The sequence below is a fragment of the Juglans microcarpa x Juglans regia genome, chromosome 8S (assembly GCF_004785595.1).
Source record: "Juglans microcarpa x Juglans regia isolate MS1-56 chromosome 8S, Jm3101_v1.0, whole genome shotgun sequence".
NCBI lineage: Eukaryota > Viridiplantae > Streptophyta > Magnoliopsida > Fagales > Juglandaceae > Juglans > Juglans microcarpa x Juglans regia.
This window is the reverse complement of record NC_054609.1, coordinates 17,010,470-17,063,533: the sequence shown is the minus strand read 5'-3', so window position 1 is coordinate 17,063,533 and position 53,064 is coordinate 17,010,470. Positions and strand designations below refer to the sequence as shown.

Below are 53,064 nucleotides of genomic sequence, written 5' to 3'. Positions count from 1 at the left end.
TATTATTTTTTTTATTATTTTAATATTATTTATAAAATATTTGAGATCACTTCAGTGCCAATATGAAACTTTAGTTTTGACAACTGACCCTCCAATATGAAATTACAAGGTCAACCCTATCTCAAAATCTAACGTCGTTGAATTACACATCAAGCTATCGATGGTATTTAGAGATTGACAATATTGTCCAATATGCTGCTTTTTTTTATTTAAAAAAATTGTTTTAAAATTATTAACTAAAATATTGTTTTAAAATTGTTTTAAAACTTCTCTAAAAGATTTGTACATCTAAACATATTCCACCATTTTTACAAAATCTTATAAAATTTTAAAAAAATATAAACGTTTTAATTAATATTCATAAACATTTTTGTACTATTTAAGAAAATTTCTCCTCTCTAAACATCCATAGAAAAGTTGAAAGTTTTTTTTTTTTTTTTTTACTTTGATGATATATAATACTTGCTATTGTCAAAAGAAAAATTGTATTCATAAGTTCATATGCAAAACACACTATTTAAAGAATAACTTTAAAGTCGGTGTATAGAATATATTATTCACACCACTTAAATAATAATATTTAATTTGTAAGATTTAAATTTTAAAATTTATCTTCTAAATCAAATTATATCACATAAATAGTGTGTAGTATAAAAATCTTAAAATAGGAGTACTCTACGTAACATAATTGTATTCTTATTTTGAGAGTATTTAGTAATTATTATTTTCAAGTAAACCCAACAAAAAATTAAAAAAAATATAACAATTTTGTTTAACGCGATATGAATTAATTTTCAACTTCATAATCTCCAACTTTTAATTTTGATCATATTAATCTATACACTAAAAAAATGTTATAAGTTTGTGACTATTAATAAATTTATATATTTTTTAAATATCTTTATTTTAGATATTTAAAAAATATATATAATTACACTATTGATATACAAAATTATAAGACCGAATAAAAGCACCCAATAAATAATGCGCAATTGCATAATAACATCTTATTTCTAGATTTTGTTGACTTCTATTTTAATTAAAAATTAATATTTTATTATCAAGTTTTTAAAATTATGGTGGTTAGGAGAGGACATCGTTCATTAACGCCTGTTCTACCTCGTTTAACCCTTCTCCACCAACCGCAGACGCCAATCCTTGATTCTCCCAACACCTGGTTTGCCTCTCCGTGCCTTCACTCTCTGTTTTTCTCTTTTTCAGCCCATCATTTTCTGTTGAAACCCGGGTTAACCGAAGGGGTAATGACTCAAAGTCTCTAATGCTCACTTTATTAAACTGGGTCCAAAAGTACCAGACATCAGGCTGTCTTGCATATTTTTTCTTCCAAAAAAGAAAAAAAGTCCCCAATGAAGTAGCTCATTCTGGCATTAAGATGTCCTTTTTTTCCGTTAATATGTTTAAATCTGTCTACTTTCCGTAAATGCTGTGTTTTTCTTTTTTATCTTTTATCTTTTTTGTATTTTATAAGTTTGTTGAAATGCTCAGGAGAGTCGTGGTTTGTTTTGAACTTCAAATTGTAATTGATTAACTACTGTTATTTGGCTGCCACAGATGCGTATGCATACTAGATGGCATGGGTATTGATCGTTTGTTCTCTGGTTTTGGTCTGGGTTGCGTGTCTATGCAAAATTCTCCATGGATCAAGCTCGTCTCTCAGGAACTCATTCTTGAATACTGGTGGGTCATTTACACAACGTTCATTTTTTTCGAGTTTAATTGGTTAATAAGCCTTGTGTGTTTAATAGTGGTTTTGTGTATTTGGAATATAGGTGGAGCTTTTCACAAGAGAAATGTCTTGCTGGTTATTGCCCACCCGGATGATGAGTCTATGTAAGCTTTAATGAGGTTTACACTGTTAGATAAATGCAGCAATGAGTGCATCTATGTTAAAACTGTTGGATACTGATGTAGTTGAACCTTTAACTAGGATGATTACAGTCTAATGATTGTCTTTAAGTCCCTAGCTTTATTGGTGTCACGCTTATAGCTTTTCTTGAATAAGATTATTAACTTATTATACAAAACATAAATTCCCATAGTGCTTTAATGATTGTCTTTTCTTTTACATTTTAAAGTCTAACTAGTCCCAGCATTGGAGTACTGTTTTTATTTATGACTTGCTATGTTGTTGTATGATGTTATGTTTTCAATTAAAAAATTAACTTCTTTTATATTTTGTTGTCACGTTAGTTACTATCCTGCAGTTTTTCTTGTTGAAACCTTCTGTAACATTCTTGCAGGTTCTTTTCTCCAACAATTAGCTATCTAACTTCAACAGGGCATAATCTACACGTATTGTGCTTGTCAACTGGTAAGATATATTGATCACCATGTGGCTTTCATGGCAGCTCTCACATTGAGATGCATGTACTTGTGTATCAAATTTTTGGGGTTTGCCATGTCTGTATAAAATTAAGCAATTAATGCCCAAGTCATTTAAAAATTGTCTTGAAATGATATGATTCCATCTGTCCCATAGTAGATGCTGTACCTTTCTTTTCAGACTGTCCTGAAATTGGTGAAAGTTTTCAAAAATGAAAGCCATAGCCATTAACTTCCCATGTCACTATTAAATTTGGAACTACCTTATTTCAAAATGGAGCTCACCATTTTTCCCATTCAATGTCATTTTATAAAGATTATTTGTTTCAGTTAAACACGTCCTATTGTGAACTTTCAACTATAATTTTTGGGGGGAGGGAGGAGGGATGGGGGGGGGGGGGGAGAGAGAGAGAGAGAGAGAGAGAGTGAGACAGAGAAAATATGAGCTTGTCAATTAGTTTGGTATTTACACACTCAAGGTAATCGAAGGTTGACCGCTCACCAAATACCTGTTCATTATGATTAGATTGTCAGTTTCAAGGGGTAATGAACTTGGTTTTAGTTGGTATTCAAGTATCCTTCTGTGTAACTGATGAAACAACTTTCTTATTTCTTCCATTTTGTTGTACTAGAGGTCCTTTAAAAAAGGGGACTTTTGGGGGGCTTGGTGGTTATCTCCTAACTACAAGAAGTTTATAGTGTACTCTCTAGATTTTGATTTCCAATAACGCTAGGAATGTTGTATGACTTGCTATTTATGCATGGGTATGGTCCATGAACTCTGCCTCAAATGACACTTCATCTCCTTATAAACATGGTATAGAGGGGCTTGTAAATTTGAGATCCATTACATGAGTTCGCAGCTTATCAATAAAAAAATCGATGTGACCTGCTACATTATACCTTGATTAATGGAGCTAAGTCTATTCCTTGAGGCATTCACTGAGTTCTAGAACCCTGTCTACTCTATTAGAGTGAGGATGGGAGAGGCAGATAGACTCATATGGAGTATCTAGACGACTAAGGCCTCGTTTGCGTTCAAAACCCACTTCAACATCTCATTTTGTCATTACAATTTTCTCAAATTCCCATACAAAATATAATAAACAATTCAACTTTTTCAAATTTCAAAACAACTTTCCCAAATTCCCACACAAAATATAATAAATAATTCAACTTTAATTCTACTATTCACAAACCATCTCAACCCATCTTAACTCATCTCTGAATCCAAACCACTCCTAAGATACCTTTTAAAGTAGCTTTCTTATATGGAAAATTTCCTTGGGAAAGACTCTCTCACCTTGGACAACCTACAGAGATGCTGGATCATCAGAGTGGGTTGGTGTTGCATGTGCAAAAAGAGTGGGGACACTATGGACCATTCACTTCTTCAATGTGTGTTGGCCACGACTTTAATGGAATGAATTCTTTGCTAGAATGGGAATAGTTTGGGTGATGCCAAGAAGGGTAGTTTATTTCCTAGCAAATTGGAGAGGCTTGCGTGGCAACTCCCATATTAAAGCCATATGGAAGATGGTACCCATTTGCCTATTTTGGTGTCTTGGGAGGGAGAGGAGCGATAGAAGCTTTGAAGATCGCGAGCAGTCAATGGACGAGCTGAGAGTTTTCCTTTTTAACACTTTGCTCCATTGGTCGATTGTACTAGACTTCAATGATCTGAACATTCATGAATTCCTTGTATCCTTTGCCAATCATGCCCAGGTGTTGCTCTTGTATATGTCCCGTGTATCTAGCCTATGCCGAGTTCTCATCAATAAAAATCTTAATTATTGATAAAAAAAAAAAAAAAAAAGGTCTATTCCTTGATGGATGCAAGTTTATCTCCAGTACTTGCCTCTTTTTAGTTCCTTTTTGTGTTCTGGGGTTCTTTTCTAGTTGTGCAAGTTTGTACTAAAATTCCTTGAATCAATAGAGGGTTATATATATATATATATATATATATATATATCATATTTTGTTTAATATATAATTCCTGCAGACTGGTGGGGTGGGACACATGGCTCTTGTTCGATGGTATTCATCCTTCAACATACTCTTTCCTGGTTATTTTTCTTTTGCTGAGTTTCATTTATTTCTTAGGTGACGCAGATGGCAAGGGGAATATCAGAAAAGAAGAACTCTATCAGGCTTGTGCAATTCTCAAGGTGACTGCTATGCGACACAAAAAACACACTTTCAAATTCATTTAGAATGCCAAATAAATGCCGGTTCAAGGCAAGAATGCAGCATTAGCATAAAGGTTCTAGAACCCAATCTTCTGGAACATGCATGCCAAGCTAATATTGAAGTTATTTTGCTGCTGCCAACTTACTTTGGTATTCCTATCATTCATATTAAGGGTTCTACTAAACGGAAAACTTTTGAATTCTTTTCCTCTAATTCTAGTAAGAAGATTTTCACTTTCTCTCAAAAATACTTTTTCAATTTTCTAAAGGATATCAAACGATGTAACTTATCATCAAAATAGAAGTGAACGTTGGTAGTCAAAGAATTTAATCTAGGCATTGGCTTGAAATTTCATGCACAGGTTCCACTTCAACAAGTGAAGATTCTAGACCATCCAGATTTGCAGGTTCTACTCTAATAACATTTTGGAAGAACCTTTATATCTTTTGCTTGTTTGAAACATTTTTTGAGGCTGCACCCTCAATTTGACACAGTGTCATTTTTAGGATGGTTTTGGCAGGGTTTGGAACCATACTTTGCTGGCTAACATTATTGAAGAGGAGATTATGAGTTATGGCATTGACTCGGTGAGATCATTGTCCCATCATCGGTCCACTTTGTCCTTTCTTCTTCTTATATATCAAGGGATTTGTTCCTTTATTCATTTCTTTTGTGATCCATTTAATGTTAGGTTTTATCACAAATAAGTGTTTATACTCTCTAAGATCCAATTTTTCTTGTGGCCTTTTTCTCAGATTATTACATTTGATTACTATGGTGTTTCGGGTCATTGTAATCATCGTGATGTGCATTATGGGGTATGGTAAGTTGAATTCTGATTTTTAGTTTTATGTCAAACTTTTTTCATAACTACAAGAAAATTTCCAATTGTAGCCTCCCTGAGATCTGACATTTATTACTTTAAACCTGTTACTATAATTTATTGGTAAGCACTAGCACCTAAAATACATTCTATGCATGTCTCTTTCCTTAACATTTTAATGACGCTTATTTCAGACATAGTTTGGCAAATTGTATCGTGGATTGCATTATGTCAACTGTAGTAGGTGCACTAAAGTTTTGCTAAGCTTGATCGGTTTTGTTCTATTATTTCCGATCATATTTATTTATTTATCTTAGAATCATTTCAAGTTAAGACAAGCATTGGTATTCTCTTGGTTCTTCTAAATTTGCACTTTCTCATGATTTGTTACTCCTGATCATCGATTATTAAAAGAAAATGGAATATATACTGTAAGGATGAGGGCTGACAATTAATCAATGTAATCTGGATTTGGAATGTGGAATCTGGAATGTGTGTACCCAACTTGTATGAAAACTCATTGAAGTCCATGCAACCAAATCCACTTGGATTCTGTACTATGAGGTATTACAGATTCTTGGAGTCATGCAACAGACCCCAACCACAGATTCTTGATCAATAGCAATGGTTTTACATGATTCAATTTCAGTGGCACAGTATTTTATTGATGAGAATCCTTCAAATTGTATATCATGACAATTGCATGAGCATGACATGCATTATTATGTACCCAACCTAGATGAATTTACCTTGTTACTTGTATTAGCAATGTAATATTTACAGTACTGCTGACTTAAGGTTGTTTAATCGGGCGCTCCTTGGCAAATGGCTGTGGCGATATATCAAGGAACCAGAAGCCTTATGGAAAATTGTGATTGAGAATAAATATGGTGGTTTAGGGGAGGGTTGGTGTACTAGAGAAGTTAGAGGGGCGCATGGAATGGGGCTATGGAAGCATATTAGAAAAAGGGTGGGAGGTCTTTCATCAACATACTAGGTTCCAGTTGGGTACAGGCTCTAGGATTAGATTTTGGAAGGATGTTTGGTGTGGCAACAGTGCTCTCCAAGATTTGTTTCCTATACTTTTCCTAATAGTAAGTGCCAAAAATGTCACAGTGGTGGAAGTTATGGGAATCTCAGAAGGGGGTATTCACTGGAATATCAACTTTAACCGGGCGACACAGGATTGGGAGATGGAGAGTTTTGCACATTTTTATAGTCTCTTGTATTCGTGTCGTCCAAGCATCTAGCATGAAGATGGCCTGTGGTGGATTCCTGCAGGGAGAGGGGTATTCACTGCTAGGTCCTTTTATAAGGTCCTCACACAAGTGCTGGAGATACAATTTCCCTAGAGAAGGATCTGGCGACACAAGGCTCCTCCTAAAGCTTCTTTCTTTGTGTGGACAGCGTCACTAGGCAAGATTCTTACTATAGATAATCTGAGAAACAGGAGGATAATCATTGCAAACTGGTGTTGTATGTGTAAAAGAGGGGGTGAGTCGGTGAACCATTTACTTGTACATTGTGATGTAGCCAGGACTCTCTGGAATGAGGTGTTTAAAAGTATGGAACTAGCATGGATTATGCCGGAATCCGTAGTAGATATGTTGGCATGTTGGACCTCTATTCGAGGTGTATATCAGATCAAAGTGATTTGGAAGATGATCCCTATCTGTATTATGTGGCAGGAGAGAAATGAGAGGACGTTTGAAGACAAAGATAGATCTATGGAGGAGCTAAAAGTTTTCTTTTTCAGAACGCTTTGTACTTGGGCCATTGTTGTGGACTTTAATGGCATGGACCTTCATGATTTCTTAGTTTTTAATGTGCCTACGTAGATAGGACATACTTACTTTGTAATTGGCAGTTGTTGCCCATCCTTGGATTAATAATACTTATTTTACTTACAAAAAAAAAAAAATGTTTTGACATTTCTTTTTCTTCATTTATGTTGCATGCAGCAAGGTCTTGAATGATGCCTCACAAGGAAATATTGAGGCCTGGGAACTTGTACGTTATTTTCCTTCAGGTTTATTATCAGATTTTATCATTTGATTTCATTTTCATTCACACTGCCATTTTATTGGCTGACAAATTCACCACAATAGAGTGCAGTTCTTGGGCTTATTACATTTCTGTTTGCAAGAACAAAAATTAAACTCACATAAACTGAAAACAATTCAGAAATGTACTTAACAACTTTTTATTTTGTTTAACCTGATTTAACAATTACTATTTTTCTTCAGGCTTCTGGTCCCAGTTATCATAATTTGTGTTTTTTTGTCGTTGTCCTCAGGTCAGTACCAACGTATTACGCAAGTATAGTGGACCACTTGATATTTGGCTGTCCATTTTACATGCCATGCAACAATCGGGTGAAGTCATGCATTGCTTGCTAAATCAGCATCCCCAGAAGAGCTTTCTCGCAATGGCACAACACTCAAGCCAATGGGTTTGGTAATTAGTCTCCCTTTTCCTTTTTTGGCTTATTCCCCTTTTATTTAATAGAAAGTAAAAGAAGACCCTTTTGGTTATGAGATGCATTTGTTTGCTTTCTTGAATGCACTACCTTGCTTACTTGCTTATGATGTGAGGCGGATGCAATTTTCATCGATTATAAAAACTCCAGGTCTTAAGTTTTTCATCAAACATATTTCAAGTTAAAATGTTCCAACAATCATGTCTCTTTCTGTCAAACGATGCAGGTTCCGCAAACTTTTTGTAGCATTTTCCAGTTATACATATGTGAACACGCTCAGAAAGATTAAGTGCTTGTGAATTAATGATACTGGAGACATTATGCGTTCTGAGGTTTGTCTTGCATACTTGAATCAGAGTTAATATTCTCTATTCCTCCACAGACATATTGTCAGCTTGATACATGGGTTTTGAATGTTCATGTGGCCGATTGAATAGAAAATTCAGTCAGGACCGGAGACCACAGTGCTGCCAAGTGTTGTTTATCAGATTACAACTGGAAGATCCGATCCTTTTTGAAATTCACTTGCACAAACAGAAAGAAAAACAAGAATTGCACAAATAAATGTACTTGGTTGAGTTTCCTTGAAACTGCTTGTATCTGTGGATCACTAATGGCATTTGTGTTGGCATGCATTTGAGTTTGGCTTTGATTTCATTCGAGAGATAGTAAAAATGGCCATGTACTTGAATAATTTATCTTCATGAATAACCTCTGCTCCTAAAATAAAGCAAGCTATATCGAAATTTCAAGCTTGTGAACCAGATCTAGCTCTGACATTCACTAATGGTATGTAAATAAACATTATCAAATTAAGGCCTGAGTTTGTTCATTGACACAGATAAACAAAACACGAGGTTTTATCAAACTAAGCTTTGAATCGTGGTCACAAACAACATGCATGTTTGGAACCCTAACAAAAAGGTGATTAAAACTCTTACCTTAACCACACCTTCAAGTCCCACTAGGCAATTGATACTTAAGATTTTGCCTTTTTAATAAGCTGACCAAAATTCCCTACTTTAGTGAGAGAAGCTCTTTTATATCTTCTGTATCCTTTCCCAATGAGTTTGCCCTCCCTCCTTGAAGAAATTCTGAACTTATAAAAAAGAATAATGTAACTATATCGCCTCATTTTGACCGCTTATATATTTATTTATTTTTTAATTTTTTTTTTTACTTACTGATTAAGGAAGTATCTATTAGTGTATTGGTGTATTTTATTTATTTTTTAAAAATATTTAAATATGTTAAAAAAATGTAAAAAAAGGAAAGAAAAAAATAAAAAGTAAAATTTGTATTAGTGTCAAAGCTGGCACACTAGCATTATCCTATCAAGACTTCCACTCACTCACTCCTACCCTCTTTTCCTTCTACTTTCAATGGAAAGAAAATAATATTAACCCTTATAACAACATGATTTTTTAAAAGGAAAAAAATGTCATGGTTTGTCCTTTTTTTTCAGTTCTGTTTCCAAACAAGTATAATAACTTTAAGAGCCGGTTTAGATTGAAAGATCAACTCAATTCATCTCATTATTTTTTATTATTATTTACAAATTTCAATTCACAAATTTTATTACTATTTACAAACTATCTCATCTCATCTCTCAATCTAAACGAGCCGTAGAGCAGTTTATAGTTTTTTTTTTAGCATGTCACTTCATTGTTACCAAACAACTAAATTGCTTTTCAATCAGTTCTCAACTAAATTGCTTTTCAATCAGTTTTCTATTTCACAAAACTTTACAGAAAAAAGGCTTAATTTGCCTACTGCAATCCCAATCAAGATCTAAGAGCTTGTTTCAGGTTGCGTTAAGTGGATTAAAAAGTAATTAAATAACTTTAAAATCATTTTAATAATAAAATTAGGTTGTTTGGTTGACAAATTTTTAAGCATTTTTTAATATAAAAAATTTAGATACATGGTTCCAAAGCTGAATGCCAGATCTGTTTTAGAACATAAAGATCTAGTTGTTAATATGGAATTTAACTACTAGCACTCGATTATCTTAGGAAGAAGAAGAAAAATTCTTTGTGAATTTTAAATAAGGCTAATAAATATTTCGAGAGTACTAATATCTACTCAATATATTTCATTAGTGGATATAGTCTCCATTCTTGAAAGCCGAAAGGACTAAACTCACTAGAGGCAAAGGTATGTGATATCAACATCAACAACTCATATAAATGTTAAGCCAATTATAACCTTAGGTGTTTTAGTTTGTGTGTTTACAAAATTAAAATGTGATCAGGGATGACTAAATTTAATGTGACTAAGAAAAATGTTGTTCTTTATTCTAAATTTTATCTTTCCCTAGTCAGACTTCCTATGTGGAACATGTTAAGTGAAGGAAAGCTGCTTTAGATTGAGTTTGGATGTTGAATTGAGTTGAGTTTAGATGATAAAATATTGTTAGAATATTATTTTTTAATATTATTATTATTTAAAAATTTGAAAAAATCAAATTGTTTATTATATTTTGTATTAGGATTTGAAAAAGTTGTAATAATGAGTTGAGATGATTTTGGGATCCAAACTCCACCTTAGTCACAAAGAGATTTCACAAAAGTAAAGCGATAAACTAACGTGGTTTGGTGCTGTACGTTAAATTGTAAAACTACTTTTATTGTAAAGTAGATCTAATCTATCATATGTCATATCAGTTTGTGAGTTTACTTTTATAAGATCTCTTTGTGACTGTAGCACATCTTTATTGCTGGAGATTACAAATTCTTGTATGACAAACAAAATGTCTCTATTTACATGGTCTTTTGTTATGTCTTATCACATTGTTTTGTTAGGATTGTTCGACTGTTAGGAAGCCCTACTTGTTTAACAAAGCTTTTATGTGACTGAAATTAATGTGGAGCTCTTCACAAGAGGGATGTCTTGCTGCATTTGTCCCATGGTGCCTTAACACCAATGGCTTAACTGTAAAATGTGACAAAAGCCACACAAAAAAATGATATTAATTTGGAAGTTCATGGTAATATAGTACTTCACTCGGAAACTCACATTTCACAGGTGAAAATGTGACAGATCTAGGCAAGCTATTAATTGATAAAGATAAGTTGGAGCCTAAACCATTTAAGATGCATCATAAGACATAAGACATGGAGAAAAAATGAAACTGTTTCAGGTTTTCAACATAAGAAATGCTGAAGTTTTTATTCAGCCACCATTTCTTTCTCCTCTGCTTCATTGGAAGCCCTTTACCAAGGTCCTATAAAAATGGTCACAAGAATAACTAATTCATAGGTTCCCTTTGGTTAGAGAACTAACTCAAATACTTTCTCTTACTGCACTACCTAACCTCATACCCTACAATTCAACCATTCAATTATATCCTCCATGATAGCCTCTCGTTCCAGTTCGAAAAGGAGATCATGTAACAATCCTTCATACAATTCAATGGTTTTGTCAGTTGAGGAGGCTTCTTCATATAATTTCTGAGAAGCTTCTGGGTCAGTTACACTGTCAGCAGTGCCATGGAGAACAAAAAAGGGAACTCTCAGTTTGCTCAGATTCCTCTGCAAGTAGGATGTGATTTGGAGAATCTCATAACCAGTCCTTACCCTGATGGATCCGGTATACACTAGTGGATCTGAATACTTGGCTATTAGTGCCTGCGGATCCCGAGAAACCGGCGTGCCCTTCTTATTTGCAGCACTAAATTGGTATTTTGGAAACAAAAATGAGACAATTGGGGCAAGTACCTGCCAGCCATGCAGAAACAAAATGACACTGGATGATTCTACAAACCAATTTGTATGCCATTTTTATGGTTTTATGATTCTATGAACTGATTTGTATGTAGAAACAAGATGACACTAAATCAAAGTTTCTAAACTTGGGAGCATTTGAAAATTAGATGAAACAGATATCATATTAAAAGGATATACTCACCACAAAAATGGGATGGGATGGCTGAACTCCAACGGCAGGTGATGTCAATACTGCACCAGATACACCGGCTTCTACCTTTGGATCGAGCATTGCCTAGGATTATTCACAAAAAAACAATGAAAACCTTGCATAAATTCCAGGTTCATTAGTTCAGGAAAGAGGGGATTACAAATTCATCATCATCAACATGTGTTGCTGATTTGCAGATTGGAAGCATCACATCCTTGATAGAAACTTTACCTTCAGGATAATTGCTGCACCTGTGGAGTGTCCAAAGCAAAAACATGGAAGCCCGGGATTCTCAGCTAAAATCTTCTCGAGAAAAAACTTCTGTACAGAAACATAAAGTTACTTACATATGCAAAAAACTAAACTTATCAGTCTTTTTTTTATTGGGCCATCAAGTTTAACCCAACTGCCCCTATCCATCCCACCTTGCGCCTTTACCAATCTGCTATAAAGAATCAATAACCAAAGATTTATGCTGATTATTTTGAAACTATTCTCATCAGCCCCTCGTAAATGAACCTCAAAACATACCATATCTGCAACAGCATCATCAAGAGAATGAACATATGCATGCAGCCCGTCACTTCCACCATGACCTAGGAGAAAACGAAAGAGATAGACGGATGAGAACAAATGTACTACTACTACTACTACAAAAAAAAAAAAAAAAAAAAATAGCAACTACAGAACTGGAAAAAACCACCAAGTAGAATGGACAAAGTCAAAGTGAACCATGCCCCCAGGTCCCCAATCCTATTGTTATATTTTAGATCCATTCCTGCTGGAAGCTCAATCAAGCGTGTGGTCTAAGTTGCAAAGCTATTACAGAGCCAAGATATAATTATTGTAGAAAAGCCATGGAACAGAAGTGATTATTAAGGTTTGACACAAGAAGATAGCATTGCGTATTTTAAGCTTAAACAATTAACAGTGCCAAAGAAAATTACAAACACAAAAAGGGGAAAAAACATATTTGCCCACTACAAGGCTAAAATGTAAAAGTTTGAAAAACAGATTCTGAATGCAAATTCAGCTTCCCCAGCTCATATAAAACAGGAAGAAGATTGCTTTGGGTTTGTCTTCACTTCCAAAACCTGCACCCTTTTTTTTTTTTTTTTTTTATCAATGTTGGAGATAGCAGGTAGACACATACATGCAAATGATAAGCTTACTTATTAAAAGAAGTTTTCACCTGTTACTTATCCACACCAATGAGCAACCCAATCGGAGTACTCAATCCCTGCAACATCCAATTATAGATGCATTGTTGAAAAATGGTGATCTCTAGACTGTGAAACATCGATTAAGGGGCGAAAAAAAATTTATTGGTGGGTCATCTTATGGGAGTAAAAACTAAATAAAGAGTTGTATGCAAACTCAAAGAGAGCAAATTGATCACCATTAATCTACTCTAGATACTGAAAGATGAAGAATAAAACCAGGAACAGATCTTTAATATAAACTGAGGGGAGGGATACCAATGTGCACTTTTTTGGATGCTTCTGTTGGAATTCTGGGCTTACTTCTGGCTTCCTCGAGGGGTTTTGAGGGTATAGAATTTGATCGTGTTTAATTGAGCATTACTAGGCAGATCATTGTGGTGTTATGCAATGGACATGGAGATAGTGACAATTCATGGTGGAAATTAAGTATGAAGTATGTGCGGTAGGTGGTGTTTAAATACAATCAATGGACCATAAGGAGTAGGGGCATGGAGAAAAATTCTCCTTGGTTGGGAGGAATTCTCCAGGTCCTTCAGATATGTGGTGAGAGATGGAACCAAGACCATATTCTACATGATGTGCGGTGTGGTGATCAAACACTGAAGGAAGTCTACCCCGTCTTGTTTACAAGTATCTTGTTGCAGGGAGGTGAGTGTGGTGGATCTTTGTCAGGTTAAAAATAACGTTCCAAAGTGGAGTATTGCTATTACCAGAGTAGTGTAGGATTTGAAAGTGGAAACAGTCTCTTCACTTCTCAACCTTCTATACTTATTTAGAGAGGAGATCGTGAGGAAAAAATGAAGTGGATTGATTCCAGAAGAATGACGTTTGAAGTTCTTTCTTTTTATCAAATTCTATACCCTGCAATGGGAACCTCCTTTCTCTGGTAAAAGTATATGGTGGAATATCTCCCTCAAGAGTGACATTCTTTATTTGGACAGTTGCACAAGATAAGATCTTAACAATGGAAAATCGACAAAAAAAAACACTTGCTTCTCTTCTAATTTAGACTTTCATGAATTCGTGTTTTCTTCCCTCACCTTAGCTAGGTGTTCTTCTTGGTATACTGCCTCTAGACATGGATTGTGCCCCTTGTGCTCTTTTAGTAATAATGCCTTTACTTATATATAAACACACACATATCTATACATATAACCTCTATGCTAACTCAGAAAAAAATTGTTGGAATGTTTCTGAGCCCCTCAACTATATTTCTTGACTAATGTTTCTGAGCCCCTCAACTATATTTCTTGACTAAGTAAGAGAGCACATTATTCAGTCATATCAATGATTAGTTTTATCTACCTTTTACTTCTGCAGGACTGTTCATTACTTGCAATATTAACAAAGAGATCACCACTTAAACACACTAGATATCATCAATTTATTGTTCATGGTACTATCATAACACAAGCACCTAGAGATACTCTTGGTCTATCACTTATCAGGAAAAAAATCTCTTGGTCTACTGAGAAGGTAATGGGAGTCATTGCCAAACCATAAAAAATTAAACAACATAAATTAGAGGTACAATTGAAATAACATTGGAGGGATGATTTATTAAAGCATGCACAAACAGATAATGATGGCTTGATTAGAAGGTGAAACTCAATGGGTGAGCATGTGGAGATGGTTCTTGACTTACCAATCCAATCCATTCCATAAGCCTTGTAGCCATTAGCATTCAGAAGCTTTGCAAAAACATTGTATCTGCCACTGTTTCCAATAATAGAAAATACTAGAATAACAAATCAAGCAAGCTTTATAGTCAACTGAAAATGACTTCTAAAACTGAGATCAGGCACAAATCACAAACCTGTGTTCATTCAGGCCATGCATGATAAGAACCACTCCCCTGCACAAATTAGATGGCAGTTAGGACTTTGATCATATAAGAAAGTTAAAGACCATGCAAGGTGAAACTTCTGTAGAACCTAAGAACCGCTAAAACCAATTGAGAGAAATGCCTTAAATTAGCATGAGATTCTATATGCTGACAAGAAAAAAGCAAAGCTTTATGATCAGTTGACAATCAATATAACAAAACACCTCTCAAGTGTTGTAAAATATAATAAAACAAAATACAAAGAGACTGATCATAAACCTGTTACCAGTTCAACCCGGATATATTTCTCAAGAGAAATGATATTTGTAGTCCTAAGGTGTGTAAGCCTTGCGTAGTACTCCTTTTGAAAAAATGGATAAATTTGATACCCACATCAAAAAATCATTTTAATGGTGGATCCCATATTTTTCAAAGGGAGTGCGTGGGGCTTGGATACCCTAAAACTATATCTAGCATTACTCATTTCTCAACAGTTCAATTTGACTGTCAAGTGACTACCTGGAACCTTGCACATTCTGCTGCTATCATTCATTGATGACACACATTGGGATAAAAAGCCGAGAATAATTTGACATTACAATTTTGGATCCACTTGTATCCAATGAAATAAAAGGCATTCCTGATTTCTCTGATTACAATTTCTCAATGCATGAGTTTTAGGATTGCACATATAAATAGACTAGTTTGTTAAAGATCTATCTTTCTCTCTATTCGGCTCATTATGATCTTCTTTTTCTTGCTTCTCCTTTTTATCTTTCTTCTTGGCCCGGACCCCAGTAGTCTAGTTAAAGGCCCCAAAACTATATTATTAGTTTTTGGTGATTGATGTATAGAAATTTGTTAGTGCATGTAATGTTTCCATATTTAACTTTGGGTTACATGAAAATGAATTACACTCATCCCTGCAATTTATGCAACTAAGAATAGCCTCTTTCGTTGGGGTATTTACTACTTAATCAATATGATATCATCCGTAACAGAGGAGTTGACAGCAAGAGATCAACCAAACACAAAACCTATAAAACACTTCCACAAAGGAAACGGCAAACCAGATTTATAAACTAGAAGCAATAAATTGATAATTACTAGAGATACCCCACTTTTTTGGGGACACTAATTTAACGAAAACTACTTGAAGAGCGTCAGAAATCTTGCAAATCGAAGGCAAAATTGTTAGGTTACAATATCAAAACGTGATCAGGTGATTGATTGTTCAATTAACCCAGGTGAATAATTATATATACAAAGTTTTGTGCAGACTTTTATAAAAACGTGGACTTTATCATGACAAGGCGTAAAAACTTATTTTTTTTAATAGATCCACCTTTTTACAAAAGACTTGTAATGAATGGTGCATACGGACTTGTTCATGATATTACTCGAGTAGAAAACATTGGGATCGGAGGAGACCCCACCAAAAAAGGGGACCGTATGGAAGCCATACATACTGGGTACAGGATGAGTCAAGAAAAATGATGGGTGAGTATACTAAAATTCTTGGGGCACGCTCCTGGTAAAGGGAATTACAGAGATAACTGCTGCAGACCATGTTATTCCTTTTGGATATGATAAACATATACGGTTTCCAACAGTAAGTGACAGCAAAGATATGATCTCAACGAGAATATGCCTTCTCAATAGTCAATACTCGACGCATAGGAAATGCGATCATTTATGCAGTGTATCATCAAGACAGCGTGATGACAAAGCATTCAAGTCGGAAGTATATATGATACACATACAACTGGAATTGGAAATTTTATATGAATTTTAAAACGTGTCCTCTAAAACTTCATTCTTAAAAGGCGACGATATAAACAAGAAGAACGATAAAAATAAACTTCTTATAACAATAAAATATCCACCAAAACAAAGGAAATATTGTTTAATAAGAGAAGAAAATAACAGAAAAATAAAGGGAATTTCCAAAAAAGTAAAGATTTTTTGTTCCAAGAATCAGAGAAGTACGTAGATATCAGTTCATGTTCCGTTAAAACGAGTATTTGTGATGTATTATTTGTAATGACAATGATTATTTGCGATAAAACTGACTCATTTTAATAAAAATTAATCATTTTAATTTATAAAAAATAACTGAAAGAACTCGTTTGGCAGTGGCTTATAATGATACAGAGAAAACATATGCTCCCTTTACGTATACCTTTCCAATTTCAAGAAACTTTTTTATCGAAAAGTTGGAAGGAAGTCCAAACGAAAAGAAAAATTCCTAAGCAACTGGAAATTTAAAGACCCAATTTTTGGAAATGAAACCCTGAATAAAACCAGAAGAACCCAAAATCGATCTGAAGGGAAAATCATTAAAAATAAGAAGGAAATACAGGAAGTATTTACCTAATCGTGGCCGAAACCGGCGTCCATGACTGCGTGAAAATGGTATTGCCTCTCGCCGTGGAAAACAGCGAGTACTCCCGCACCGACTTCTTGTCATCACCGCCATCTTGCACCACCCTCCTTATCGCCAGCGCTCTCCTCGCCGCGACTTCCTGCTCCAATACCCCGCTCTTCCGCCACGACACGATCTTAGCCGGGACGCGCACCACAGGCCCACCGCTACTACCACCAACCCCCTTCCCGAGATGATGCTGGGCCCCGCCGCTTTCCTCACGCTTCTCGTCCCTTCTCCGCCCTCGGAACGGAACCAGGAGGAGCAACACGAACGTGTTGATCAGCATAATCAGGCTCCTCCACACCCGCAGCGAGAAGAGCGCGTTCACGCGGCCGCTCGCGCCGGAAGTCAACATCACAGACGACGACGTATGAACAGCGTTGGCCATTGAATCCGTTCTCCTCCCCCCCAAAAACCAAAGAACACGTGGGCGGCCTGTATCGGATTAACCTCGCCGATATTCTCCTCTTTTTTCTGGCATGCAATGGATCAGGAGGTTCAGCTGAAAGAACCGGAACAATGTGTCGTCCTTATACAGATCATAAACCAAAAAGCTTCTCTCTTTTTTCTTCTCTCTGCGCTTCTGTTAGTGCTGGAGACTCGAGTACGTTCCAGATGAAGAAAAATGGGATCGAAAGAGAAAGACGATTGGGAATTTTCTTTTCTTCAATGTCGTGTCGTGGGGTCGAGGTACTGCTTGGAAGGAACATAGGATTAGGATGTCAGGACCAACCAATAGGTCCAAATCTGGAGTTCCGTTCATAAATCTCCGAACCCGATGCCTCCGCAAACGACACGTGTTACAACGTTTCTTACATAAAAGGGAAAGTATTTATTAAAAGTAACAAAAAATGACGTGGCGTCTTGATAGTCTTACACGTGTCATGTACGCGGCAAACTGGCGTTTCTTATAATAATTGGCGGTCCAAAATATTTGTCCTTAGCTGAGCTTCAGCCTTGTAACCTGCCAACTGGCATTAATGTCTATATATATTATAAATGAGAAATTAGTTGTAAATTCATAGGTTTTTTTTTTTTTGGGGTAAGAAATTAGATTTTATTATAAAAAAATTATTCATTTTTAGTGGAGAAATAATTTGTTTATTGTAAAATTATTTTAAAAATTAGATTTTTATTGTAAAATCACGTAACTATTTGCCTCAAATCATATAAATATAGGTCTTGTTTATTTTTTAGTATTCAGTTTTATTTGTTTATGTTTATGGTTGCATGTCTATTCCGTCCCGACCAGCCTCTCTTTTTTTTATATATTTATATTTTAAATTTTATTATATATAAATCGGTGTGTTAGTACACTATTTAAGGTGTAACTGATTAAAACTTAAAAAAAATTAAAATACTAATTATTTTTTTAGAGTTGTTGATATGAAAAGCTTCCAAGTGTGCTGGATACATTAAAAAGATAGTTTTATTTTATATTTTTATATAGTATTAATTGCTTTTTAAAATTAAAATTAAAAAAAAAAAAAAAAAAAGGTGGGTGAATTCATGGGCTGAGATGAAATCTAAAGCCGAGGTGGGTTTTGTAGAAATGATGGGGAATTGAGAAGTGGAAGAGGGCCCAGAAGGAATATCCAATGAAAGAAAGAACATCAACTTGGGAATTGGGCTTATGAGGGACCCAGCACTAGAAGACGCAGTATTGTTACCGCCGGAGGGAGTCGAAGACATGAACTAGAATACAAGACACTCCTTCCGAAATACCCGATAATTTAATTCATTGTATTTGTCAAAGTTCCTACCTAGCTTTCATATGCTAAGGTTACAGCTATTTTTAATTCTATTTTTTCACGTCAATAATATCATATAGAGTTAATGTTAGATAAAAGTTTTAAATAGACAAGTCCAAACATTTTGTAAAAATATGAGTCCTACTAAAAAAAAAAAAAGATTTTTTTAATACTCTTTCATGGTGTGATCTACTTTTTTATAAAAAAAAATGGTGAATCATGACTTGTCTATTTAAGGGTATTTGGATAATAAACTCATCTCAACTTATCATTATAACTTTTTCAAATTTCAACACAAAATATAATAAACAATTCAATTTTTTTAAATCTCAAAATAATAATAATATTAAAAAATAATATTCTAACAATATTTTATCATTTCAATTCAACTCAGTTCAATATCCAAATGCAGCCTTAGAGTTTGTACGTCTCAATTGGTCACTTGCATTTTAAAACAGTACAACATGCATGAGGTCATATTGTACGAAGAAAAGCAAGCATTTGTGACTAATTATTTGAGATAATAATGACTATTTATGACGAAAACAAACTAATTTTAGTAAGAAATAATCATTTTTACATAAAATAGTTGGCCACAAATAAATAATTTTCTTGTAATGTCTCCACAAATGCGACAAGATTTTAATGGTGGAATCAACCAACCAACCTCCCAAAAAATAGTGTTATTGATGTTTTACATGATGCCAATCAAAGCTATTTTTTTCTCAATTTGAGTCTAAAAGCTCGAGCAGGACATATAAGCTTTATGCATGCATGAATGGTTGATGTATAAACATCTTTCAATGATTTAATTGAGAGTATCAAGTGAGAGAGAAAGATAAACACGTAAAGTGAATATTACAACATTTCATATATATGTCTCTCGCTTGAAACTTCCAAATGTAGATAAGAGTCTAGTGAGATTTTTCAATCAAGGATTGTTAATTACGATATAAAATAAATAATAAAATTTACTTATTCCTATTAACTTAATATTTTTCAAAAAACTTGTAATTTCACGTGGTATCTAGAGTTTGAACCTTGATTCTACACTTTACCAAATTAATTGAATATTTAATGAGTTTGGCCTATTTATTGAGAGAGAATCTAATTATATGATGTAAGAGTTCAGTGTATTATAGATATAAATATAGTAGCGCTTCCAACCAAACGGGTGCCATTTTTGTTTTCACATCAACCAATCAGCCATGTAGGCGTCTCACCAAATTTAGAGTTGGACTCGCATATAGGTGATCCTCCTCTTATTCTTTCTCTCCCTCTCCCTCTGAATCAACAAACGAACGCCCCTAAACAGAAAAATGAAAACAGATCGCAAACGTGATCTAGCATCTCCCTATGATATATGGACGCAAACGAGAAGAGAAACAAAAACGAAAAAACCTTACAGGTAGGGGTGAAAATGGTCCGGTCCGGTCCGGCGATGGACCAAATATTATTTTTCTAGACCGGACCAGACCAAACACCCAAAGGGATCGGACTGGACCGATAGCGAGCTCTCGGTCCGGTCCAGTCGGTCTGACCTAATTTTTTTTATTTTTTTATTTTTTTTAAATAATTAATAAAAAAAATTTATTTAAAATACTAAATTAAATTAAGTGACTTATTAATGTGGATTATGTAACAAACTCAATAAAAAAATATTTTATATGGTCAATGATAATAAATTAGATGAAAATTATATTACTAATTTATATAATTATTATATAATTAACTAATTGATATTATATATTAGTTAATTCATAGAATATTAACAAGTGTTAATAATATATTTAAAATTTTATATTGTTAATAGTGATAGGTTAGATGAAGATATATATAAAATATTGTTAATTTATAGAATATTACCAAGTATTAATAATATATATAAAATTTTATATTGTTAATTGTACAATTATTATATATAAAATATTTTTTTATTTTTTTTTTCATTTGGTCCGGTCCGGAAAAACCCTGGACCATGAACCAGACTGAAACTTTTCGGTCCTCTTAAATGTGGATCGAACCGGACTGGACAGGTCTAAGTCTCGGTCCGGTCCAGTTCGGACCGAAACGTTCGGTCCGACCAGACCGTTTATCACCCTTACTTACAGGGAATCTTAAGCTAGAAAAACTTTATGTTTGTCTAAAAATAATTTTGTAATGAACCTGATTGTAACAGATTTTTCATGGATAATTGTGATATGAAATAACAGTTCTAACTTAGGAGTTTCAGATTGCATCATTGTTGTAGTTGGTGGTATTGCAATTAGGTCATCGCTCTTTGAATTTAGGGCACACACAATGGTTGCCCTAAAGCATTAGGGAGTTTTAGATCTGTAGAGGGGAAGAAGAAATTCGGGGGAGAAGAGAAGAAGTGATTCAGAAATTGTTATAATGCTGGATGTAATAGTATGAAAATGTGAAAGAATGTTGATATTTGACGTATGAGTGATGAATGGAATGAGATGAGAAAATCCTTATATGCTACTTTGCCCTTCATCTTCTCGACTTCTCTCTCTTCAACTCAAACCAGATGCCAAGATCCAATTTTTACTCCATTTTTGCAGAGATGGGCTATAGGGTTCCAGTTGAAGAAGTGCATCGTAGAAGAGAAGGGCTACGGGGGAGGAAGAGGACAGAGGGAAAATAGAGAAGTATTTACCTGGATCTAATTCCATTGTAATTTCTATATAAGTTCCTGACATGTTTGTTTTTCACTGGTGGGTGTAAAAAGGAAACTTACACCCGACCGGTTTAAAGGTTTTTCCATATAAATAATAACATCTACTTCTTCTCATTAGTTTAATATTTTGGGACAAGTGATGATTTTACATAGTATCAGAGTCAGATGTGAGTTAGAATTTTGATTCTACACTCTATCTCAATTAATTAAATATTTTACATGTTTGGCCTACTTGTTAACCGAATGTCTGGTCCAAACGTAATGAGAGTGTTAATATATAAAATAAATAATAAAATTTAAGGTGATGATCATTTATGGCCCCCCGGTAGGGTGTTTACATGTGAACAAAACTATGAAGCTCCAAGTCAGGCAGGTATGGATGGAATATATAATATACCATAAAGTCAAGCTTTCACGTACTAATCACTTCAACAAATGACCCCACAAGAAGAGATAATGGAGAATTGTAAAAGTTGATAGACGAAACGAGACAGAGGGAATAGAATTGTGCATGCATGGCTAGCTAGGAGATGATCAGAATATTAAAAGCCATATATTATATGCACCATTGAAAATGATTAATCCTCCTTTCTTTTCTTCTGTGTGTGTGTGTGTGTTTTTTTAAAATGCCTCATTCATGACAGTTGATGATCACGATTCACATGATCTCCTCACAAGCAAGAGCAGCTTTAGCAAAATAAGTATATATGTACAGACATGCATGGAACTTAATCGATCGAAGAAGATAAACCGAAAAAACAAAAACTTGTAGAGATCATTTTCTTTAGAGAAATGCTTTAGCCACAAAGAGATCCTACAAAATAAACTCACAAATTGACATGAATTGATGTGGTACGTACGTTGAATTGTAAAACTACTTTCATTATATAGTCAATCTGACAGTGTATCCTATGAAATCATGTCAGTTTATTTATTTGTTTTATAGTATTTCTTTGTGGCTATAACACTTCTCTTTTCTTAATTTATGGCTTACTAACTGTACCTATATATCATTGCATTTTTCCTAATTTTCTTACCATGGGAATACTAAAACAAATTAGCCAATAATAACTCAAACTAGTCATGTTCTTTGCTGCGCCAGTCAGGCCTCCCTAATGTGAACTCCAAGCTTGGATTCTTGAGGCCTAAACTTGAACCTCTGGACTTTATTGATTGAGCAAAATCACATACCTGCAATGAGTTTAGAAACTTACACCAATTATTTTTAGGTCTCAAGTGCATAAATAAAGAAAAAAAAAAAACAACCAGCGATCAATCCGTACTAGTATTGAAATTCAACCAACTTTAAGTACTTGTTCATGGGTTTTTAAGCATATATAATTGATCAAATTGGAGGAGTTTTCAAAGGTATGATCTCGGCTTGCTTCAGATCCCTACCTGATCATATTGGTCTCCAGATCTTTGTTGAGATGATGGATATATTTCAGGTCTTAGTAGTCTATCCGGATTCCTTGAACTGGCTGCTTGCGCCCATGAGCCCGATCTACTGCAACAATTTCATAGGAAACTAGTTATTCTTCAATTATTTTGTCCATGGCCAAAAACCGAATTATTACCATTTTTTTAGTAATGTTAGATATAGTCTTGGAGTGTGTAAGTCATGTACATTCCCTTTAAAAAAAAGTGAACAAATATATATATGATCCACTGAAAAACCAAATTTTTTAATTGTGGATCTACTATTTTTCAAAGGTAATGCACGAGATTTGCATATTTTAAGATTGTATCTAACACTATTTTTCGATAAAAGCCATTCATACTCCTCACGCTAATAGAAAAGTTCACACATTAATGTACATTGCAAAGTAAGGCAATATAATTACTTCAACATATGCTTAATTATTGTTTGCTTGCTAACTGGTAGTCAAATATAACATTAGAGAAAGAAATTAATATAACCATTAAAACAAGCAAATTAGTTTATAATTATATTGATATTTGAGTTAGAATGGTGAGAAAACAAAAACCAGAAGAAAGAGGTGATAGAAATATTATGAGAAATGATTGTAGGCAACATTGAGCTAGAAAGAATTAAAACAGCTAGCTAACATTACCATGATCAACTCATCAATTTCAAAAGGTTATTCAGCAAGAACATGCAAGCACCTGGCCTGGAAATGAATTGATCTATTACTGTCTATCCTTTCAAACTACTGCAAAGATGAACCCATTATGCCCTCAAAATCAAGAATGATGAAGTCGAAAGTATTCAAGTAGTTTCATGTTTCAAACGAGGTGTACTATCATTACAAGGACATAGAAGAAATTAACCAGTATATGCTAGTACTAGGTTTACAGGATGATTTTCCTAGCTACATGATCTTCAGATTTTACAATTAGGAATTAATACGAGAGTACTCCTCAAATCTTTTCCTATGTTTTGAAGAATGAACTGAATTCATGAGAGTCTAGGATGATGATCATCAACAGATAAATAAGTGCACAAAAGAAGATTAAACCTAAGAAATGTTCAGAATTTTAGTCTGATCTAGCATATGGTCGGATCAAATAGTATTTCAATTCCTTAAAATGTTCAAATATCATACTGATCACTCTGTGTGGTTTAGTAAACATTAAGACCTCGTTTGTTTTCACAATCTCATATGTGTAAACAAAAGAGGCTGACTTAAATTTTTTTTCACAGACATATAATACCAATGTTGTTTTCTAAAACACAAGCAAAATAAATCACATTAGAAGAAGAAAACATACTATATAAATATATAGCATGAGTTCTACTGCGTATCATAAGCTCCCATATTAAGTCCTTGTTCAAATATTGATCTTCAGTCAAATTCCTCATAAACATAGTCAAATCAGACGCTTAATTTAAATGAAGATCATGTTGATCTTCTGTAAACACACGACTGTAAATGAATATATCATGATTATCCATGCATGCATGCAGGCATGCCTTTATTACATTGAAGACGTTGATCTTTACTATTAGAGTAACCCTAGGTAGGTAGGTTCTTTTCATGATGAATTTACCAATCAGGCAATAGTACTGACAGAATTTCAGTTGGAGAGTACTCAATATCACTCGCTTTTTGTTCTCCATATCATCAATACTTGATATATATTGATTTTCATGTTATTGCACTTAAGACCTAAACCCCTTCTATATATGCAACCTATATTGAAAAAACAAAACAATGAACTAAACAAGAAAAAAGAAGCCCAAAAGGACACATAAAACTCACAACCTAAAGGAACTCCATATAAAGGATCCATGTCATGGATCCCCCGGATTGAAAGAAACTCTCGGCATCGAGTCTAAACCAGCTTAGTCTTTATGATATTGGACCTATCGAATTCATAAAATGTTGTTGAAATTGTAGTAACCTGGAAATTCAATCTTATATTATAGGCATTATGTCTAGAATATGATCGCAACACTTTTTATGGACCTCAAGGAATCAACTTCCTACATTTTTAGTTGGAAAATGCTCCATCCAAAGATGAACCCACATAAATATATGATTTTTAGTTGGAAAATGCTTCTTGTTTTGCTTGACAATCTTCTCTCTTACGTATCTGCTCATTCATTTTTTATAGCCATGACTCACTCATCAGCAGTATCTCCACGTACCAGATTGCAATGTCTAAGGAATAAGATCCAAATCCCAAGGGATAGCCAGATTAAGACTGTTCACTAATTTAAGAGGTCTAGCTATAACAATTGGTATAGCTTGATCAAGAATGCTCATGATTAAGAAACATTCTGCCTAAGCCAACATAAGATCCCCTGCGATAAGTATTCTTCCCCACATCATTCCTCAATAGAGATTCTTGAGGCTTTGATTCATAACCTTTACTTGACTATAGATTTGAGTATCATGATGAGATATCCTATAAATTATAGTAGCATTGTACCAAGCTTTGTCCATATATAAAGAACACCAAAGTGAATGATAAACTTTATATATCTCCATATATGAAACAACTGTTTTTGGTACATACGATGAAGATCATGTGCCATGCATTCATGCATCTCTCAAAAATATAAATCATCTACATGTGAGCACCCTGCTATATGGTGTTGTTACAAGGAACAAAGTGCGCTATTTTCGAGAAAAGATATAAAAAAACACAGTTGTAGCTTTGTTTCTTTGTGTCAGTGTTGATCCTTCCACAAAGTCAATGCTAACACACTACAGGAAAATTGTTTATTCTAGATGAGATATTTGTGACAAAAATGACTTATGCAACTAATAATTTAGTCCAAAATAAATATTTTTCTTGTAGTGACTTTCTTTTAGCTAAAATGTAATATTTGACATTCAGCGCTCTTGTGTTGTCCATTGATATACCTAAATTCTCAATGATTTAAAAACAAGACTACTTTCATCATCAATAGAATAGAACTCCTTGACAAGGGCATATCACACTAAAAAAGACAATAGGCTTATCGTCTTGACTAAGAACGACATATATCAATTTCCAGTACATTAGAGGCATTACATGATACTACCTCAAAATTTGGTAATACTAGAACAAGAACTGATTCAGACATGTATTATGGATTATGTGTACATGCATCTTGCTTTTTAGATCCTCAAAGCTAGCTCTTATGCATCTTCTCAACCCATTAGAATATTCCTCTGTTTAAGCAGTGACCATTGATAGATGAGGTTACAAAATTATTGTCAATTATTAAATAATAGAGAACTCCTATTGGAGGGGATATTTCCATCCCCTCTTTGGAGTTGGGCTTGGGCAAGACGTTGAAGCCAATCTCAGCCTGAATCACTCTGATCCTATGGGCCCAAGAATCACCAATGGAACTCAGGGGGACAGATGGGACACGCCGACCCTGACACTTAGCATTTAAAGATCTAAGCTGGCAGTCGAGACGCCACCGTGGGAGCTACGCTGTATTAATGGTTCCACCTCAGAAGCCACATCACATTAAAGATTGCAGCCTAACAAGTGTGAGTATGACGTTGACTCCTGACATAGGGTACGAAATGTTCCCCCGATACCTTGTATAAAAGCCAGACTCCTAGTACGAATAAGCTCTCTAGACATTTTAATTTTGAGATAAGTCTCCAAGAAAGGAAGAGTGATTTTGGCATTGAAGTTTCCCGGGACCACCACCGAGCCCTTTTTGTCTCTATGTTGTAGTTAGCAGGATCCCAGCTCGGGTTGCTGGAACTTGGCCCAGGTGTATGAAATATGTCATCAACACATATAAACTTCAGGTGGCTTTCGTGGGATTACTTCGACATGTTGTATATAGTGGCAATATTATATATAGAGTATATCGATCAAGACTCTTGATCTAGATATGTCAAAAATATCAAATTCATATAAATACATTATGTAAACTCAAAATTGGCATTTCAAAGTCTGTTGATAAAATCATAGGATATAATATTATAAATAATATATTTTGTAATAAAGAGTTAAATATCAAATACAAGGTTTGCCAATTCAACTTTTATAATTTCATACATAATAACTAATTGTTTACCCATCAAACAGTTCATAAACAACTTCGAACTCACTTGAAGGTAAATATTGAATGAATTGTCAAAATAAATTGTAGTTTGGTGATAAAGTTCGAGTTTGATTCTTATCTACATAAAAATTAAACCAATAGCGTTCAAAACACTTAAAACTCACTCAAATTTGATTTACTTATACCCTTAACCTCAATAATTATTCAACTAATTCTTTCACACTATATGAACGAATGTAGCTAGGACCTTTCTTGGTAATTACATTATAATGAAAAAGGGAAAATGGTAACTAGTTAGTGACAAAAATCTCGCATCAGGCACATACGTGTTGAAGATAATATCAAATTAAATTATTAATTTGATATTATTTTCAACATCCCACTTCAAACTCAAGATAAAGAACTTTGGAATCTTGAGTTTGAGATTTGAAGGTAGCTTTCATATTTATTAATTGATCGTCGATGAGATGATGTTGTTGTGATGAAGTAGCTGGCAAATAAAACATCAAATCTAAAGTTGTGGCTAAGATTCCTCTGCTAATTGAGATACTCCAAATGCATTGATTTGAGACGATACATAATTGAACGGTGACAAAAATTTGTTGAAGGTAAAGCTAGCAGAAGAATAAATATTCCACAGGATCGAGCCTACCGTTAGCCAATGGCTCTAATATTAGTGATATTATCTTCAACAATATGTATATCGAGTCGTAAACGAATGTGCTAGAGCATAAAAATTATTTTAGAAGCTTGTTAGCATGAGATCATGAGCACTAAACCTCAAGAACCAAAGACGTACAAATTGTTAGTGATCTTAGGCCTTGTTTGGACACTCAAACATTCTCAGGTATTCTAAGATATTTTCAAATATTTCCTTCACAAACATTACTCAAAACAAAAAATATTTTTCAATTTCAAGTTTTTAACTTTTCATCTAATCATTACCTAATGGTTACAACTTTTCAAGACTTTCAAACAAAACACAAAAATAATACAACTTTTTTCAAATTTCAAAATAAAAATTATATTCAAATAATTTTTTAACTTTATAATATTTTCATTCTACTTTTTCTCTCTTATTTTCCAAAATCCAATAAGATATCTTAACTCAAACTATTTCAAAAACCCTTTCACTACTATTCACATATATTTTGAGATACTCTAAGTGTTCAAACGAGTCCTTAGAATTCATGGCAAGAGATTTTTCAGAATAGTGGTGCATGTACTTATAATTTTACTTACAAAACTCATTTTGTTAGTTCTTTTTTTAATTTCAAATTTCATGATTTTCAGCATATCAATAACTGATACGTAGATAAGTAAGTTTTTTATAAGTTTTTTTTAAGTTCATTTAACATTTTCCTTCTTTTAAATGCTCATTGAAATGGAGGAAAGTAATTAATATATATGCTTTTTTGGTCCGGCGATCTCTGATCTTTGGCGCTAACAAAGCAAGATTGGGCTATAATATATATATATATATATATATATATATATATAGAGAGAGAGAGAGAGAGAGAGAGAGAGAGAGAGAGAGATTTAATAACGATTTAGACTTTGCATGCAAAAGTTAATTAAGAATGTACACAGATGTTTATTAACTACTACGTCCATTTGGATTAATACAGAACCAGATTGGTGCATGTGGCTGCAGGCACGTACAGATTCTTCTTTATATAAATATATAAATATATATATACATATATATATATATATATATATTGTCCGAGTGGGTGTAGTACTCCTAGTACTACTATAGCAACTTTGAGTCGATCCCGAGAAATTAATAGATGGATAAGAAATGTTTTTGTTGCTTAGTCAGCATATATAAATACTACCACTCATCCTAGCTGTAATATTTTAGATTGTTCTAAAGTTCAGTAAAGAAAAATACAGAAGGATGGACCGACGATGACGACGACGACGAGGATGATGAATGATTGTATCTGTCTCTGAATTACAAACTTAAGATAACGAGAAGATGTTTAGATTATCTGCAATGATATAATTATTGCAGATAATCATGATCAAAATTATATGCCCATCCCGGCCAGCCTCTTCTTTCCTTTCCAGTTAAGGGAAAACATCCATTTTACATGCAACTTCATTTATCTAATAGTTTACCTCTATTAGATAAATGTTTGGTTCACAAACAATTTGGCAAAACTAAATTCACAAATTAATATTATTTGTTACGATATTTCAAATTGTAAAGTTATTTGTCAGTAAAGTAAGTCTACCGTGACGTCACATGTAGCCACGTCAAATTTGCAGAGTATTTATAATCTCCATACATAACTATTCATCGTGCATGGTTAGTATCTGATTAATAGAATATATGTTCTGAATTAGTGCAAGCTGGACAAAGGAACCAGGCTGAAGACGTCTTGCAAGTAATTTAGCTAAATGAAGAATTAATTAAACTGGTATTAAAGGAAAATCTTGATTGATAGATGTCATGAAAATAAAAAAAAACCCTAAAATCGACAGTAATGTACTTAGCTGGGGATCATTTATAAATGTCAATAAGTAAAGGGGACAATATTGAAATCAAGTCAAAGAAGAATTTGCTGATTGCATAAAGAAAAGGTCTTGTAGTACTTTCCTAGTGGATATATATCAGAGAGAGTCGAGTGATGAGAACCTGGAAGGGTTACTCCACAAATTAGAATGGTATCCCATTTCATGTTCCAAGACTGCATTTGAAGCTGATCTTCTTTGATTGAGGAGACAGTTCTCATTTTGATCATGTAAAGTTGGAGCTGTGCTCAAGAAATCTTCGTCTCCAGATCCATCTAATACAAGCCACAAACAAAATTCAGATCAAGATTATTTTACTGTCTATATATATATATATATATATATATATATATGAATTATTCTATTATCAAGTCGGTGCGTAGAGTATAACATCCACATCATTTAAATGATAAGATTGAGATTGTAAGATTTGAATTTTAAAATTTATTTTTCAAGTCAAATTATATCATATAAACAATGTATAGAGTAGAGGCCTTAAAATAGCAATACTTATACATATACATATATATATATATATATAAAGAAGAATATATATTTTTTTTCTTAGGAGTTTTCATCTTTTTTATTTTCACATTTTAATCACATGTAAATGTTGACATTCAAACGAATAATCTACATCTTCACCCTTAAATTCTGTATTTATATTCACATTTTAATCACATGTATATATATTTCTCCCTTAAATTATGTATTATTCTTGTAGATGCATGGATTCACATATATACACATGTAGCATGCAGCACACAGATGTACATACATGCATACACATAGAGGATTATTTAAACGCTTATATATATATGGTGCATTAAATTATATAATGTGCATGATGTGTCTGAAAGCATGCATGCATATCCGTAGAAATATAAAGCATAAAGCAAAAGGAGAGAATCTTCAATAATTCAAAACGTGTAGCGTAAATTATGGCATTAATAAGGGTAAAAAGAAACAAAGCTAAGGAGTATGAATTACCTGAGGAAGCAGCAGGTCTGTCAGTGTTCTTAACAGTTCGATACATCTGCCGAGGCAAATTATTAGAACACTTATATATATATATATATATATATATTATAAATAAATAATTACCAAATTATAAACCAACAGACAAAACAAAGATGGATTAATGAAAGAAATCTACTGCTCAACTTGAAATATATTAATAATAAGATCCCAGTCAAAAAAAATCAAATCAGATGCTTCGCTTTCTGGATTTTATTGGTTTCTTTAATGGCCACGACGTTGATGTTTGGTAAGGTCAGTAATTGCATCTATTATTGAGAAATGATGGCTACTTTTCTCTCTCTCACACTCTCTTTCTCTCTCTAAAAGTAGAAGTTGTCTTGTTTCATAAAGAACAGACTCAAAACTGTTCATTCATTCTATACATTCATCGGCTCCTGTGCCATACGGATCATAGACAAAAGTCTTCACCGCACCCCACAGCCACAGGGACACAAGGGGACCCTTCAACAGAAGCTGTTCTTTTGGTTTTCTGTGGTGTGTAAAAATGAGAGGAAGGAAGGAAGGTTTCAGCTGTACCTGTAAATGGCTCTTGACATGAGCAAGTGTAAGATCTTTCACATCCATTAGCTCTAAAACTGACTTTGGAGTAGCCCCTAAGTAATAGCCAACAATACAACCAACGATCAAAGGAAAAGTCAAAGAAAGAAAAATCGATCTTAAAATAGTTGAGGGGGAGAGAGAGAGAGAGAGAGAGAGAGAGAGAGAGCAATACTTTCATGGCCACCAAGGAGCTCCACAGCATGAACAAAACGAGAATGAAGAGAACTTGTCCAACGCATTCTGGGAGCCCTCATATTCCTCCTACTTTGCAGCTTTGGCATAAATCTTGATGATCTCAAAAAGCTGTTTGAGAAATCCGAGGCTCCTGCAGCCCCAATATAGTGGTGTTGTGGGAATTGCATATACTGATGAAACTGTTGGGTTCTTAGAGTCTCCATGGTTATCCCATTATACCTTGAAATGGGTTCAGAACCCTCTATACCATAAGGCCTGATGGCAGCAGAAGAACGAGTAGAAGCATTAAAAGATGGATATGCAGCCATTTGGTTGAAACAAAACTTGCTGGAATGATCTAAAGTTGAGAACACCGGAATTCCTTTTATGGCTTTGATTCCCTCAGGAGCATCAGGCACTGGAATCCCACGATTACTATGCCTTGCTTGAAGTAGTACTTCTTCCCCACCAGTACTGTTACTGCTGATGAAGTTTCTTCTCCATTGACTCTCAGCCTCCAAAGCACTTTTAGGGTTATATAGAGAGAATTTAGTCTCAGCTAATTGGGTGCTGGCTCTGATGGAATTGTCGCTGTGAGATTTTGTCTTGTCATGATCATCTTTGCGCCAAACATCGAAGCTCAAATCTCCTTCGTGCGCTGCAGTGCAAATTGAGGAAGGGGCGCTCTTTGGAGGGCTTATGTGCAGTGAAAGATCAGGAACCAGATGCAAATTAGAGGGTTCTTCAAGAATGTCTTTCCGGAACATTTTATCCTCAGAAGTGCTCTCAAATTTGGTAAGGTTCGAACTCAAAGTGCAACCTCCTTAGCTGAAATTAGAATTCGAGGGGAAAAAAACACACAACAAACACAAATAGCTGTGACTTTTGAGAGGAAAAACGAAAGTAGGGTAAGAAAAAAAGAAAGAATATCCGAGTGATCTGAAGCATAGAACTTATCTGGATACTAGGCAAAGGAAAACCTTTAGCTAAGAACAAAAAAGAAAGAAAGACGCGTTCGGAGGGGTAAGGAAAGGAAGGTGCGGTGTAAAGACGGATAACTGGTAAAGGAAGACTTTTTCTGTTCTACAAGAAACAGATATCCTCAGTAGGAACTAGAGAGAGAGAGTGTGAGAGATACGTGGTGTTGCAAATAAAAATGAAAATAAATGGAAAAGATTGAGAAAGGAGAACGATTTTGGTATGCGTTCTCACTTCTCACTACCTCGAGAGTATATATAGGAAAGTGACACTCCAGCAGGCCCTCTCTCTCTCTCTCTCTCTCTCTCTCGTTTTCTCCAAGTCAATACCCGCAAAACTACAAAATTCATTAAGCAATTTGTTTTACTTCCCCGGAGACGACGGGATAAAAAAAGAAAAAAAAAAAAAAAGAAAGTGGCTGATCTACAGCCGACAGTGCATTTTTTTGTTACATGTTGTGAATTTAAAAAAATTATTTAAAATATTTAATTCGACTTTGATTTGTTTATCAAAATGAACACTTTGTTAATATAATATCATAATAATCAATTATCAAATAATACAATTAGTATAAAAATCATTTCAATTGTATTAACTCTTATAAACAAGTAAATCTTTGTATAGTACTAAGAATATAAATTTACAATGATAGCATCTAAATATATATAAGATTATAAACAAAAGAAATTATACTACTAATATAATATATGTTTAAGAAAAATCCTATTTACAAGCTAGTGTGGGTGGATAACTCACATAGTAAATTACTTATATGAGATAATTTGGTTTAAAAGAGAAATTTTAAAATTTAAATTTTATAAATAAAATTCTATCATTTAAGTGATGTGGATGTTATACTCTACACACCGATTGGAGTAAGGTTGTAAATGAACCAGTCTGTTTTATAGCTCGCTCGGTGCTCACCCAGGTTAACTCGAATCAAACTCAACCCGTGAAAAAAAAAGCGCACTTGTGAAAGCAGATACCCGCTCAATTAGTAAATAACACATACTCAATAAAACTCGACTTGACTCTGTTAAAAATCGTTAAGGCCCGCTCGTTTATGCTTGAGTCAACTTGTTAGCTTGACTCGATTAAAGCCTATTCATATATTAATAAATATATACATACACATGTCTATATATATGTATACATATATATGTACTAGCTAATAATATGAACACAACACTTTTATAATTAAATATATAATATGTAACCTAATTACTTATCTCTATAGATTGAATATACTCCATGGCTATATTCTAAATTTGTACAATAATTAGTATAAGATTTAATAATTTCATATAATAGTATGTGAGAATCATATATGAAATAGATATATACTCTCATATTATGTGTATGTATTAATAATTTATGTAGGTATATAATATATTGTTATTATGGATAATTATCAACTAGTTAGATATTAATTATTTATAAATTTTTAAAGTCTTATAATTCAATAGAGGTTCTACTTATAAGTTGTACAAATTCAATATTAGATTTTTTATTTTTTATCTATCTAATTTATTAATTATTAAATCTTATTCAAAAAATTAAAAAAAATAATTCAATCCGAACTCAAGCTCATTTTTGTGACGAAAATTTAGTTTGCCGAGTCGAACTCAAACAAAGAATAAAGAAAAATCTCGAGGTCAAGTATTTTGAGTTGAGTTGAGCTCGGCAAGCCAAAGACCGGCTCAGCTCGACTCGATTACAGCCCTAGACTTGAGAATATAATAACTCTAACTACAACATAATTCTAATAAATATAATTGTTATCTAGATTCTAATCTATATAAGGTTATTACAAAGCCTCAAAGTTGGCTAGTCAAATTCTAAAGACAAAAATATTTAAGGTAAGTAATCTATTTTGCCAACATTAAATAGCTATTAATACCACTTAACTTGTGTAAAAATAAAAGATGAGTGCTACATACATAAACAAATTACACAAATGTAATCTCACAAACTAATATAATTTTATTTGATCTTTTAGAACTATTTTTACAATAAAAGTAACTTTAGAATCTAACGGACCACATCAAACTACGTCAGTTTATGAGATTGTTTTGTGTAATCCATTTGTGGATAGAGTGTTTTGCTAAATAAAAATGAGAAATACTCTAACCACGAATAGATTATACAAAATAATCCCATAAACTAATGTGGTTTGATGTGGTTCGTCAGATTATAAAGTTACTTTTATTGTAAAGTAAATCTGAGGAATCACATGAAACTACATCAGTTTGTGGGTTGACTTTTGTATAATTCATTTATGGTTTTAGCACTGCTCAATAAAAATTGATGAACAATACTTAATTATCTATTAATACTCTCTGCTTCTCTCTCTTTTTCTCTCTGTACTCTCATCCTCAAATATTTCCCTCTAGCGTGTACCAAAATAATTAATTGAAGAAGAGTTTTGCTGCATATAATCACTTTTACGTACTCATTGCATATTCCACTGAAGTAATTGGCGTGACTGGCCAAAACAGTAATTGGTCAATCAAAGTAGTGGAGTACGCAAGATGTACGAAAAAATGAATATACATAGCATTTTTTATGAAAGAAATATAGACACCGATCACGATGATGTAGTGATCAAATAGATAGTTCGATTACAAATGTCATCATTGAGAAACTTGGAAATAGTTAATTTCAGCTCTATTTAAAAAAAAAAAAAACTCTTAAACCATTTCATTATAATAAAGAGGAAATACAATGAGGAGTATTCTCCATTGTTATAATCAAATCTGAAATGGAGAGAGAATCTTTTGCTAACAAATGGGCCATAACATTGACATTTCTCCTAACATGAGAAAACTCCCATCTGGTAAAATTTTGCATCAAAAGTTTTGCTTCACAAACAAACATAGAAGCATTGCTCCCACCTCCCTTATCATCTTGTAGAGAGTTCATCAGTTGTAAGGAGTCCCCTTCTATGATGACTTGTCTGAGGCTTAGATCCATACCAAATTTAATAGTTAGAAGAGCACCGTAGGACTCTACTAGCAAGGGGTCTGGAAACAGCTTCTTCCTCTGCCTCATGGTAGCTATTATTCGCCCTTCACTGTCTCTGACCACAACACCAACTCCTATCAGTACCTTTTTTTTGTCAATTGATCCATCCCAATTGATTTTATACTAGTGCAAGGTCCACCAAATCTTCCTAGCCACTGTTACAAATTCTTGAAGCACTTGGTTCTCCATCAACTAAATAAGGGCAGCAAAAAAATTCCAATAGAGAAAGTTGTGGCAGGTAGATCTTCTACAACTTTTTTGAAGCTTGACACCACACATCCTTAGTAGATTCACAGCTTCAAAGAGCATGGACCTTTCATCCCCACAGTAGAGAGGGCATATTAGAGTGACCACAATTTTCTTCTTAAACAAATTTAACTAACTAGGGACAACCTCAAGGCAAGCCCTCCATAGGAAGACCTTATCTCCAGGTTGAACCTTCAGCTTCCATAGTGTTTGCCAAACCTCCTTAAATTGATTGCTACAAGATTTTTTACCATTCTCTGCTTGTTCCCTTGCTATCTCCATATGGTAAGCACTTCTTATAGAGAAGTGGCCATCTTTAGTACCTTGCCAAATAATTCGATCTCTTCCATGCATATTACTGATAGGGGTTTGTAGGATCAAATTGGCCTCCTTTTCCTTAAAAAACTTCTTTCATAAGCACTGACTTCCATTGGATGGAGTTGTGATCAATTAGTTCAGAGACAGTAGCTTGACTATCCAATTGCACAACAGGACCAAGAACCTTACTAGGGATTGGGTGACCAAGCCATTTGTCCTACCATATATGTACCTCTCTCCCATTTACAATCCTCTAGCAGGAACTAGCTACCACCACATGTCGAGCTGCAAGAAAACTTCTCCAAATAAAGGATGGTTTGGAGCCTAATTTAGCTGTCATAAAGGTAAAATTCTAGAAGTATTTTGCCTTCAAGACCATAGCTACAAATGAGTCAAGTTCTTGTACTAGCCTCCAGCATTGCTTTGCAAGTATTGCATTATTAAAACATTGAATGTCCTTGAACCCCATTCTCCCAACAGATTTGGCCTTACCTATAGTTTTCCAAGAAACCCAATGGATCTTATGCTCCTTTTCCTTCTGACCCGACAAGAAATTATGAATGACACTGTTTATGGAGTACAACAAGGATTTTGGTAACTTAAAAACACTCATAGTGTAGGTAGGAAGAGCTTGCACCACTTCTTTTATAAAGATTTCCTTCACAACTTAAGACAGACTCTTCACCTTATGGCCATGGATTCTCACTCAAATTGTATCAAGAATACCTTTGAAAGACTTGTTTCTGTCCCTTCCCACAACAGATGGCAAACCCAGATATCTTTCATAAGACATAACAGATCTCATTCTCATAGCCTTTCAATAGGTTGAATAACCTCCCCCATTCAAGAGCATTAACCTTACAAAACAGAAGGCTATCATTAACAAAAAAGAGATGAGAGACTCGAATCTGCCCTCTTGCTATTGGTACACCATGAATCACTCCTAATTTTTCAACTTGTCGAATAAGATTACTAAAGGCTTATGTACATAAAATAAAGAGATAAGGTGAAAGAGGATCACCTTGTCTTATCCCTCTTGTTGGATGAAAAGGTGTTTGAGGAACTCCATTAGCAAGGATAGCATAAGAAATTGATTCAATGCATCTCATTACAAGGTCCATCCACTGAATACTGAATCCCAGTTTGTTTAAAAGAGCTCTGAGAAACTTTCAATCAATTCAATCATATGCCTTGATCATGTCAAGTTTCAAGGGCATATATCTTTCATTTCCTGTCATTTTACTCTTCATTGTATGCAAAGCTTCAAAGGTAACAATTACATTATCTAAAATTAGTCTGTTAGGGACAAATGCTGACTGATATGGGGATATAATGCTTGGCAATATTTTTTGTATTCTATTAGCAACAACTTTGGAAATCAACTTGTAGATCACATTACAAAAAGATATAGGTTTGAATTTAGTCACTTTGGTGGTTTTTCTTGGGAATTTGAGTGATGTAAGTGCTATTAATTTCAGACAAGCTCCCTTTTGAATTCAGCACATATATCACTGCTGCACTTACTTGATCTCCCACTATATTCCAATGCTTTTGATAGAAGGTTGTAGGGTAGCCATCGGGGCCTGGAGAGCTGAGTCCATTCATATGAAAAAGTGCAACCTTCACCTCCTGTTGAGTATATGGTCTGAGCAACATGTTGTATGGTCAGTAGTCACACAAGCCTCCAAAGATCCAAGATAATCTGCAATATTCATGGGGTCAGAAGAATAGAACAAATTTTGAAAATAATATTGGAACAGGTTTGAGATTCCTTCTTTGGAAATAACTTCTTGATCATTGTCATCAACCAATTTCTTGATCCAATTAATTTTCTTCCTCTGAGTGGCACATTGGTGGAAGAATTTTGTATTTCGACCCATTTCCCTCAACCACCTTTATTTGGCCCTTTGTTTCCATTTGATGTGTTCTTCTTCAAGTGAGCTATCCACCTTCTTTTGCAATTGCTTTATGGGTTCAATGAGGTGGCCATTAGTAACCTTTTGGAGGCTCAGATAACTGGTTCAAAAGAGCATCGATCTCTTTTTTATGGTTGCCTACATGCTGCTTACTCCACTGCAATAGCTGCATCCTGCACTTGTTTAGGCCTTAAGTAACAAAGAGTAGTTTATTCTCAACTACTCTAGGTCTGCTCCAAGCATCCTCTACAATCTTATAGAATTCATCCCTTAAGGACCAGCTAGCCTCAAATCTGAAGGGTTTTGTATTTATGTTCAAATCCCACTGAGACTGATCCATAATGATAAGCAAGAGATAATGATATGAGCTCAAGGCTGGGAGAACATGCACTTTTGAACTTGGGAACTTCTTAGACCATTTCATATTGCAAAAAGCTCTATCAAGCCTTTCTTTGATAAATGCTAGACCTTGTCTTCCATTAGACCATGTATACTTGTGCCCATTAAGTCCATATCAGAAAGACCACTCTCCTCAATAGCTCCTCTGAAAGCCTCTATTTGATTAAAGGGTCTCACATCTCTCCCACACTTCTCTGCATTGCTAAGCACCTCATTAAAATCCCTTACACATAACCACCATATAGACTCCTCAGGTTTAAGGAACTTGAGAAGTTGCCAACTCTCCCTCCTCTTGATTGTGACTGGGTTTCCATAGAAGCCTGTTAATACCCAATCCATTCTATCATTCCCCCCTCTAATTAGCAATGAGATGTGGTTATGAGTATAGCACATAACCTCAGCCTCCACATAATCTCTCCAAAGAAAAGCCAAACCACCACTCAATCCTTTACAGTCTATAACAAAACTGCTGGCAAACTGCAACTGCCTTTTTAGTCTTTCAATTTTATTTCTTTTACACTTTCTTTCTATAAAAAAAAAAATAAAGGATGAGAGCTTATTATGCACCATGTGATGTAGGTCCTGAACTGTTCTTGGGTTCTCAAACCCACAACAGTTCCAGTTTAGAAAATTCATGGCTCTTGTTGGGGCTATGACACAGCTACCACCATATCAGAGTTGTGTGAGTCCATAGGCCCATCCCCTCTCCTCTTGCCCTCTAGACTAAAGGCTTGGCAAGTCTTTCTTTTAACTGCTTGGCATGTCTCTTTTTTTATTGGAACCATCTACTTTAGTGACTGGTGGGCCTAAACTGAACCCAGCAAAAAATTTGTCTCAGGCCCTTCTTTTCCAAGTGGCTTTTTTTTTTTTTACTGCTCCAACTGTTGTACTTGGTCATATAAGAATTGGTCCAAAGATGAGACCTGAGCTTTCAGATCACTCAAGCCCACTTTAGGAGGGACTATGTTGTAATTCTGGTCTTGAGTAGTAGAATTGACCCCTTAACATAATCTTCATTTGATAGATCAGATTCTTTAAAAAACTAGCATAGGACTCGACCCCTCATTTGTTTTGGCAATCATAAAGCTGTCTTTAGAAGGTGTAGTCAAACTAACATTTTAGTCATAGTTTTTGAAGGGGACAACTCCTTGGATTCATGCTGCTTTTCCTGCATTGTGTCATTGACTTTAGAAATGGCAGTTACCAAAACAGTTTTCTGAATATCTTTCTGACAGTTAGAATTACCAAACTTGGCTTCATCCCTATCCTCCCCTCCTTTCCTCCATGAGTGAGTATATGCTCGAGCTTGCTGGTGGTCTCCATTTCCATATTTCTTGAGAATCAAATCACTTTCCTTCACTGCAGGAGCCATTAACCAAACTCCATACTGTTGTTGACCCTTAGTACGAGAAGTGGAAGAATAGCCTTGCTTGGGATGTTTAATGACACCACATTTGAAACAGAAAGAGGGTAATCTTTTCTATTTAAGCTGCACCCAGGATCTTTAACCCTCCACATAGATGAACATGCCCCTTAACAGAGGTTCTGTGATGTCCATCTCGACCCTTATTCTCAGAAACTTCCCCCATCCAATACCTTTCAAGTCAGCATGGACTTAAAGTACCTTCCCAACATTACTACCAATATGGGATCCAACATCCTGTGTCATGCATCCAAGTGGCATGTTGTATACTTGAATCCAGAACTCCTCCTTGTCGAAAGCCACTTCACTAATGGATATACTACCATAAAAGACATGCAGGCATATAAGCAATCTATCAAAGGACCAAGGTCTCCCAGTGATCACTCTTTCCATGTCCTTCTTCAGATTGAATTTGATTAGCAACTTGTTAGACCCAACCTCAGAGAATTGGATCCAACTTTCACATCTCCACACTTTAGTCATAGTACCCTTGAAAGCCTCTTTGTTAACATACTTCATAGCCATTATCATTGTTAGTAGACAGAATATTCCATGTTGTATTGCACAAGTCATAGAAGCAGGTTGTAGAACCAACCCGTATCTTTCCTTTTTAGTGAGACATAGGCCTTCCCACTGCCTTGCTAAGTCTTCTTCCATGGTCACCTCTTCAAGCTAGACACACTCTATTCTAGAGAGAAAAACCTCACCCTGAAAGGAAGGTAGTGGGGGTTTCCTGATGCATATACCGAGTGGAAACCAAAAAGTTCAAGCTAAATCAGTCTATATGTCTACGAGGAGGATATCATGAAGATCCAATTGTTATCGGTTCCTGTTCATTACTCTTGGAAATAGCCATTATAGTGCATGGAATAGTACTGATTGAGACAGATTTTGTATCCAATATTCTAATTTATTCCCAAATCCAAGAATGGATCAATGATATAGACAATTTTAGAGTAGCATATGGGTTTAATTTTCAAATCTTGTTGATTTTTTTTTTAAAACATTTTTTTTGTTAAGGTTGCATAAAATTAATTATCTTCCTTATTTATAATTTGCTTAGAGTTTATGTATAAGTTTCTTTTTCCTAATTATTAAATATATAAAGCAATGGATGGAGAGGTGGAGATCCCTAACAACCATCTCAAATTCATTTCTAGTAAATTAACAAAAAAAGAAAAAAAAGAAATGAATCTATAAAACCCATTCCAATGATCTAATTTGGGTTTAGCACGCAAAAGTAGGGCCACCGTGATTAATGTTTGCTTGAACAATCCGAGGGATGTGCTAGTTTATTCAACGACAGCAGCTAAGGGTTTAAACCCAGACACTGATCTGGGTATCCGGCTATATCAAATCTGTATCTAGGTTTATAATGCGGTTTGGGTACTTGCCCAGATATCCGGCTACTCAGGTCGTAACCGGATACCAAATTTTTCAAAAAATCATTTTAAAGAGGAGGGCTATAAATACTAAACAACTTTGTTTTATCTATAAGGTAATTTATTTTTGAAATGTGAAATCCGGTTATGGGTAACATGTATTAATCCAGAATAACCATTATATCACCATACCCGCATTGATCCGGATAGGGGTGAATAGGAAGTTCGGATACCCACCCGGATAACATATGAGCGATTCTTGCTTGCATGAATTTTATTTTTTTGGATTTTGGACCAGACCAGAAAAAAACCGATCCAAATGTACAAACCTAGCTAACAACTACCAATGTAGCATTGAATTGCGTCATGAGGCAATGGTTAGCAACATCCTATCTAATGTTGCATGTGCTACTGCAATTGGTGTCATTTCTTGGTTGTTAATCTAAAGCTAATTAATCTTTGTGGTTCTCCACTCTCTAGGATAATAGAGTAAGATGGCCCCAATCTTAGAAGATATTGGAAAGATATAAGGATATATAGCTAGCTAGAATCGGATTGACCCGATCGATTTGCAAAGAATGGGAATGGCTATTTTTTCCTTTAATTTTATCTCGATTCATATTCAATCAAAACTAAAAAGACATTCTACATGAGTACTTAGCATCCGCCCTGGCAGAATCTTGGGTCTCCTTTTTTATTAATTCTCAGTGGCTATTATATATGAATTATAGCGTATGACCAAAAATATAGATAAAAGTGAGATTTAAATTTAAATAATTCTATTTGAAAACATTTATACCATACGCCATTCACATGACATAATTTGATTTGAAAAATAAGTTTTAAAATTTGAATATTACAAATTAAGTTATACCATATGGATAGTGGAATAATGCTACAAGCTGCAAAGTCTTATACCACACAACTCCATCTAACTAAAATATTGTAATTTTTCATTATTATTACTTTATTTAAACACACACATATTTAAGCATTAAGATAGAATGACAAAATAACAAATCACATATTGATTAGGTGAGGGTCACTACAACACAATTTGTCTTTTGTGACAGAGGAAACCGTCACAAAAAATAACCAAAACGTCACTAAAGAAAAAACCCTAACTTTGTGAATAGTCTGTGGTTGCTAATGGTGAAGAAGACGATACAAACGATATGATTTTGGAACATTCAGTAAGAAAAAAACACAAATTGAACGTCCAGATCTACATCCAGGAAATAAGAAATAAACAAAAGAAAATAAAAAAAAAAATTCACAGTCGTCGTCTTAATTTAGGCGATACTCCTTATCTTCGTTTACCCTTGTTGTTGGTGTTGGCTGCGCAAAGAGAAGGGGCACGACGAGGGTATCAGGTCGAGAGAAAGAGAAAAAGAAATTTAGAAGAGAGAGACATTTGTGAGAAATTGTGAATATATTTGCACAAAGGGTAAGAAATAGATAGAACGAAATGTTAAAAAAAAAAAAAAAAAAAAAAAAAAAAACTAGTTTACCACTATCTTTAAACGGTGTCGTAGGAAGTAATGGGTGGGTTTTTTTTTTTTTTTTTTTTTTTTTTTGTCTTCTTTTGGGCTCTAAATACATTTTACAAAAAATTAATCTAATTTTTAAAAGAAGAAAAAAAATTTGATAGAAAAAAAATCTTAAATAAAAATTAATGTTTTAAAAGATTTTATTTCCTTCCGTGTTGGTTATTTATATATTATTTTCTTCATTTGTTAATGATTTCTATTTTATGATTTGTTTAGATATATCATTTCAAAATGTAATTTTAACAAATTTATTGCTTTAATAACATATCTGATATTAATAACAAGTTTCATATTTGCAAAATGTGATATTAATTGTTCAATTATAAATTTTACATTAATAACAAGTCTCATATTCATAATACTATTAATAGTGTTATTCAAAATACTGGTAATAAGATATTTCATCCCATGCAATATTTTATTCCATTCAATTTTGGATTGTATAAATATTGAATTTATTTATTCCACTTATTATTATTCTTGATATGTTATATATATATAACCTCTTCCTCAGTTTCATTATGCACATGATAAGCGATTTGTTTACAAAAATTTGTTTCACTTGTAATTTTTATAAGATGTAAACTATGTATTGCATCAAGAATGCCTAGTACATTAACTCATTTTTATAAAAAATTATATAATAAAGATATTAATTTAATATTAAAGAATTCAATTATCCTTGATATAATATTAAATATGGCCAAAATTCAAATAATCAAAATGGAATTAGATAAGAATGTGTCGTAATCAAATTAGAGTTGATTACTCTTTATAAACATTTGACTCAATAACTCTTTTGTGAAATTATTACATTATTATTGTACAGTAACTTAACATTATATTTTCGTAACAAAATATATAACTTATACTATGTATAAAAAATAATACATATAACACATAAAATATATACAATAAATAAATATATGTAAGATTCTAAGAATATACGTAAGAGTGTATATAATGAGTCGAAACGAGATTTTACGAATATTGTTCACGAGCCTAAATCGAATTGAGCCGAGATTATACGAGTTTAGCTTGACTAATATTTGAACCAATATTAATGGTCGCAAACAACTCATTTATTAAATAAACTAAATCCGAATCGAGTTTATACGAGTCTAGCTCAAACTGTTCACAAGCAGATCTATTAATTTGCAGCCCTAACAATCGATATTATTTATATATAATATTATCCCTATGATTTAAGTGGAAAAAATAGTCAATACATGTGACTACATTCGAATTTCTAACTTAAACGTTCAAACGTATACATAATACATTCAAAACAATAAATTCCACGTTCGAACGCCGAACGTTACGTGTATAAAAGGCAACAACATAATTGCGATTTGGCCATTTCATCATTTCAAACATTCGATTGTCGTCGTCCTCTGTCACTGCCACCGTCAAAGACCATCACAACCGTCACAAAAGAGATAGGTCATTCTCTTTAACTCATTTGAAGCGTAAAACAAGTAGTTTTAGAGGAGTTTCGATTCCCATTGGTGGCCGAAACTTCAACTTAATTTTTCGACTACCATGGGTTACCAATGCCAAATGGCCATAGTAGAAAACTTTTTTGAAGTCTATACTTCATTTCTATAGTGACTTTTGGCCAAATGTTGTGTATTTTGCTATTTCGGGAATGACTTAGTCGCATTCCTGTGTCATAACGTTCGAACGCTAACGACTGTTGAGTTTCAAGTGGTCATTGACGTTCGAACGTGGAATTTATATACATTCAAACATTTTGAAATCACATTTGAACATTATTATCACATTCGAACGTTAATCAATGAGCTTTGAACGTGGTAGCATACGTTTGAATGTTAACCCTTTCGTTCTGAACAATGCACTTATGTCTGACCGTTTAAGTGGGAAATGTTTGAACGTAACATTTCCCTTGTTCGCATGTGGATCAATTCTCATAACGTTTGAACGTTTAAACGTAAACACGTTATAACGTTTTAGTGTTTGACAATCCCGTTTGAACGCATTGTCTTATACATTCGAACTTTACTGATAACGTTCAATTGTGTACGTCTAAACATTCAAATGTTGCCAGTGATAGTATTAATTTTATTACAAAATATTTATAACTATGTTCTAATGTTTTGTTCTTACTAATCCAGGATATGACTCATCTATTGATAACAAAGAAACAGGGCCGGGAGGGAGCCAACCCGGACACTGCTTGGCTGGAGGCTCGAATAGTCATGGACGAACGAGAAGTATTAATCAACAAGTTCGATGAGCTAACGTGGGAGCAGAAGACGCTGAGAGACATCTTCGTGAAGAGAGGATGAGTCTTGATGTGCTCATTAAGAGGGAAGGTTTACCCCTCAATAGTCTGTGAGTTTTACATGGAGATGTGCTTCATGCCTCAAGACGCATCCTCTCACATCTTGACTGTACGCGGTGTACAATTCGAGGTCTCGGTAGATGTAATCGTAGACTTGCCCGAGATTCATCAGGTAGCTGAGATGGGTGAGATTATACCAGTTGCTCAGGTTGGAGACACATCAACTCCTCATCACGGGGACACAGACCCTGGAGTAGCTGCAGGTGTAGGCTGCACAGGCACATCTGCATGATTTACTAGCCCAGTTGAGGTCGAGGATATTGCACACGAGCCTCATGTTGACGACCGAGATGAGAACTTCTACATCCTCATTAGCAGAGACCGGGAGTAGCTGAAGAAGAAGAACTTTTTCAACCAGAATCAGCTGATGCCTTTCTTCCTCATGTTGCAACTTATTATTGCAAACAATCTAGATCATGTGGCACATAAGACCACGTTTAGGAGGACTCACGCGCAATTCTTGATACGTGTGACACATGGAGAGCCGGTCGACTTGCCATGGAGGATTTTTTAGAGGATTCATTACGAGACGAGTATCGTCTCGATGAACAACCTCCCATACGAAGTCCTCCTAAGCCATATATTATTGGCCCGGAGAATGACACTCTAGGCGGAGGAGTGGGTGGTAGAGCAGATAAGCCCCCTCAACATGAGCACATATTATCGGAGCATTGGTCAGGGGAAGGGGTATGCTCTACGCCAGCCTGGTCCTATACCATATCTTGTTCCACCGACCCAGTTTGGGCCCGATGTTGCTCCCCAGATTGGGAGTACTGGTCATTAGCCAATGGGTGCATCTATGGGGGATGTCCAGCCAGCTTGGGTTGATGCAATCATCTCGAAGATGACGATGCATATAGACCCACAAATCGATAGGCAGATCACGCATGTAGAGCAAACTGTCGCACAGATTGCCCATCGTGTCGATGTCCTAAATAGAAGGTCGAGACACTAACAGAGGAGTTGCATACATTTGTGAACAACATGACCTTCTGAGTGTTGTTTACAAAATGTTATTATCTTTTGTATTTTGTTTACAAAATATGTACTGTTAATATTATTTAATGTATCTATTGTTTTGAATTTCAATTCTCAATTTTCTCAAATTTCAATCTTTTTAAATTTGTAATAATTGTTCACAAAGTATGCATTATTTTATTTAAAAACTACATAAAATTTAAATTATAGCCATATTTACCAAATACTCTATCCAACATTCGAACGTCACTTACAAACATTCGAATGTGACTCAATAGCGTTCGAACGTCACTCACTAATGTTCAATCGTCACTAACTAATGGTCAAACGTTGGCGCCAAAAAATATTACGTTCGCATGTAAATATCTTTAATGTTCGAACGTTCATATGACGGTCAAATATAAATTTGCCTACATTCGAACGTCAGCTGAATTCTCATCTGAATTTAGTGACAGTTTGTATAAACCGTCACAAAAATTGATTTTTTTGTGATGGTTTGGAGACTATCACCAATTACAAAGCATCACTAAATGACATTTTTATTATAGTAAATATGTAGTATAAGACTTCCATATAAAATTTCACGTAGATAATGTGATATAAAAGCCTTCAAACAATACTACTCTTTAAATTTAATTCCCATTTTAGGTTGTAAGTACATTTGTCGGCAGTCAAAAAAAAAAAAAGCTTTGGTCACAAGAAATACCCGTGATTTTATCGTTTATCTTTTTAGCAGAGATGAATGAAATGGGGGGCCGGGTTGGTGTAATAGTAAAAAAAAAAAAAAATTGTTGATTAATTAAGTGGACCCATGCATTGACCTAATGGGTCTCTCTTTTACTTTCTTTTTCTTTTTCTCGATCCATCTATTTCATGAATGGAGCCTCTCTCTAGACAATTATATATAGGCCGGACGACACTAATTTAATGATTTTGTAGTTTTAAGAGAAGACTTGACCATGCAAAATTTAATTTTTTTTTTAAATCTTGAACTAAAATGTCTAAAATGTCTTATTCTTATAATTATCTCTAAAATTACTTCTAACCACCATTCCATATTATTGTAGAGGTGAGATGAGAATTTTATATTTTATTTGAGAGTTTAAAATATTATATTTTAATATTATTATTGTTTTAAGATTTAAAAAATATAAATTAAGATTTGAAAAATTTAAATTGTTAATTATATTTTATATGTAGATTTGAAAAATGTGTAATGATGAGATGAAAATTTTATATCTCATTCCACCCCCCAAACTTGCCTGTCAAGGAAGATAGTGTTTGAGATCTCACATTAATTAAGGATAGAGAAGATATTTTTACTCTTTATAATTATCCTAATGAAACTCCATTAATTATACTTGCATTGACTAGTCATTTTTTAGTGTAGACCTATATATGCAGCTTGAGTTTTTTTTAGAGTTACAAATAGTATCATAGCCTATCTCAATAAGAAACATGGGACTTGAGTTGTGTCATAGCCCGAAGAGGATATTAAGAAACTTCTTGCTCTCTATAATGATTTCAATATTTTTACTTTAGTGTCGATGTTTCAACATTGGCTTTCTATCAAAGGATGTAAAGTACTATGTTTATACTAGGGGTTCTTGCTGCAAATAAATTATTAGTCTCGTTTGTTTTTATAATTTTTCTCAATTTATCTCATCTCATTTCATCTAATTATTATAACTTTATTAAATTTTCACATAAAATAAAATAAATAATTCAATTTTTTTAAATTCCAAAACAAAAATAATATTAAAAAATATATTCTAACAATATTTTATTCAATTTTTAACTTTAATCTCAACTCATCTGCAAAACCAAACGATATCCTCCTATTTACAAATATGGTTTTGTCATCGTAAACCCTATTTACACACACATATATATACCTTTGTGAGTTTCTTAGTTATTCTGCTGTTTTTTCATCCTCCCAAATAATCCATATTCTAATTCTCAAACTACTTCGTGTAGCATTTGGCACCTATACATTATGTGACATGCACCCACATGTCGGCATTCTCCTCCCTTCTTTAATCACCCGGGCCCCATCCTTTTGACTATACATAAAGTACTAGACGAATTTCAAAACCCTAGGCCGAATATGAAAGATAAAATAGCACATAAATCCTTCCTAGATCTTATATATAGTCAATCGAGGAAATTCTTCATTTTCTCCTAGTTCTTTAATGCATTCGGTGGATGTACTTTTAAACATTTCATCAGAGTTCAAACCCTATATGTCACAACAATTACGATGGTTCATGAAGTCGATCAATCGACATGCAAATGTCATGCAAGGACATGCTAAATACAATTTTAAGATGTACAAGTCTTGCGTTAATATCTTTGAAAGAGAGTGAAACCCACTATGAAAACATAAGTTTTTATGTGGGTTCTAATTAAGTGTGCCTCACTTTTTTTAACAAAAACAATTGTACGATTTTTACACACTTTAAGATTGTACAAATCATTTTTCCTATGTAAATATATAATGAATGGAGATATTTTCTAATTGTTTGATAAAATTGGACGGTCCAATTTTAAAGATAGACACATCATATGGACCCTCCATCATTTACTATTGTCCCTAGAAAACTCTTAGGTAGTGTGAATTTCATTCACATTAGCATTTAATAGTGTCACCGTGTAATGAACAACCCAATTCAGTTAAAGGAACCCATTTGAAGTCAAAATAATAAAAATAAAAAATAGTAAAAGTCAGGTCCTATTTTGGATGTTGAACTGAGTTGAGATGAGTTGAATTCTTTATAAATAGTAGTGAGTTGAGATGGTGGAGTAAGTTTTGTATGGCTCACCTAAGATGAGTTTAGTCATATTTATGAGAAGTTAAAAAAAATTGTGGGTCGCGCGTTTAAAGAGGTGTTGAGTTGAAAAAAGTTGTGAGTCTCACGTGTAAAAAGGTTTTGAGTTGAGATAAGTTTAGTGATTTGAGAGTCGGGTGTTTGGATGTTAGACTTAGTTTAAAATTAGACTGAATTGAGTTGATTTCATGAATTTAGACTGAATTGATCAGTTCAGTCTAAATTCCAAAAGGGGCCTTAGCTCTCTCTCTCTCTCTCTCTCTCTATATATATAGGTAGCACTTTCCTTAATTCTATGAACATATAGCTTGCCATATAACCATAGATATCAATGCATATAATGATCATTTCTCTTTTTTTTTTTTTATTTCCTAAAAAATGTCTTTGGCCATTGAATATTATTAGGTCTTCCATGTCGGTGAGCTTGGAATAATAAGAAAACAACAATACTGATCTACTGCGCGCATGGACTCTACATTTTTCCCCAGCAATTATTGAAATATCTGCAAAGCACTGATGAGAAGTCATAATATAGCAGGTTATGGGCATATATGTAGTGAAAGTAACAAACATGAACAGACTGCATGTGCTGCTACCTTCCACTTGCACTGTATAATTCAACATATAATGTAAGTACTGTTAAAAAATCCCTTTCGAATTCTATGACAAATTACTAATTTTCTTGTCAACTAAACTCCCCATTGGTTGGCTACCTTCAAAATGTTTCATCCATTTTTATTCATATATATATATATATATATATGGACACACACACACACACACACACAAACTATATACTTGGGCCAGATTTGTGGGATTAATTGGTTTTATCCTTATTTGAGGAGAACGTCGTGATTAATGGTTTCCTAATATATATATCCATAACTTTAATAACACATGATTTGAATGGCTTTTCAGCCTAATGTCATTTGCATCCTCTCTCACGATGCGTATTGGGATTCGAATCTCCATATCTTAACCTGATCATCTCAAAGATATGAGATTAAACTCATGAATATATAGCATTTTCTCTCATCACAATCAGAGAGTAGTGTACGTAGATACCATGCATATTGAGTACTAATCTGGAAATAAATTCGGATTCATTGTGGTTAGGCACACGGAAAAGCTATTGATTATATATCTTCTTGCTGTATGAGACTATAATAAGTTTAGATATCTAATTCATGATATTTTCAGTAATCCACATTATACTTTTAAATGATATATAGTAATATGCCCAAATCTCAACCATTTAGTTTGGAAGCAAATACAGTTCAAACTCGAAGAAGTTTGCAAAGTTAAACCACCTTTAATATTCGAATCCCATTTTGTATTTTCTAACTTTATAAGAAACTAATTATATTATATCACGACAGAGAATGTACTTAAGTAATTATATAAGCTGGAAAATTAAGATAACATATGAAATGTATATGCATATATACACATTATAATCTCATGACTTCTGCCCCCATGCACTGTAGTAAAATGGTATTATCCATCATCGCTTTTTATTTTTTCAAAAAAATGAATTCTGTTACGTATTTTTTGTGCACTTCATAGATGTGATTGGCTAAAACAATTATTTTATATTAAAAAAGTGATGCAACCAATCACATTAATGAAATGCGTAAATGAGTATGCAAAAGTGACTGCACATAAAATTTTTGATTTTATAATAAAAATAATTTTACAATATGATGTACTATATTAAGTCACGTCAGATTGTGAATTTACTTTTATGAAATATCTTTATGCTTAAAACAATTCTTAAATTTTAAATGTCAATAAATATTATCATATCAGTAAAATATCATGAAAATAAGATGAGAACCTAAATACCTAACATTTTTTCCTAATAAAATAAAGATAACAAGAACTGTAAAATAAGATTCTTATACATGTAACATGATCCCAGCTCTAAAAGGTTCTCTCTCGAAATAAGTACACTTATACTCCTTATTCCAGTGCTACTCCTCTTTTGTGTCTTACGAGAGAGAGAGAAGAGAGAGAGAGATGGGGAAATTCCAAAGTGACAGTGACATGCATGGTGAAGAATGGATGAGTGAGAAATGATTTTGCAATCGATTGCTTTATGATTGAAAGAGAATAGAGAGAAAGAAAAGCTTTTACAGCAATTCCAACATCTTTTTTGACAACCAAAAAAGAAGAAAGTTAAGGGCCAGTTGGCGATTATGATCATAATAGGAGGTTTTTGCTTTATGCTCTGAAATTAATTGGAGGTTTTTGCTTTGCCTTTATTTGGAATTTCAGGGTTTTTCTTTCCCCTTTTTTACTTTTTCCCTCCTCAACCCGAGGCACAGAGCCACCTTCCACTGGGGAGGGGGGGTCCGGTTCAAGGAGAGAGGGCAGAGTAAAATGCGAAGTGGTTGTGACTGAACTTTCACATCATGTCACAGAGATTACAGAGAGAGAGAGAGCGAGAGATCAGAGAGCAATGCATTCTGTTGTGTTGGATCTTAGCTTGTTCTTGTGCTCTTTCAGTTTCCGGACCCTTTGAGTCCAAAGTTTCAAGACAACGTACATATTACATTGTCGTCAATAACGAAAGCTCAAAGCGCTGTCTGCCAAAGAACAAAAGCAACTTGCAAGAAGTTTGCATTGCACGATATCACAAATGAAAAATGTTTTAACATTTTATAAAAATAAGCTTATAAACTGACTTGACTTGATATATTACGCCAGATTATAAAGTTACTTATACTGTAAAATAGATCAATATATCACATGAAAACACATAAATTTATAAGTTTATTTTTATAAAATTTTCTGTGACTATAACACTTTTCATCACGAATTATAGTCGTGTTCAAAAGTTATTGTAGGAAACCACATGTTATCCAAAGCTTCCACCAAACCCATAAAACTATTTTCATGTTGCTCAATGCTGTGAAATTGGATAAACATTATATATGCATGCATGGGCTGATTTCAAAGGGTCAAGCAAACTTCTTGATCATTACGGCCAGGTCATTCAATAATCTGTCGATGGCTTCATCATCATAACCTCGCCCTTCCATCTGCAAAACAATAATATTTATAAATACCATGCTTAGAAAAAGAAAATTCGTTTAGGAAAACAATGATAGTCAAATTCGTTTCGAAATTCAGAGCTAGCTATTTATATATATATATATATATATATATATATATGGATCGATCGAGTAGAGATAATGTTAAATGTGATAAGTTTAGGATGCAATTTAAAAGCAATATATTGTAATTTAGAGCTGCCAATTGAAATTCTCTCTAAGAACTATTCTTTTCTCCTCTTAAAGAAGATTTTTAAGCACTGGGATTGGACATTGGCATAGATAAGCAGTGATTGTCACATGCATGCATGACATTGCAGGGACAAAAAAATAGGGGTATACAGTAGCCCCTTTTTTCCTCCTTTCTATTGTCAGTGTGACAATTATTTTGGCACTGACATATCATGTGCTTGGATGAGGTATCTTTTTATGCTTAAGTAAGACAGTTGAACCGGATTCTGATATAGAACCTCGGGTATATCCGGACCGAAATCTGGATTTCAAATCCGAGTTAAAATTCGGATGATTTCAAATTTTTGTATCCGATTTTTTTTTTAACAAAACCCTATATGTTATTAAAAAAAAATAATGTTGAAAGGCATAATTTTAATTTTATTTCTATTTAAAAGCCTATATTTCATTACAACTTTTTCAAGAAAAATTGTGTTAAAAAGTATAATTGTGGCGCCCCCAACTCTCATGTAAGGAGACACGAGAATCGAGACGTCAGGATAATGACAACAAGGTCACACATCCCAACGATAGTGCCAAGTGTGTGTACATGCAACAGTGTACAATAAGCAACGCAGCGGATAATTAAGTCAACTAAGTATTAGAATGGTTAATACAATTTAAACAATCAGTAAAAAGGTTTAAAAATTATACAGTCATCCAAAATAAATATTTTACAAGTCTCAAACCAAAACGAGTGATCCCAGATCACTCTTCGGGCGGAGTCGAATCCTCAGGCTCACCCTTAGCCTCATCTGCATTGAAATCTGCGTTACCACAAAATGGTACCGCAGGTAAGTATAGACCAAACAACTACGAGATAAAAATACATTAATGCGACCAACATGCATGTATAGAATAAAATATGCATTAGATCCAAAAATACTATTTTCTCCGAAAATAGATATTTTCATCACACGCCAAAATCTCATTTTGGCCCAAAAATA

The 53,064-nt window shown here is 34.0% G+C and overlaps 4 protein-coding genes across 5 annotated transcripts in view; 1 reads left to right on the top strand and 3 right to left on the bottom strand.

Moving 5' to 3' along the window:
* Positions 1 to 1,092: 1,092 nt before the first annotated feature.
* On the top strand, positions 1,093 to 8,468 carry LOC121244741 (N-acetylglucosaminyl-phosphatidylinositol de-N-acetylase-like). Its single transcript, XM_041142944.1, has 12 exons — positions 1,093 to 1,259; positions 1,573 to 1,698; positions 1,791 to 1,851; positions 2,262 to 2,332; positions 4,447 to 4,511; positions 4,895 to 4,939; positions 5,040 to 5,120; positions 5,289 to 5,356; positions 7,318 to 7,366; positions 7,653 to 7,813; positions 8,062 to 8,167; positions 8,273 to 8,468. The coding sequence occupies exons 2-11, from the start codon at positions 1,590 to 1,592 to the stop codon at positions 8,132 to 8,134; spliced, it is 783 nt and encodes a 260-aa protein (XP_040998878.1). The 5' UTR covers positions 1,093 to 1,259; positions 1,573 to 1,589; the 3' UTR covers positions 8,135 to 8,167; positions 8,273 to 8,468.
* A 2,484-nt stretch (positions 8,469 to 10,952) lies between these two features.
* LOC121244858 (monoacylglycerol lipase-like) lies at positions 10,953 to 17,979 on the bottom strand. Its single transcript, XM_041143081.1, has 7 exons — positions 17,175 to 17,979; positions 14,793 to 14,831; positions 14,622 to 14,692; positions 12,285 to 12,349; positions 11,985 to 12,074; positions 11,745 to 11,837; positions 10,953 to 11,554 (listed from the first exon to the last, which is right to left on the bottom strand). The coding sequence occupies exons 1-7, from the start codon at positions 17,615 to 17,617 to the stop codon at positions 11,153 to 11,155; spliced, it is 1,203 nt and encodes a 400-aa protein (XP_040999015.1). The 5' UTR covers positions 17,618 to 17,979; the 3' UTR covers positions 10,953 to 11,152.
* Positions 17,980 to 22,326: 4,347 nt separating this feature from the next.
* LOC121244798 (transcription repressor KAN1-like) lies at positions 22,327 to 32,629 on the bottom strand. 2 transcript variants are annotated; one of them, XM_041143005.1, is made up of 6 exons: positions 31,422 to 32,628; positions 31,226 to 31,302; positions 30,659 to 30,704; positions 29,793 to 29,943; positions 23,062 to 23,170; positions 22,327 to 22,854 (listed from the first exon to the last, which is right to left on the bottom strand). In XM_041143005.1, exons 1-6 carry the CDS (start codon positions 32,188 to 32,190, stop codon positions 22,741 to 22,743), a joined length of 1,266 nt encoding a protein of 421 aa, XP_040998939.1. In that variant the 5' UTR covers positions 32,191 to 32,628; the 3' UTR covers positions 22,327 to 22,740. The 2 variants fall into 2 exon arrangements, with proteins under 2 accessions (XP_040998939.1, XP_040998940.1); XM_041143006.1 differs by having other exon boundaries at positions 22,574 to 22,854; positions 23,062 to 23,167; positions 31,422 to 32,629.
* Positions 32,630 to 51,793: 19,164 nt separating this feature from the next.
* LOC121244277 (DNA-directed RNA polymerase II subunit 4-like) overlaps positions 51,794 to 53,064 on the bottom strand; it is a 9,940-nt gene continuing 8,669 nt past the window's right edge. The window contains 1 exon segment of the mRNA XM_041142289.1: positions 51,794 to 51,874. Coding sequence (XP_040998223.1) covers positions 51,794 to 51,874 — 81 coding nt within the window.

What these genes read in the sequence shown, in the direction of transcription:
- LOC121244741 (XM_041142944.1), top strand. Translation starts at nt 1,590, where the DNA reads ATGGCATGGGTATTGATCGTTTGTTCTCTGGTTTTGGTCTGGGTTGCG. An exon ending in TAGACCATCCAGATTTGCAG is followed by an intron (nt 4,940 to 5,039) that starts GTTCTACTCTAA and finishes TGTCATTTTTAG; the next exon opens with GATGGTTTTGGCAGGGTTTG. An exon ending in TGAGTTATGGCATTGACTCG is followed by an intron (nt 5,121 to 5,288) that starts GTGAGATCATTG and finishes CCTTTTTCTCAG; the next exon opens with ATTATTACATTTGATTACTA.
- LOC121244858 (XM_041143081.1), bottom strand. Translation starts at nt 17,617, where the DNA reads ATGGCCAACGCTGTTCATACGTCGTCGTCTGTGATGTTGACTTCCGGC. An exon ending in CATGGCCTGAATGAACACAG is followed by an intron (nt 14,693 to 14,792) that starts GTTTGTGATTTG and finishes TATTGGAAACAG; the next exon opens with TGGCAGATACAATGTTTTTG. An exon ending in ATGATGCTGTTGCAGATATG is followed by an intron (nt 12,075 to 12,284) that starts GTATGTTTTGAG and finishes GTTTCTGTACAG; the next exon opens with AAGTTTTTTCTCGAGAAGAT.
- LOC121244798 (XM_041143005.1), bottom strand. Translation starts at nt 32,190, where the DNA reads ATGTTCCGGAAAGACATTCTTGAAGAACCCTCTAATTTGCATCTGGTT. An exon ending in CAGACCTGCTGCTTCCTCAG is followed by an intron (nt 29,944 to 30,658) that starts GTAATTCATACT and finishes GGCTTGTATTAG; the next exon opens with ATGGATCTGGAGACGAAGAT. An exon ending in CTGGAGACCAATATGATCAG is followed by an intron (nt 22,855 to 23,061) that starts GTAGGGATCTGA and finishes AACTCATTGCAG; the next exon opens with GTATGTGATTTTGCTCAATC.